This window comes from Entelurus aequoreus, linkage group LG07 (genome assembly GCF_033978785.1).
Source record: "Entelurus aequoreus isolate RoL-2023_Sb linkage group LG07, RoL_Eaeq_v1.1, whole genome shotgun sequence".
NCBI lineage: Eukaryota > Metazoa > Chordata > Actinopteri > Syngnathiformes > Syngnathidae > Entelurus > Entelurus aequoreus.
The window spans coordinates 35,877,323-35,949,411 of record NC_084737.1 but is presented as its reverse complement, the minus strand read 5'-3'; the positions used below and the strand labels follow the sequence as shown (position 1 = coordinate 35,949,411).

Below are 72,089 nucleotides of genomic sequence, written 5' to 3'. Positions count from 1 at the left end.
AGTATGCAGCTCACGGGTCGCTATAAAAAATTGTCTGAGTTAACGCTTATAATAACAACATTACTAATACTTGGTTAATATTCAAGTCACAAAATGTATTGTTGGCGCTTTTTGGATGTTTTTTATTGGGTTTTTTGGGCGGGATAGAGGACCTTCCATTGACTCCGCAGTAAGTTGACTTTTATTTACGTTTATGTACGAGTTAGAATGCATTAAAAAAAACATCCGTCGTCATCTCCTTCATAATGATTGTGAACGATAGGCAAAATTCCCCCTTTAGACTTCATATAAAGTCTGCCAGACCTAAATCCAATGTTTTCTTTTTTAATATGGATAAAATTGATTAATTGCCCTTTGAAACAATGTTTGATCGATGTACAGTTTCCGGCAGGTCACCTGCCGAGCACAGATCGATGTAGTTGATTCTTAGGAATATAAATCGATAGATCGATGTAGTGGATGAATCGTTACACTATGTATTATTATTAGTATTACTGACTTCTGCCACTTCTGTCATTCAAAATGTGAATTTCCTATACAGTATACAAACTTTTATTTACACTACAGTCAAGGCTGCCCCTAAACACGAGCTGTGCGTAGTAGAGCCCCACGACCCGTAGGAGGCTCTGTTTAAAATGTCAATTAATGAATGACCTTTTATGGCAAACATATTCCAACCCATTCCTGCTCTGTCACTGATTAGAATATAACATATAACATAATATAATATAAGCATTTTCACCGTCCCACTTAGCGGGCAGCGCTAGTGCTGGGCTTGTAGGCCGCCGTACTGGGTTTAAATCCTGGTCGGATATGTGCCAGGAAGTTTTTTGATTACATTTTTTTGTGAAATTAAGTTTTAAAGATGTTAAATGTGTTAATTTGCACAAATAATATATATTATTGTTTTTTTTTCAAATGGTACATTGTGGTACAGCACATATTTTCAATTTCCCATTACAACAACATGTTTGATAAAAAAAAAAAAAAAAAAAAAGTTTTGCATTCATAAAACAAGGGAAAAACCTTTTTGTAAATTCTGCTTAGGTGCCCCAATTTAGCCAGGAGCAACCCTGACTACAATTATCATAATGTTTAAATAAAACATATTGTGATTAATGCATGGAGTGGAAAAATAATGCATTGAAAATACTATCTGCACCCTTGATGCCCATAAACATCGATACACAGGCAACGTTATGTAGACATAGATACATAGACATGGACACATAGACGCTGCATCAAACTGGTTGGCTTGTTGCCAATTATTAGTGTGTCAGCGAAGCTAAAACAGCCCCTGTAAACTATTGCTGGTGAATGTAAATTATTTCACAAGTTTGTGTTATGAGTGCACTGTTACTTTAAAAAATAGAAGTTGTCCAGTAATTTGAATGTCATTTAATTTTGTGTGTTCATACTAAATGCTAAAAGTCAGAACATTACAGTATTTTTAATGCTATTTTATTTAATTTCAGTGTTCTAAATTTGTTGGTATTCTATGACAAACCAACTGTGCAAAAATTGTGCAAAAGTCCAATATGTTAAATAGGTACGGGAATCGTACGATTATTCAAGATTTGATTTCGATTCCTGGGGTAACGATTCGATTCAGAATCGGTTCTCGGTTCAACACGATTCTCGATTTAAAACGATTTTTGATACCGATACTTGGTATAAAAATGATAATGAAACCTTTTCAAAACCAATTACAGCTTACAAAAGCTCCTTTTGGCTGCTGACACGTAATTGTGTACGCACGAGGAGTAAGCTGATAGCCTTAAAAAAAGGTATTTAAAAAAAATTGATTCTTAAAGAAAATTACTATGTTTTTAAATACATTTTTGAAAATTATGAATCGATTAAGAAATGCACTTCAGATTTGAATTATTATTTTTTGTGCAAACCTAATGTTTAATGCAATTGCTTTACGTTGTACAATTTGGTGTTATCATAAGATTTTATGTGAAACTAAGGCCTTTATCAGTGCTGGGTTAGTTACTGAAAACCAGTAACTAGTTACAGTTACTAGTTACTTTATTTCAAAAGTAACTCAGTTACTAATTCAGTTACTTACACCAAAAAGTAATGCGTTACTGTGAAAAGTAACTAGTTACTTCTTTTTTTCTTTTTTTTTAAAGCTCCCATTAATGCCCTTTTAGCTTTCATTTCAGTACTGTTATTGCACTGGAGAATAATACAATCTGTTGATCAACTTGACATGCATTTTTATCTTTCTTTTAACATAGTTAATGAAAAACAGTGCAACATAAAAAGGCATTTCTCTTTTCTTTAAACTTAGACCAATGACCATTAATAAAAAACAATTTAAAGTGCAACATAAGAAGGCACATCATCTTCCTTGAATCATAGATAGTGAAATAAAGCCTGACATCTGGAGTGATGCTGCTGTCTTCCACACTTGGAGCCATGGATTGAATCCTTGTTTTCAGTGGCAGGATCATTGACACAGATGGTGAAGTTTCAGTGCTCAGTAGAGATGTAACAGTTTTGAGGGGTTTAAGCACCAGGAGGACCTCCTCTGCCACTCTCACATCATCATCAGACAGGGTGATGATGTCTTTGACATTTGTCTTCAGGGTCTTGTGGGTCAATGCAGAGTATATAGCTGCCTGCTGCTCCAACATATCATAAGTGGAGTGCCACCTTGTTGGGACATCATGTATGAGCTTATGAGTAGGCAGCTTTAGCATTTCTTGCTTTGTCTTAAGCACATGCGCAGCTGTTGTGCTTGGGTGGAAGTAGTTAACCTCCTTCCTGATCCTCCCAAGGAGGCGCTCCATCCTATTGACTGAGATTCCCTTCTGTGATGCCAAATTCACTACATGTGCAAAGCACCTACCTGTGGTCCCAGTCCTGCCTCATTCACTGCATTTATTTGATTTCTGGCATTATCACGTGTGACTGGGATATCTTTATCTTCCATTCCTCCACTGCTTGTGTCAGTACCTGTGCAAGGTGACTCTCGTAGAGGAGGCGTGTCTTCTCATCTCCCAGTCTGCTGTGATGAAGTGAGCGTTTATCGTCACATAGTTCCCCTGGACGTCCACCAGTCTGTCATGAGCGCAACAGATGATGCTCGGGATAGTTCATCCACAACTTTTTTCTTCTCCTACTCATAAAGATCTGGCACAAACTTATCGCTGAAGTGGGTGCGCAATGGGATGTCGTAACGTGGCTCAAGCACGTTCAGCATGTGTTTAAAACCCTCGTTTTGCACAACCAAGTCTGCACCTATAAACACACCGATTAAATGGCGCGGGGCGTTGAAGCTGTTCCGTTACTCCGCTCGCCATGACCACGCTGTGTGTGGACCGAACGTGCGAACAACTTTTTTTTTTGTTTCATATATCAAACCGCGGATCACGTGTGTGCCGAACCGAAGATATTGATCCGAACGGATCACGGATCAGTGTTGATCCGTTGCATCACTAGTAAACACAAACACGCCCCCCCCCTCCCCTCCCCTCCTCACACCCACACCCAGACACACACAGAGCGCCTCTTTTCTTCTCTCCCTTGTGACAGAGAAAGATTCAGAAGGACGACACTGCAACTCTCCAATAAAACACACTCAGATCTTCTGTTTCTAGCCGATACTACATAAAAATAACGTAAAATAACGCAGTAACGCATCATGTAGTAACGCGTTAGATTACTAGTTACCGCAGAAACTAACGACGTTACAGTAACGTGTTACTTTGTAACGCGTTAGTCCCAACACTGGCCTTTATTTCGTTATGTATCAAAATGTATCGAAACACATTTTGGTACCGTTACCTATACCACAAAGTTGGTATCAGGACAATACTGATACACACACACACACACACACACACACACACACACACACACACACACACACACACACACACACACACACACACACACACACACACACACACACACACACACACACACACACACACACACACACACACACACACACACACACACACACTTCTACCAGTAGTTTTTAAGAGGCAGTAAATAATAATAATATTGTTATTATTATATTCAAGTTGAAGCAAACCATAAGCTATGGCGAGTTTGAAGCTGTTTTAAAGTGCTTCCAACGACACAGAGTGATATAAGTTGACAGACTGACACCTCAAGTTGACGTCTGAACGGCGCAAAGTACGAAATTGTTGAAATAAACAAGTTAAAAGTGACACAAGTCGCTAAAGAAGCAACTGCCCTCGGTGTCATCTGAATCAAATGATTCTCTGGACACAGGACACAAGGAGAAGCAAGATTTGATGTTGGACACAGGACAAGGTGGGAATCAAGACGTGATGCTAAAAAAAAAAGTCAATGACATAGAAAGAGCAAGAATAGAACACATGGCAGACCTGGAAAGAGCATTAAGAGAACTTAAAGAAGATCAGAGAAAATAAACAACAGAATACAAAAAACATCTGAGAAGTCTGCTGGAAAATATAGAAAGTCTGCAAAGTCAGAATAACAACATAAAAAAGGACTTCCAGGAAATGCGCCAAGAAATGAGGACTCTTCAAGAAGAAGTTATTGCAGTGAAACAAGACAACAACATGCTGAGAAATATCATAGATGAAATGGATCAGGATAAACGAATGAATGATATCGTTGTGACAGGGCACCGAATTAAACCAAGATCCTATGCGAAAGCTGTCAATAATGGAGGTGAACTAGATGACATGGATATTGTGTCAGCAGAACAGCAAGTGGTCAACTTTCTGCAATCAAAGGAAATTAAGGTCAACATTAATACCATCGAAACATGAATCCCACTGAATGAAAGAAACACCACCCCTCCAGTCATCCTCATGAAACTTGTAAACAGAAAATCTAAAATGGCACTGCTGAAACAGGGAAAGAAGCTGAAGGGAACAAATGTGTACATGAATGAACATCTCACAAAACGTAATGCTGAAATTGCCAAGAACGCACACGACTTGAGAAAGCAGGGAGAAACTGTAAAATCTACATCAAAATGAATGGAGGTCCAGAAGCAAGAATCCTTGTTGTCAAAGACATCAAGGACCTGGAAAAATATTAAAGTTTACACTGCTTCCACAATGACGATGATAATGGAGTCCGACGGAAAACAAACACCTACATTCAGCATCAACACTACTATGTTCCAAGAGACCCCTAAACAAAAAGTCTTAGATTCAGGAGTGCATCCACCGTACTTACAGAGATTATTGAAACAACATCAAAGATTGTTGAACATGAAAATATGGAATTGAAAAACTTCTGCAACAAAGGTCACAAAAACCAGGATTTGGAAAATGATATAGATCCAGATACAAATGTTTTCTCCCAAATCAGAAATAATTGTTTTTATTATACAGATGAACAATATAATAGCAACATTAAGTGTGATAACAAATTGTCAATTAATAATTTCAATAGCAGAAGCTTGTATGCAAATTACAACAACATGAAGCACTTTTTAGAACAATTTTAGATTTAGACCTGAAAGGATATGAACTAAACTACATCAACAGAACCAACACAAATGGAGGAGTAGCTGTGTACATGATGAAGAACCTGAATTACAAATTGGTAAAAAACATATAATTTGCTGTAGATAATATTTTAGAATGTATAACCATTGAAATATGTCATGAAAAAAGCAAAAACATATTCATCAGTTGTATATATAGATCACTTAAGTCAAGTATAGAAACATTTGAAGAATTGATCAAGGCAACTTACATGGACAATGGTCAAAAAAATAATTGTCTTATGTGGTGACTTTAATATTGCAATGAAGAAAGACACAATAACAAAGGTCAATCACACCGCACGCACACATGCATGCACGCACACACAATACACACACACAAAACATTAGGGCCCCAGTGCACCGATATCATAAGATTAAACAAACAATCTATTAGATAGCTAAAACATTAAGAATTAATCAAAGATAAATGTATATACACTAGTGTTGTCCCGATACCAATATTTTGGTACCTGTACCGGTACCGGTACCAAAATTATTTCTATACTTTTCTGTACTTTTCTAAATAAAGGGGACCACAAAAAATTGCATTACTAGCTTTATTTTAACAATACATCTTACGGTACATTAAACATATGTTTCTTATTGCAAGTTATAAAATAGTGAACATACTAGACAACTTGTCTTTTAGTAGTAAGTAAACAAACAAAGGCTCCTAATTTAGCTGCTGACGTATGCAGTGACATCCATCCATCCATCCATCCATGCATTTTCTACCGTTTGTCCCTGTCAGGGTGGCGAGGGGTGCTGGAGCCTATCTTAGCTGCATTCAGGCGGTAGGCGGGGTACACCCTGGACAAGTCGCCACCTCATCACATATTGTGTCATTTTCCATTCTATTATTTTATCAACATTATTTAGGACAAGAAGTAGAAAATTAATTTATAATTTACTTGTTCATTTACTGTTAATATATGCTTACTTTCTCTTTTAACTTGTTCTATCTACACTTCTGTTAAAATGTAATAATCACTTCTTCTGTTGTTTGAAACTTTACATTAGTTTTGGATGATGGCGGGTGGCGGACCGGTACTTTTCAAAGGCGGTATAGTACAGAATATGATTCATTAGTATCGCGGTACTATACTAATACCGTTATACCGTACAACCCTAATATACACTGAGTCGATTACGTTTGTAGATCGCTAAAAATGCCAGGAGTTAATCAATAATTAATAATATACCAATGTGCAGCTTCTTAAACAAAGCATCAGAAATGCTTGTTTCTTTTTGAGCATATTCGATAGTTTTGGTGCTTCCTCGTTTTTCTGCTTTTTTACCCGTCCTTTTTTTTGCATTACAAAATTATTTTAGCCCTATGCCGGTCTTTGCTATTATGGACAAACGTTTAACAGTTATTTTAATTTTTGTAACAGCCGAATGAGCAGCATAGTTAAAGTATAAATAGATATTTATGAATACATTCTTCATTCATGTTGTTCGTAAGCACATGCGAAAAAATATCTCAAGCTGAATTTAAATGTCGATGGCTAAATTACAGCTACAGAAAATGTGTTTGCTTGATGATTAGTCGACTAACCGTCAAGATAGTTGATGACTAGTCGACTATCAAAATAGTCATGAGTTGCAGCCCTAGTGCTCATTGAAAAAGTTCATTGGTGGCTTATAAGACTTTTGCACTGCATTGTACCTTTGCAATATGTGCGATTACAGTCATTCATTAGCATCATAATTTGTTTTACAAGAGTGGGGTGGGAGGGGTAGATCTATTTTTATGTGATTGCTTCTTCTGGTTGTAACTACATGTCACACCCTGATAAACAAAATACCCCAGCAGTGATCATGTTAGCAAAGCATACTCCTGTCGAAATATGTCATGAAATAGTTAATCATGGGCTCTTGACAAACGAGCTATTTTTATCTGGATTACCTGTCAGACGAGTGTTTTCATGTGCCACATAAAGCGCTCCAATCAGAGGTTTATGGAGATCGGCGGGACAGAAAAAAAGAACACAGACTTGTAGCCTTATTTAGAAAAAGAGAGAGAGAAAAAAAGCTTTGCTGGGACATCAGACGTTGTGTGACACCTCCGTCAGACTGAGCACTTGTTTATACATAATTCCTTTGTAATTTTAGTCGCTCATTGTGTGGTTGATCATATTCTCTTCCATGTGTGCTGAGAAGCTGACCTGTTGTGTAGAGATGTGCATATATACTCTATTCATAGTCTACACACACAACACATGCTATGGGCACACATTCATTACTAAGTAGCCTGTGGCGACTGTCATGTGCAGACAATGGCGGAAGACAAAAAAACAGTGCACGCAGCCGCACACAGGGAATCTTGCACACTTGCAGCCATTCTATGCAGATAGCGTGTTGCTGTTTTAATCATATTCACATAATCTTTCGAGAGTCGTATTTGGGATCCGAGATAAGCCTGCTTATGTTGCTCATATATTGCTGCAAATGAGCACGTCTGAGAAATGTAACACCTTGCACAGTTGCTTGCATTTTAATTTCTATAGCATCTGTGACCAGTCCGTCGTGTCTCTAACCCCCCTGGGGGGGCCTGGGACGGGGGTGGAGGGGGGCCCCGCAACCTCTACGCAGCAGACCCCCAAAGCCCAGGGGGGCCAGGGGACACATTTGATTGATGATGGTGTGAATTAAACAGAAAGAGATGGAGAGAATCCTTTTATCAGGCTAGAAACACGAGTGGATTAAAATGTAGTTGTACAAGCCCTCTGTATAATGCAGCAGCCTGACAGCATATCACCAGGCACCAGAAACCAAGATGAGAGCTGCTTGTTATTATTGTACACCCCCCCAACATACACACACACCTCACCCCATAAACTTTGCAGATGCAAAAAAACCCCAAGGCTGAAACAACAGACTTCTAGTCTGTAATGTTTACAGCTGAAACCTTTATTGTGAAAGTCTGTTCCTTACTGCTGTAACAGGATGTATGGCACTTCACTAACCGGAAGTGGAGGATATGCCGGTGTTCGACCAAGAGGTAAACCAAATAAAAAGCTCCTGGGCTAAACTGAGAATTAAGAAGTTTCTACGTCCAGTTATTATCAAGATTAGTCTATAATACTTCTCGTGTGTAGCTAATCACAACATGGTGTCAGAGTGAAAGTAATAAGACAACGGACCCGCGAGACAAAAAGTTAACTCGTCGAAAAAAAAAAAGGCTGGGAAGAAGTCAACAATGGAAGCGTTTGGCGTATCTACCCCGAAGATGGACTGGGATTCATCTAACCTACCAGATGCGTGGCGGAGATTCAAGCAACATGCAGAACTCATGTTCACAGGACCGCTCAAACAGAGAGCAGAAGAGGAAAAATGCAGCTTTCTTCTGCTGTGGATCGGCGACAAAGGACAGGACATCAGCAACACGTGGACACTGACCGAAGATGAAGCTAAGTTGCTAAAAACATTCTATGACAGATTCTCAGAATACCTCACCCCGAAAGCAAACCCTATATTTGCAAGATATAAATTCCAGGAGAAGACGCAAGGAAACTGTGAGTCATTTGAGCACTTTGTGACAGATCTCAAGCTACTAGTTAAAGACTGTAACTACACAGACAGCGACGAGATGGTCAGAGACCGTATTATTTTCGCTACCAACTCACCCAGAGTGCGCGAAAAACTACTCAGCCAGGGGCCGGAGCTCACGCTCGAAAAAACGATCGATATAGCCCGCTCCCATGAGCTATCACAAGTGCAGCTAAAGGCTATGGCTAACGGTAGCCACAAAGTACACGTAATCCACCGCAAACCTGGAAGGCCAAGTTTCATAAAGGGAGCTAGCAGGCACAATGACAGCCCAAAAGTGCATGAAATTGCCTGCAGCAAGTGTGGAGGACACCACAATAAATCAACAGAGTGCCCAGCAAAAGGTAAACAATGTTTAAAGTGTCGAAAATTCAACCACTATGCAAAAGTGTGCAAAACTAAATCCCACACCCCAGGTAGAACAGTGCACAGTGAAATTCACACAGTTGGTGAAGACAATGAATATGACAGCTCAGAGCTATTTGTGGACACTGTTACTACAGAAAAAAAAGATGAGGAAAGTGCATATGCAGCCATTGGATTGGGGCCACAGAACAAGAAATTGACTTTTAAGCTGGACACTGGGGCACAAGCAAGTGTGATACCAGCCAAAGACTTTAATGCGCTAATGCCCAGCACACAATTAATGACTGCTGACCGTAAGTTAACAGGCTACGGCGGACATGCACTGGAAGTGAACGGCTACTGCAAAATAGCAAGTACATACAAAGCTAAGTCAACCACAGAAAAGTTCTACATAGTGAACTGTAAAGGCCCACCCATCCTAGGCTACAAAGCCTGCAAGGCCCTGGGACTCATCAAAGTAGTGTACGCAGTCGACAGTGACGAAGGGAACAGCACCCAGTCAGACCACATCCTAAGTGAGTACTCAGATGTTTTTAAAGGCATCGGCACATTCCCAGGCGAATGTAATTTCAGAATAGACCCCAAAGTAGCACCAGTTGTCTGCCCACCATGGAGGGTACCATTTGCTCTTAAAGACCGTTTAAAAATAGAGCTAGACAACATGGAAAGGGACAGAATAATATGCAAGGTGACAGAGCCCACCCAGTGGGTTAATGCCCTAGTAGTGTGCGAAAAGCCCAAGACACGCAAACTCAGAGTGTGCCTAGACCCAAGACCCCTAAACAAGGCAATAATGAGGCCATATTACCCCCTACCCACACTGGAGGACGTGACATCCAAGTTAGCAGGGGCAAAGTATTTCAGCATCCTAGATGCAAGATCAGGGTATTGGGCAATCAAGTTAAGTGAGGAATCCTCACTGCTCACTACATTTAACACCACTTTTGGAAGATACCGTTTCCTCAGGCTGCCCTTCGGCATCGTGTCCACCCAGGACGAGTTCCAGAGGAGAGTGGATGAGACATACGAAGGCCTGAGAGGAGTAGCTGGCATCGTTGACGACATCGTCGTGTTTGGAAAAACAAAGCAGGAACACGACAGCAATCTCCGAGCCATGCTCGACCGCACCAGAAAGAGAGGCATACGCCTGAATCCAGATAAATGCCACATTTGTGTTTCTGAGGTGAGCTACTTTGGCCGTAAGCTCACAGCCAACGGTTTGAAACCAGACCCACTTAAGGTGAGAGCCATCAGAGACATGCCACCGCCAACAAGTGAGGCAGAGCTCGAAACCGTGCTAGGCATGGTCAACTACCTAGCGAGATTTGCACCCAACCGAGCTGAGGTGTGTGCACCACTCAGACTACTGCTAAGACAGGACACAGAGTTCATATGGGGCACTATTCATGATAATGCATTTCAGAAGATGAAAGAGATCATCACAGCGGAGCCAGGGCCAGTGTTGGCTTACTTTGATCCTGAAAAAGAAGTGACACTGCAAGTGGATGCGTCAAAAAACGGCCTGGGTGCAACCATCATGCAGGAAGGAAGACCTGTAGCATATGCATCCAAGCTGCTCACCAGCACAGAGCAAAATTATGCCCAAATCGAGAAGGAGCTGTATGCAGTTCTGTATGGGTGTAAGAGGTTCCATGAGTACCTCTATGGGCGTAACATAACTGTGGAATCAGACCACAAACCGCTAGAGACCATTCTTCGAAAACCCCTAGCCCTTGCTCCACCGCGTTTACAACGCATGATGCTTGCATTACAAAAATACAGCATAACTCTCACCCACAGACCAGGCAAAGAGATCCCTGTAGCCGACACACTGTCGAGAAAATCCATGGATGAAGAGGACGAGTCTCTATCCGAGGCTATGGAGACACAAGTGCATACTGTCATTAGCACAGCCCCGGTGAGTACTGACAGGCTGGACAACATCAAAATGGAGACAGCTCAGGACGAGCAGCTCTCCAAGCTAAAGCAAGTCATCCGGTCAGGCTGGCCAGAGACACGAAAACGATGTCACCCACTCGTCAGCGATTACTGGAACCACCGTGACGAGATCACAGAAGCCGATGGGATCCTCCTAAAGGGTGAGAAAATAATCATTTCATTGCATCCACACAGGACATTTAGGAGTTGAGAAGAGCAAACACAGGGCAAGAGACATAATGTTTTGGCCTGGCATGGGTCAACAGATTGAGGAAACAGTCCAAAGATGTGACATATGTCAAACACATCGTAGTGCCAACACCAAAGAACCCATGCTCTCACATGACATTCCAGAGACTCCATGGGAGACTGTAGCAACAGATCTATTCACATGGAACTCTGAGAACTACATCATCATCTGTGACTACCTCAGCAGATACTTTGAAATTGAGCGCCTGCATAACATCACCACAGCCGCTGTCATTCACAAGATGAAAGCGGTGTTTTCGAGGCAAGGAATCGCCCGCCGAGTCGTCAGTGATAATGGGCCATGTTACAACTCAAGTGAATTCAAGCAGTTCGCAGAGTCATGGGGTTTCCAGCACATCACCTCAAGCCCACATTACCCGCAGAGCAACGGCTTAGCAGAAAAAACTGTTCAAACTGTAAAGTGAATCCTCACCAAGGCCAAAGAGGACAAGAAAGACCCCTATCTCTGCTTTCTGGAATATAGAAACACACCAGTTGACGGACTAAAATCCCCAGCCCAGATCCTGATGAGCCGCAGGCTGCGCTCCATCCTGCCCACGACAACTCAACAACTTCGACCTCAGGTGACCCCCGAGGCTACTGTACGTGCAAGGAGAGAGAACTGCCAGCAGCACCAGAAACAACAGTACAAGAGATCTACCAGACTGCTGTCAACGCTGCGCGCCGGAGCACCCATCCGTTTCCAGCAGGGTGATGGCACGTGGAAACCAGCGACAGTCATCTGACCAGCTGAGACACCGCGGAGCTACCACATCGAGACCAGTGATGGACAGTCATTCAGACGCAACCGACGACACCTGATAGACAACCACACACCCATCACACAGCAGCCAGAGGCCAGCGATGATGACTCCAACACTACACCAGAGGACCCAGGTGCGCAACATAATCACACCAGTTCTGTGTGTGAACCTGCTCACACCGAGCCTTGCCAACGCACAAGGTATGGACGTAACATAAGGCCGAGGCAAGTCCTCGACTTATAATTGATTGTAAAGGGTGTAGGCGGATCGCTGCCCTAAAACTAAAAAAAAAAAAAAAAAAAAAAAAAAAAGAAAAAGATTGGAAAGAAAAAAAAAAGAAAAAAAAGAACCTGTTTTGTAACATTGCACTACATTAATAGGTTACATTGCGAGATGTTCACTGCTGTTAATTTTGTTCCAGAAGTAACACACTTAAATACTGCAGCACTTTCGAATATACTGATGTTATATGGTGTACCGACGTTATTTGCACTGCTAAAGATTTACAGTATATTATGACTCAAATGTTGCGGCTCAGAATTGTGTTTAAGTGCCTTAGTTTTTCTGCATGCCATTGACAATCTCCATATACACATCTTATTTTGTTGAAGGGAGATGTAATGTTTACAGCTGAAACCTTTATTGTGAAAGTCTGTTCCTTACTGCTGTAACAGGATGTATGGCACTTCACTAACCGGAAGTGGAGGATATGCCGGTGTTCGACCAAGAGGTAAACTAAATAAAAGAGCTCCCGGGCTAAACTGAGAATTAAGAAGTTTCTACGTCCAGTTATTATTAAGATTAGTCCATAATACTTCTCGTGTGTAGCTAATCACAACATAGTCCTTTCCTTCACTTTTAGCTACTCGCAATTTAGGGAGTTTGACACAAAAAAACCCTAAGAACAATCCACTTTCTGCAAATGAAGAAGCCCTTAATTGTCCTTAATAAACAGCATTGTGACCTGCGGCATGTCTCAGATTAACAGCGGACGCTGCACTTGACTCCGGGGCTGCTCCGCGGATGTTTTGGTCCACTGCATAATGTATTGCTCTCTTTGTAGCCTTCCCGGTGCACTCCTGGTGCAGGTGAGAGTTCAGCTGTCGGGTTTAACATTCAAACCTGACGCCCATAGCGGCACATAGGACACAAGCAATTAGAGGGAAACATGCAATTACTGCGATCTTGGCTCGCTCATGCAGGCAGACAGGGACAATTTGTCAATGATAGCCCAGTGGTATCTCTTGAGTCTGTATAGGGACCTGAAGGTAACATTGTCCCTGCTTCCTCCACCACAACTGCCTGTGGTGCTGCTTGGCCTGAGGCTCATGGGAGAGCTGGAAAGACAGCCAGTAGGAAGATGTATGACTGGGAAAAGGTATACCGGGTTCAATTATAAAGACAAGTCCTTTGTCTGTTTCATATTTGGTTATGAGGCCCCTTTTCTCCAGTCGACTAAGGTAAGCTATCTTTAATAACTACGGGAAGCAAGAAAATAAAAATACATAAACAAAATCTGACCAATGGCAATTTAGTGTTTAGTTAGGACATATTCGTAATAAAGCACAGTGTCTATTTTGCTTCAATGAATTTTGTTGCATTTTCTTTGACTTACTGCATCACTTTTCAGTTGGCAAAAAACAACACACACCAGCAAGATTCCAATTAAAAGCAGCAAGACTCCACGATCAATATGTATATTGCACTTGTTTGACAGTTAAGAATGTTAAAATGTTACTTTTCAAAATTGCAAGTGCTATTACTATTAAGTTTTATGATCGCGACAATTCGACACTTACATTTTGAAAACAAAGTGTCGGTCAACCAGCTTCTTTCCAGACATAAATTATTTTCCAATGCATGTACAAGATCCATCTACAACTACGAGGGGGTAACGATCCGTTTTGACAACGATTCAATTCGATTCAGAATTTGTGGTTGCCAATACAATTCAGGGACGATATTATTTATTTAGAACGGTACGATTCAAAACGATTTAATAAGTTGAAATCGATTCAGTAACTTTTTAGCAACAAACAAAAAACAAAACAACTAATGTGACAGTGAAATACATACTGGATACTGGACATTGCAGGTAAAGTTTCTTATTTTCCTGGTATTTATTGTAAGGGAATTAGGTATGAATGAATTATGGATTCAAACAAGCAAGTAAAAAACAATTAATGGCCAATGCATTCAGAATTTCACTTTTTATCTGAGTTCCTGGAAAGTGTATCCTGTATCAAAAACTGTCCGTCCTCAAATTTCCTTCAGATACATTTTCTACAATATGGAAACTCTGATCATTGCTCCCGATAAAAATATCCCCCTGATCAAGAACTCCCTTGGTGCTCTGGGTGCAGCTGTTCGCCTCAGAAATCTTGGACTTGTTCTTGGAAGTGATCCATCAGTCAATGCCTTTGGAGGGTCACTGTCGTCAACTGACCAAAAACTGCTTTTATCACCTCGTTTTGACTACTGCAATTCTCTTTTCACTCTTTGCAACAACGCTAAAGAGACTTCAGACTGTACAGAAAGCGACTGCCAGACTTTTGACCGGTGCACCCAGAACAGCCCATATTACCCTATTTTATGCAGTCTTCATTGGCATCCAGTCAAATTCTGCATAGAGTTTAAGATTTTAGTTCTAACTTTTCATGGGTTGCATGGTGGGGCCCCTCAGTAAATTGCTGATTTGTTGTGCCCCTACACTTCAGGGCGCAGCCTTCGGTCTTCAGGGTCTTTTAGATATTCCAAAAACCCATTTTAAAACCTTTGGAGACTTGGCATTCCAGATTGTGTAGCCCCGAGACTCTGGAATAACTTGCACCAGTTCCTCTGTGTTGACACTTTTTTCACATTTGAAGACTTCTCGTTTTAGTAAAGCTTTTAGTTAATGAACCTTTGAACTATCTTTGCATCAACTACTTTGTATCCATTTTATGATGTTGCCCCTGTTGTTTTAATTTAATTGTTGTTTTAATTCACCTATGTGTTATCTGTGAAAAACTCTTTAGAAATAAAATGTACTCACTTACTTATTTACATCTTATTTGAATAAAGTGCAACATTTTAGGTTGAATTAACAAGAAGAAACCTTTTCTGCTTTCATTTTCGCAACATTCAAGCTATTTTCAATTAAAGTACAGTAACCAACATTTTAACAGTAGATTTACCTGTTACTTTTGCTGTAATAATACTATAATAATAATAAAATATTAAAATTGAAAATAAAATACCACCGGCATCGCTTTAGGTTGAATTAGCAGTAAATTTACCTGAGAAATTAAGTGCAACCAAATCTGTCCAGGTTAAAGGCCTACTGAAATGATTTTTTTTTATTTAAACGGGGATAGCAGATCCATTCTATGTGTCATACTTGATCATTTCGCGATATTGCCATATTTTTGCTGAAAGGATTTAGTATAGAACAACGACGATAAAGTTCGCAACTTTTGGTCGCTGATAAAAAAAAGCCTTGCCTATACCGGAAGTAGCCTGACGTCACAGGAGGAAGGATTCCTCACAATTCCCCGTTGTTTACAATGGAGCGAGAGAGATTCGGACCGAGAAAGCGACGATTACCCCATTAATTTGAGCGAGGATGAAAGATTTGTGGATGAGGAGAGGCAGTGCAGGGTGTATCTTTTTTTGCTCAGACCGTAACTTAGGTACAAGGTCTCATTGGATTCCACACACTCTCCTTTTTCTATTGTGGATCACGGATTTGTATTTTAAACCACCTCGGATACTATATCCTCTTAAAAATGAGAGTCGAGAACGCGAAATGGACATTCACAGTGACTTTTATCTCCACGACAATACATCGTTGACGCACTTTAGATACGGAGCTAACGTGATAGCATCAGGCTCAAATGCAGATAGAAACAAAATTTTAAAAAACCCTGACTGTAAGGATAGACAGAAGATCAACAATACTATTAAACCATGAACATGTAAATACACGGTTAATAATTTCCAGCTTGGCGAAGCTTAACAATTGAAGCTAACTACGGAGTGGCGGCGGCGGCGGCGGCGGCGGCGGCGGCGCTGGCGGCGGCGTAGCTTTCGACGACACCCCGGCCGCCATCAGAGTCGGCAAGAAACATATATTTCCCCAAAGTTACGTACGTGACATGCACATAGCGACACGCACACACGGGCAAGCGATCAAATGTTTGGAAGCCAAAGCTGTACTCACGGTAGTGCGTCTTGTATCCAGCTCAAACACAACACAACCTCCTGATTGTGTTGCTGTAGTCCGCTGCTAATGCACCGATCGCACCTACAACTTTCTTATTTGCAGTCTCCATTGTCCATTAAACAAATTGCAAAAGATTCACCAACACAGATGTCCAGAATACTGTGGAATTGTTCAATGAAAACAGAGCAGTTTGTATGGTGACACATTGGGTACGAATACTTCCGTTGCCGTCGTGACGTCACGCGCATACGTCATCATACATAGATGTTTCCAACCGGAAGTTTAGCGGGAAATTTAAAATTGCACTTACATGCAATGTTAAGATTTCATCATTGATATATAAACTATCAGACTGCGTGGTCGGTAGTAGTGGGTTTCAGTAGGCCTTTAAATGAGCAGTGGTTTGACATGCTACTACTCTCATTTTCATGAATAAGGAACATAATGAAGACTTAACGTAAGTGACAATTTCGATGACACACTGACCAAATGGCCGAGTGTCTAATGAACAAAGTTGGAAAAGTAAGTAAAGTGTGACCACTTTTTCAGTCATAAATACATTATTTTTACTTTTTCAATAATACTAATAATAATGTACTAAACAGTGTATTATGTTCATTACACTGTTTTCAACCTTTCGTCTCAACCTGGTGTGTCGGCGAACTTGCTGCGCTGTCACTTCTGTTTTGTCTGTTGCATACTTTGTGGTTTAAAGTTAGGTTGTGGCTTTATATTACTGTGTTATGTCGTTTTTATTTGATGTGACTTTTACAATCGTGCAGTCGCTCAATGTTTTTGTGTTGTAATTAACGTTTGAGTTTGGTATGACCCTTCTCGACCACCGTAGCTACCGTAGCAGTCAGACTTAACATTTAATGTCCTTATCTATACAAGTGCTAAACTCCATTAAGGGTTGCCGGTCTTGAGTCCAATGTTTTGTTATTCTAGTATCGATAAAATCAATATATTGCCTTTTAAATCACTGTTGGATCAATCCCTATCATCTGGAAGTCCAACCTACGGAGCACAGATCAATATGTTTGAAATTTAGGAATATAAATCGATATATCTAGGCTGATTGGCAACACTGAATTGGTCCTAGTGAATGATGCAAGGACAGTTAATAAGCTAGCTTCCTCACTTCCCTCAAAGGTCAGCGCTGTCTAGATGGTTCTCTGAAAAGGATTGAAAATAAGGAGAAAAGTTCAACACGCTGATGATTTTCTTTATTTCAAATGTGTGTGACAGTCAAAAGTGTCTGCTTATTAGGGGCTAATTCATTGTGTCTTTGAGTCACAGGTTTACCTTTATCATTCATGGTTTTGCTTTACCTCATGTTGTGATTTTATAGCTACCTCATGAAGATGACGATAAACAAGAGAGCTGTTTGGTGTCTGAGTTTGCACAATGGGACACTCAGCTTGACCTGCTGCACGCCTTTGTCCCCATTTTAAATGGACATGATAGATGGAAGTGGAGCAATGGAGGCAAAGACCATGACAAACTGAGCACTGACCTGGTTTTCACTGTAGTCATCATAAAACCAGAGCCGGCATCATTACTATGAAATGACATCGGACCTTTGGTGTAATTCACTGTCTCAGTGTGTATAATAAATGACAATATAGAAAAAGTCATTACATTTGCCTCGTAATTTGTCGCCACCCCAGCCAGGGATTCAGGTGACTCCTTTAATGGAGTTCCAGTGATAAGAACAGGTCTGTTTATTAGCCACATGCGGCCAAGCGAGACAAGAACAGCTGAGAGCAGGCAGGTGTTGAGCATGACGAGGTTTGAGGCACCCCTGGCAGGCCTCGGCAATCATTTCACGCACGTTATGACACAGTGGCCAGGGTAGAAAGGAGGTCAGTGGGTGCACGGCAATATAACTGCTGAGTGATTGGTTTCCTCAGAGTTGCACCACACACTAACACCTTCTGGCAATTTGGATTGTTTGTGGACATCAATGAGTCATCATGGTTTTGCTTTTTGTCATGCCAAAGGAGCAAAACAGAAGGATTCGATATGTGGGGGCCACGTCATTTGAAATATGCAGGTCACGCAGATTTAAAGTGTGAGCGTGTTTGAAATGATTGCAGAAAACAAAAATAGAAAAGGAGAAGTTAGTTCTTGCGGCATGCTTGCTTGCAGACATTTACAGAGCCTCCAGCAGAAAATGAACTTCAAATTAAAATGTCTGTTTGATGCATTATTCTAATAGGGACGGATGGAGAAAGAGAAGTCTATGGCGCTCTCATCATTCAGCCTGAGGGGACAGACTTGGGGAGTTGTCATTACCAACTTAACCCATCACGATAAGCCTGTTGGGAAGTGGAATCACAGAAATGATCTGTTGTTTTGACAGATGTCTGTGCTGGTTAATTCATCAGGCAATTACGGAATAAATTGAGTTAAGGGAAACACGATTAATGTGTTTAAAAAAATCATTTTCTGAGCAAGACATCTGCACAGGAGGTGCATGGAATGTTGGTCTGACTATTAACAGGAATAAACCGGAAGCCCAGTCAGTATTGGTACAGCAGACCTAAGCTGCTGACTCGTAACATCTATAGTTCATTTGCTGTCCTTTCAATGTTCCATTTTCCACTTGGTTGAGTTTGTTTACATGCACATACAAATCTGAGTGAAACCACGTGAGAACACACACTCAGCTTATTGGCTGCCCGGGTCAGCAAATAATGTAAATACAATACAGTTAAAGTTACAAGATCCTGTATTGGGTTAGTGCATTTTTGCTGCTTCAGTTTGCAGTATAGGTGTGGGGAAAAACATGACATGCATCGACACATCAGCATCAGCCCAATTACAGATCACAAAGCATTGCTTCAAACATCACTCCAATTGGTCAAAAAATATTTCATTTTCCATGTCGCTGACCACTCTGTATTTTTTAGATTTTCCACAGCTTGTCCATCATATTTTTGACAACATATTTTTAAAGTTTTTATACAATGTTCTGGTCAAGTCCTCAATACGACATTTTAAATAATACATAGAGAAGGTTAAAACATTGTCATGCAGCAATATGAAGACCCTTAAAATGTACACCATCTAATGTACAGAATATCAGAAGCATTTATTCAAATATTAATATCACATTTTACATTACCAAACATCTTTGGCAATGAAAGCAAGATTGTAACAATCCACATTTTGTCTTATTAACGCATGAAACTAGTATCTAAACATGGTGTAGCTCCTCCTCTGAATGCAAGTGCTCTTAAAACAGGAATACAAATGATGTCTTCCTACATAATACAAAATCTGGCAAGACATCAACTAAAACACTGCAGGTTTTTTTTAAAAAATTGTCTTCAAAAGTGTGTTTGTCCTTTTTGTGTTGACCTGTTTAAAAGAGTATATTATTTAAAAAAACATTTACTTAAAGCAAATTGACTGTCCACTCCTAGTGTTAAAATTTGAAAATTATCTGTTTATGTTACACTTATTAATGATAAAAAATTATATCTATCTGCAATTAATCACGATTAATTTTGAGTTAACTATGAACAAAATGTGATTCATTGTGATTAAATATTTTAATTATTTGACATCTCTGATACATATATACATACATACATACATACATACATATTAGGGTTGTACAGTACATTGGTACTAATAAAATACCTCTGTACAAATAAATAAAAAACGGTGCTATTCTGCTTCTGAAAAATATTGGTACTTTCTTTTCCGGACATGACGACGTGCATGACGACGTCACGCAGTGACTTTGCTGGTGAAACGCGGAAGAGGCACATGTTAGGCAACACATATGCAAGGTGTACTTACAAGCAGACAAAATGTGGAGATGTAAGAGGGAGAATGGACAAATTTTGGCTTGAAAACAAATGACAAAGGTGAAGCTTTTCATACTTAAGCGCCGCTCTGGAAGAGGTGTTTTAAACATGGCTAGCTCACGGCTAACGTCCATCCGCAGTCGGCAGTGTTTTAGCTACTTCTAAATCACTAATCATTGCCTAGTTAGCGACAAACTATGTTTCTCACAAGTATCATCCCTGCAGGACGAGGAATAGCTCAACATGCTTTACTGCACACCGTAGGAGGATACAATAGCTAACAGCAAGCTAGCGCTCCTGAATGTAAACAAATGCCATGGGTGGATCTACACAGACATTGGTTGAACGATACCAAATACAAGAGTCGTATATAGTCGATACTAAAATGATTACATCGATATTTTTTATTATCTCAAAATCTTTTGTAATTTTTTATTGTTTATAAACTCAGGAAATACGTCCCTGGACACAGGAGAACTTTAGGTATGACCAATGTATGATCCTGTAACTACTTGATATTGGATTGATAGCCGGATTGGTAGTATCGCCCAAAGAAGACGAATAAGTGATTTTTACGTTTTAACAGAAGTGTAGGTAGAACATGTTAAACCAGAAAGTAAGCAGTTATTAACAGTAAATGAACATGTACAATAATAATACATTTTCTACAGCTTGTCCCTCAAAATTTTTACAAAATAATACAATGGGAAATGACACAATATGTTACTGCATACGTCAGCAGCTAAATTACAAGCCTTTGTTTGCTTACATACTACTACAAGAGAAGTTGTCTAGTATGTTCACAATCTAAGTTAATGCCAAAATTGTTCTTTGATTGCAAAAGTAAACATATGTTTAATGTATGATAAGATTTTTTTGTTAAAAAGCCAATAATGGCATTTAGTTTGTGGTCACTTTTATTTGAAATATTATTGAAAAGTAGTGAAATATTTTTGGTACCTGAACCAGTACCACAATATTGATATCAGGACAACATACATACATACATACATACATACTTACATACATACATACATACATACATACATACATACATAGATACATACACACATACATACATACATTCATTCTTTTGGCTAGGGTCGTTGCTGAAAGATAAACAGTCGTCAGAGTCAAAGTTCAAGAGCGCTCTGGAGCAAGTTTTTATCCAGGATGTCTCTGTACATTGATGCATTCATATTTCCTTCTATCCTGACTTGTCTCCCAGTTCCTGTCGCTGTAAAACATCTCCACAGCATGATGGTATTTGTCTGGTAATGAGCGGTGCCTGGTTTCACTCAAGTGTTGGACTTTATATTCAGACAGGTGTGTGCCTTTCCAAATCATGTCCAATCAACTGAATTTACCGCAGGCGGACTCTATTTAGGCTGTAGGAACATCTCAAGAATGATCAGTTGAAACAGGATGCACCTGATCTCACCTTTGAGGCTGTGAATACTTATGTACATTTGATTTCCTTTTTATTTTTAATTTTTAATACACTTGCAAAAATCTCTAAAAAAAATGTTTACATTGTCATTATGTGTGTAGAATTTTAGGGACAAAAATGAAGTATTCCACTCCAAAAAGGACATTATTTCTCAGTGTAGCTACAGTACTACATGCTACTCTGCCTATGTGTTCTACCATTGTGTGCACGTTAATAGTTACCTTTTTCTTTTTGTACAGTTTTATGCTGGTGCGTTTGTAACCATGAGTTGTTGCAAAACTGAACACCCTAAAAGTTTACTCTGCCATAATCTTAAGTGATGTTGCATTTAAGTGTACTGCTAAAGCATGCCTAAGATAGCTTTATCCCTTTTTTCCATGCATGCAAGGTGCAAGACTAGAGTTTGTTTTTAAAGTGGTATATTTTCACCAGCTTGTCATGCTCCATTAACCATCCTAAATAAAACAATTCCTTGCCCTTACGCGGGGTTTAATCGCAGCCCAGAGAAGAACTGGCCATCTGATATAAAACTCCTTCAGGATATGATAAACAATTTGTAAATGACTTGGCAGCGCAGACATTTAAACTATCTGTGCGCTTCTGAGTCGACACATTGCAGCAGTTACGGATGGGCGAGACGGCAGACGGGCACGCAGCCTTTATGTAGACTATATAAAGTGTGACCCGGGAGCCAAGGCTTTCTGTAAGTGTGCCAATGTGGACATGCTTCCAGCGATAGTCATGTTTCTGCCAGCTGCATCATCTGTGCCTGCACAAAAGCATGCCCTTTTAAAAGCGCCCAGCAAACACAAAAGCACTGATGCATGCAGCACATGCATCAGTGTACAAATGCTCACGCTCGCATTATTACGTTTTAAACACCCCCAAAAATCCTTGCTGAAATGGGGGGGAATCAAGCTACACAACTAATTCACTTTGAAGTCACAAATGGGTGGAACCGACACAAAGGGTAGTGTGTCTGCTTTAAGAAGTGAAAATGTAAAAAGTTAGGAAGTGGAAGCAACAGAGCTCATCTGTCCTCCAGCAAGAGATTCACTGTGAGTCATAGCAAGTGCACACATCACTGTAGAGACGCTCAATTATGATTCAAATCTCCATAACGGGGCAATAAAGCCATTTGCCACGTGACCATCTGCAGTGAATCTCCAATGATCCTGCCTGAATATAGTTAGCCCTTACACATTGTGCAAGTGCAAAGAGTGTTGATTTATTAGTGTCGGGCTCCATGAAGTGCAATCACCACAGGATTTAGCACCGTGCCTTTTGATTCATTTCATCTTTTCTGAAAGTCGGCAAGTGCTGCTTTAGCTCGGGAACAAAGAGAGGCCCCGCAGCCATCATTGTTTTTACTTTTTTTAAAGCGCCGTGTGAAGGCAGAGCACAGCACCAGTTTAGTCCCGCCACCATAATTATCGCCTGCTTCCTCCCTGGGATGTTCATGGACAAGGGGCCTCATAACAGGTGACAGAATGCCTGCCAGCCTCCCCCGGCTCCCCGCCCCCACCCCAGAATGGTGACTATTATAAACCAAAAACGTATGCTCTCAATATATATGCAAATGACGTGTGGTCCCAAGGTGAAGTTCGTGGAACGGCAACACCGCTTGCCTCTGTTTTGCTCATTTGCAAAAATGTTGAGAGTAACAAAGACCACAGGAAATTGAAAAATTGTTACTAAGTATAAGAAAAAGCAATCATTTTCCACAGGCCGCCTAATCCTGTGGAAATTGATGTCAGCCCTCTGCCTGACATGTACGAGAAGAAAAACACACGCCTGTCTGTGTGTGGAATGTGTGTGGCTGCAGATTTCTGCTTTCTTATTCATTAAAGCGCTTGTCTTGTTATTTTTCCTTGTCCCCTCAACTACAAAAAGGTGTAACAAAAAAAAGTATTAGTGACAGGTATGTTTTTCCATATCTGGCTCTGTCAGTTGTCTTTCTGCCTGGCTGCACACATGCAAATCTTCCCATTTGTTGCCTCACTTTTAACAGCCAGATACCATCTCTCTTATGCATTTGCTCCTCCTTTGCGGGGAAGTACAAATTAGAAAGGACAGTCTATTAAGCGCTGCTCTGACCTTGGTGACGGAACATAATGTGAAAAGACCTGCACTGACTTTCAGTCCGGGGACAAGAGAGGGCGAAGATGCACTGGTGATTAATTAATGCAATTAATTTAGACTAAGATTATCGGAAGAATTATTTCGCAATAAATCAGAGCAAGGTGTGACGATGGGGGTAATTGTTAGGGTTTAATTACAGCATTGGGAAATGTATGTGCTGTGCTGAGAACACTGCACACTTTTATAAAGTGCCTTACAATGTGGGCAAAAATAAATAAATAGCCCTTTTATCGAGTAAAAACAAAACAAAACAAAAAAACATCTGCTTTCAACAGCACTGTGAAATGTTCATTGCACATTCACATCAAATTATTGGATATAATTGTATTATTTTAATTTGATTTACAGTAATTTACTGTGAAGTAGCTTTACAGCATTTTGCAGCTACTATACAGCTGTGATGTTATGGTTAATTACAATCATGTTAGAACTAAATGCTATAACTTCACAATTGTAATTTTACAGTTAATTACAATACAATTAAAACTAAATGCTGTAACTTCACAGGTGTAAATGTATTACTTTCTCAGTTTGACAGCATACCACCACCTACTGTACAAGAGTGTGTAACGTAGTCTACTGAGGCTATGTCTACACTAAGCTGGATAACCCCTTAAACGAATAATTATTTAGCCTAAGCCCCGTTTCAGCCACACTAAACTATTGTTTAAGGTCCCCCTCCTCGGACAATTTTTTACATGGGTAATTGCGCCGTGTATTTCTTGAATCTCCGGCTCTTAGCTTTGTATGGACTCATTGATTGTTTATAAACTGAGTTCGGAGAGAAAGTGACGCCAGAAAGACCGCGCCCCACACAGGAAGTGACGTCAGAAAGAACGCGCCACAGCCAGCTTCATAATAAATCGGTTTCGTAACTTGGCGCTAACCACTGGAAATATGTATGTATATATCAGTGGCGTGCGGTGAGGTTAATGTCTGGTGAGGCACGACTGCATCATCACAGTCAGATTTACAAACATATGAACCTGCAGTGCAGGTGTACCTAATGCTGTGTCCCTGCGGTCGTTCACGGCTCCTCCAGTGCGAGCATTGTTGTTTTTGCACTTTTTGGCTTCTTGTTAAGTGACTTTTTTTGGGTGGATTCGGTCTTGCACGTGGAGGGTTTGGGTGTGGGCTTTGGTTGGTGTGGCGCTCCCGTCGGGCGGTGCATTCTGCAGCGGAGTTGCTTAGCACCAGGAGGCGGGGTTATGAGACGAGCCTCACACAGTGTGTCTTCGCAGCAGTTTTATGAATGCTCAGCACTAAAAATACGTTACACACATACAGTTGTTGACAAAATACACTGTACATTATGTACCTCAGCTAACTAAACTATGGAAATGTATAATATAATTCATATAGCAATACGGTCTCACTGCACAGCAGCTCAGCAGTTAACGGAGTCATTGCGCACAATCCATGTTGAGGCACAACTGAGTGACGTGCCTCAACTGGCTGCTGATCACCGCACCGTCTCTTCTCAGTATTTGAACGGCAAATGTGAAAATAAAAATACAAATAATCTAAAACTGGTGAAGTTAAATGAAAAATAACTTTAGTATAATCACTGGATACATATAACAATTTAATTTTTTTTTTTTCTTTTTACTTTTTTTTTCTTTCCATGATGGCAGGTGAGGCCGTGCCTCCCCTGCCTCAAGTGACTGCACGCCACTGGTATATATGTAGTTACGTCTTTGCATACGAGAGGGCATGAGAGGGCGGGATATACTGTGTAAAATACATTGGAAAGTTGGCGCCCTCTAGCAAACAGCCACTTTAATTGCTGTAAAATATAAGGGTATTGTTAATTTTACAGTCATTTGTTGTAAAGTTACAGTACGTTTTGATTGAATTATTTTAGCCAGTCTGCCCAACAACAAAATGATAGAGAAAAATAAGGGACTTATTGACTACAAATTTGGACCACAACTGAATAAGAATGGCAGACTCATGCAAAGCTCTTTGGGTAAACGTCTACCATATATGAAGATATCCGCTGATCTGACTAAGGCAAAATATGTCACTAAAGTCTCAAATTCCAAATGCCTCCTTTGGAGCAAGTTTGGAAGAAGGCAAAATTGTTTTATAAATATCTCTACCATGCCTCCATGGCTTGATACCAACTACATAAAAAGTAAAAAAAAGTAAGAAAAGCACAAATTCTGATTTGGATTATTTTTGCCAGCATACATAAGAAATGATCTTCCGATTGGAAGCTGTCACATTTATTCCTGGTGAGAGCATGCAGGCAGACTTTTTTTTATGGTTTATTGCTGCTACTCTCTCTGGGATTATTTATTGAACTGCCAACATGGCCCCCTGCCCTCCACGGCCACCCAAAGCCTCAGTTACCCCTCGTTATGATAGAGGAATGCATGACACATGACCAGCGTACTGAGCTGGAATTTAAGTGTTATTAAAAAGCATCACTCATGTATATAGGATACTATTCACAGAAGGACGGATGTTGTGCGACTATTCCACAGGCTAAATGAAGAACATGCAACAGTGAAGGAGGAATGATGATCATCTGCAGATAAAAGGCAGAGAAGGAGGGGGAGAGCTTCATTCACTGCCATGCAGCTGTCTTATTTGCAAGGTGTTGAGAGACCAGTTTTTTTTGTCCTTCTTCCTCCAAGAGGATGAAAAGATTCTTCTGAAGCCAAAAGGGTCTGCTATCATTTTTGGGCAGCTTGAGAAGTAGAGATGTTATTAGCATAAATTATCTCGGCAACTAAAAGAAAAAAAAGCAGGAATGAACAAGCTCCTTTCTGCTTTTTACACTTAATTGCCCTATTTACTGAACAGTTGCCCATGGACAACAAATGCACACACGCTCCGAGATGCACACTGCAGGACAACAGGCAGACACACAAGCCAAATAGGGCATGAGCGATACACTGAACTATCTGTCAAACAGTATTAGATACAGTATGACTGGGGAGGCACTTTGAGTTCATTCAGACTGCATGTTGGACATGAAATCCACAGGAACATTTTAAATATTGCTTTCAGTGAGCCAAGTAGATTTTTTTTTTCTTTCCACAAGTGTGAAATGCAAGCACGGCAGCAGCCTTGGAGTCTTCAAATTACATTTTTTTCCCAATAGCTTACACACTACATTTTAAATTTTCACACAGTTAACAAAAGTCTACACACAGTAAACAAAACCACCGTGCAGATTTACCTAATATTAGGCATAGAATCTGCTTCACAGTTTTTGCAAGATATTACACACAATGCTTTACACACACCTTCCCATCTTGCACACAGATAACGATTGTTATACACACATTTTCACACTTTACACACACTAGTGTTGTGATACACACATATTTATCTCCAGATTTTTTTTCAAACCTTTTTACAGTTTTTTCCATTTGCTTACACACAATTTTACTAACTGTGTGTCTTTTTTCAAAAGGATTTACAAACTTTTCCGAACACAACATTACATTTTCTTAATTCCTAGATTATTTGCAAAATGACACACTTCGGTCAAAACATATTCATCAAAATAAAGCAAGCATTTGTAAAAATGCAGTTTTATTGTCATTTCACTCACACGGACTTTACTGTAAATGATAAGACACTATTGGAGTGAGTTACCCAGAACAGTGATAAATACAAAACACATTTGTGAAAAACCCTATTTTACTATAAGAAATCACATGTTTGGGGCATTTTGCCCAACCTTTTGAGTATATGTGATGAATGATTCCTGTATCTTGACAATATATATTGGCAAATCCATAGCAATCATCATTGTTTACTTCGAAGTGGGCCTATACGTAAGGACCTAAAGGTAAAGTAAAAATATCCTATAATCTTTTCAAGAACTGCTCAACAATGATGCTGCAAACTGAAACTATTTATTTTTACCACAGTCAGGTAAAGTAACATATCACAGTAGTCAACAATGACATGCAGTACAAATTTTAATCTGAGACAAATAAAAAGGTTTGAAAAAAAATCTGGAGATAAAGATGTGTGTATCACAATCCTAGTGTGTGTGTAAAGTGTGAACATGTGTGTATAACAATCGTTATATGTGTGCAAGATGTGAAGATATATGTGTATCACAATCCTTATATGTGTGCAAGATGGGAAGGTATGTGTAAAGCATTGTGTGTAATATTTAGCAAAAAATGTGAAGCAGAGTCTATGCCTAATATTAGGCAAATCTGCACAGTGGTTTTGCTTACTGTGTGTATACTTTGTTAACTGTGTGAACATTTAAAATTTAGTGTGTAAGCAATTGGAAAAAACTGTATTTGTCTCAGATTTCAATTTGTACGGCATATCATTGTTGACTACTGTGATATGTTACTGTACCTGATTATGGTAATAATACATATTTTCAGTTTGCAGCATCATTATTGAGCAGTTCTTGAAAAGATTACAGGATATTTTTACTTTCTCTTTATAGGTCCTTACGTATAGGCCCACTTCAAAGTAAACAATGACGATTGCTATGGATTTGCAAATATATTTTGTCAAGTTACAGTAATCATTCATCAAATATGCTAAAAAAAATCGAGCAAAATGCCGCAAACATGTGATTTCTTATAGTAAAATAGTTTATCACTGTTCTAATAGTGTCTTATCATTTGAAGTCTGTGTGAGTGAGATGACAATAAAACAACATTTTTACAAATGCTTGCTTTATTTTGATGAATGGGGATATGTTTTGACCAAGTGTATCATTTTGCAAATAATCTAGGAATTAAGAAAATTGAATGTGGTGTTTGGAAATGTGTGTATATCCTTTTGAAAAAAGACACACTGTGTGTAAGCAAATGGAAAAAACGGTATTTTTTAATGTACTTGTTGCATCATGAACGAACAAACATTTGGAGATTTTAAAGGGATCTTCTCCTTTCTTGAAAATTGGGAGTGTTAAGAAAAAGCCTCATTGAAGTGACCCAGTAAGCAAGAGTGAGGTGAATTATAGATGCCTAATGGACTCTTAGCGTCTCTTCACCTCACTCAGCCGGCTCAGAGTGACTTTATATAATCATACAGCCAAGTGTGACACTTAAGATTTAATGCACCGCAAGTCCAATGAAAGTTCCACATTCTGTTTAGCTATTCTCTCGCTGTCAGGTGTCGGAATTAGCTGGGATTGACGTGATTAAAGAGGCATCGCGGTGTAAAAAGATAATAAACATTCCTGCGGAGAGGTAATTCTCTGTGGTGTGTCCTGTGGAACAGAGCAAAGGAACAAATCAAGTAGATTGACTTCATTAATTCGGCCGGCCAGGTCGTCTCCCAACCCTGGAGTGCCATAAAGGATGTTAATGAGGCTGATTGTATCACAGCTTCACCCCCATCCGACCAGAGCAGCCCAATGAGAAGACCATTCCTCCAGCCTAAAGGGGGGTCAGTCGCTATGGTAACATCCCCAGGCAGTGAACACATGTCTGAGAGAGTCTACGGGCCATAAGCAAACCAGAGCAGGAGGAGTTGTGGAAACAATCAATATGTCCGTTTACCTGCTGCTGGATTTGTGGAGAGATTACATGTGTTTTGATTCCATTCTTCTCAAATCTGACTTTTAATGCAGAGCTCATTCTTTACCATGAATTGATTAACGTGGAACCCGACTTAAACAAGTTGAAAAACTTATTCGGGTGTTACCATTTAGTGGTCAATTGTACGGAATATGTACTGTACTGTGTAAACTGTACTGTTTCATATAATGTATTCTCTTCCTTTGCAATTTACTAATAAAAGTTTCAATCAATCAATCAAAGGGGACCTATAATGACTGCAGTCTACGTTAAAAAGGTTCGTAACTTTTTGACCTCGGGGCCCAACTTTTTCACTACAGAGGTTCCAACTCAAATATTAACACTGAATTAGTCATTTTATTCTTGATTTTAGTTGTACAATAATTATATCTAACCAACGTACAGTTTAACAGGTTAACAACCCTGTCAAATGATATGAAAGCATGTGTTTATCACAAAGATTATTATCAACGCTTCGGTCCGGCTGATTACAAAAATAAGTATTAACCAAATATACTGCATAAGAAGGAACTCATAAATAACTGATAACAACAATACATACAGCTATTCAGTGTTAAAAATAACAATTAATAATAAATATGTTTCTTAAATAAGATGTCAATAAAACTAAAGTACGGATGAAAATACAGCTTCACCACTTAAGTCATATTTTTTTTAAGCTTTATGACTTTTGCTCTAGATCAGTGATTCTTAAACTGTAGTACAGGTACACATCTAGTGGTACTTAATTAAATATTCAAACACAGTATTGGTGTTCAAACTGTGTGTAATGTCACAGTGGACAAACATATTAAATACTGGATACTTGTTAAATAAATCCTCTGCCTGTTTTTAATGAATATTTAGGCCTACTACGGTACTTTATTCTAATGTCGATGGTACTTGGAGAGCCAAGTGTTTTTGAGGTGGTATAGTTGGTGAAAAAAGTTTGAAAGCCACTGTTTTCAACTTTTTCTGTTTATTATTGTCGTTACTGCCACAAGTGGTGGAAAAGTGTTTTACGACTAACTAGTACCTGCTGCTGCCCATATCGACCACAGACGAGAAACAGATATTTTTGGCTGCCCTCTAGGGGGCGTTCGCTGCCCAACAATCGGCCCCAGCCCTATGGTTAAGAAACACCGGTATAGATCATATGTATTGGATATGCTTTAGTGTAAATGTTGTCACTTCTATAACTCGTTTTTTTGAGTCAGTCTGCGTATACTACAATTATATGAAAATAATATGTTTAGGTCTGAATCGATTGAAGAGTATGCAGGTGTACCTGATGTTGTGACTGGTGATTCCATGTATTGTTTGTAAAGTTTATTTTCAACCGTGAAGAAAAAAAATCTAATAAAGAATGCTGTGGCGTTCATCTTTGAGATACATTTTTAACAGTGTACATTTTCAAAAGAGAAATGATAATACTTAGGGAGAGGGTGGAGCGTGGATCGTTTCAATCGCAATCTGCGAACACTCCTACAAATGAACGTCTTGCAGTCACACTCAAAAGATGGTTTATAAATGTGACTCTGGAGCAAAAACATATCTAATACATATTATCTAGACCAGAGGTTCTCAAACTGTGGGACGCAAATCAGCTTTGTGGTTAGAGTGTCCGCCCTGAGACTGAGAGGTTGTGAATTCAAAACCGAGTCATACCAAATACTACAAAAAATGGGACCCATTGCCTCTCTGCTTGGCACTCAGCATCAAGGGTTGGAATTGGGTGTTAAATCACCAAATGATACCCGGGCGCGGCCCACGCTGCTGCTCACTGCTCCCCTCACCTCCCAGGGGGTGAACATGGGGATGGGTCAAATGCAGAGGACAATTTCACCACACCCAGTGTGTGTGACAATCATTGGAACTTCAATCAATGTTTATCAATGTTTATTATTATTGATTGATTGATTGGATTTCACCACACCCAGTGTGTGTGTGACAATCATTGGAACTTAAACTTTAACTTTATATCACTAGTAGTACACAGGCTCTATATAGTGTTACACCAAATAATCACTTGATTAAAGTAATTGTGTTTTATTTTTCAGTATTCAAACACAGTGTTACTGTTCAAACTGTGTGTAATATAATGTTAGATATTATACATACTTGTTAAATAAAACCTCTGCCTTGTTTTTAATGACTACTTAGGCCTACTATGTTACTGAATTTTAATGTCGGTCATTATGGTGATATTTGGAGAGCCAAGTGTTTTCTTAGGTGGTACTTTGTAAAAAAAAAGTTTTAAAACCACTGATGTAGACCATGAGGAAGTGTGTTGAATCTAGATTAAAATCATCGTAGGTCCTTTTTAAAGCACCCTTCTCCTAATCACATCTGGATTGATAAAAAGCGAACCAAACACTTTTCTACGATCCCACTTGTAGATACAAAAACTACACCTTGAAGTTGGGCTCTATTTGTACATATCTAAAAAAGTGCACATGTCTAATAAAGACAAACACATTTTGATTAAATTACTATTTCCATTATCAGACTGTGGACTGATTAAATGCTAACCAGCAAAACAAAATATTTGATTGTACTGCCTTATATAAGATTTGTATTTGTGATCTGAAACCATATAAAGACATGCATGCATGTGTGGTTGTTAAACGTTTTAAAAACATTGTGATTTTGCATCAAAAATGAAATATGAATGCAAAAAATGAATTCAGTACACAGGAACACAGGAGCTAAACATAACTAAATAGCAATGTTGCCTTTTTAAAGAAATCCAACTGGCAAAGTTCCACTTTAACTTCTAGGTAAAGGTGCTAGTGTTAGGTGTGGGTCAGAGAAATAGTAAGAAATAGTGGTCAGCAGCCATAAAGGAAGTCAAACATCAACAGGCTACAATGAGGGCAGCTGAATACTGTGTGTAACATTCATCCTCTTACAGAAAATCCTTCTGCACAAGTCATTATTTCCTACAATCCCTCTTGCCGTGACCTGTCTCGTCCTTGTCTTGGCATTCCACCTGGATGTGCTGACAGTACCGTGAACATGTAATGAACAATCATAATCGTGTGATAAATCTACGCTGCACCCATTTGTCACCTTCTTCTCTTGGGTGCTCACAGGTCGCTTTTCGTGGCCAGGATGATTTAGAGCACGAGAGGGGACACCCTAAGTGGCCAGATAAATTTGCGGCACCTTTAATGACATCGCAATGCAACACATCAACATGGAAAAGTGAAGTAATGAGACCTTACGTCTCAAGCTTGAAGGATCTCTCAGTTGATGTGAGGGACCTAACAAGTGGTTTTATGCTTTATCGCTTCCTGTTTCAGATGATCGCTTCCTGTTTCACACGTCACTTCCTGTTTGGAGTCTGACTGACTGTTTTTGACGTGGGGCTGCCGAGTTTGACGATCACCTTGTGCAAAACCAGCACATCTTTTTTGTACTTTTTTGTGCTTTTTTGGCTTCACTGTGTCACTGTGCCGTGACACTTGCGGTTTGTGTCGATCGGTGCTGCGGGCTGGCGCACCGAAGCCGGCTAGCATTAGCAGCCGGAGATACGGAGGTGGGATTTTTTTTTCTTCTGTTGCTGTATGCGTCGGCATATGGACCATCGCAATGCCTGCACCAAGGAAAGGCCCGACATCGAAGGAGTTCAAGGAGATGAGGCTCACACTCCACTCCCTGTACGGCGATGTGACTGCGGTAAGAGAGCACCAGGAGCGGCTCTGGGCCTATTGGAGGAGGTAAAACAACTACGCCTCCAGAACGTGGAAAAAGACCGGTGCATTGTGAACCTGGAGCGGCGAGTGGATGAGCTGGAGCAATACTCCCACATGAATGATGTGGTCATCACCGGCATCAAGATCAAGCCGCGCTCCTACGTGGGTGCGGTGGCCGTGGACAGCGGGGAGCCCAGCGTGCAGGAGACACAGTCGGTGGAGCAGCAGGTGGCTTCCTATCTCCAGAGCAGGGGAATAGAGATGGACCCGGAGCACATCGAGGCTTGTCACCCACTGCCCACGAGGAACCAGAGACCACCAGCTGTCATCATGAGATTCGCAAACAGGAAAAAGAAAACCGCATTATTAAAACAAGGACGCAAACTGAAAGGTACAGATGTTTTCATAAATGAACACTTGACCAAGAAAAATGCTGACATCGCAAGGATCGCACGACAACTTAAAAGACAAAGCAAGATTCAACAAACCTGGGTAACAAACTGTAAGATCTTCATTAAACTATATGGGACGCCGGAGGAAGCAAAAGTCTTGGTGATAAGGAAAATAGAAGATCTTGATAAGTATTGACATTGATGCAGTACTTGGTATCAATGTAGCTTTGTGACCTTTACATCATCTCAATGCTACCCATACCAAAAACACAGACCACACCAAGTATTGATATGGACATGTTACAGAAGATCCTACAACATCAACAAAAAGAACTGGACTTGTGTGAGTATCAAGAGCACGCCACAACAGAGACTGATATGGAGATAGACCCTGATAATAATGTTTTCTCTGTGATTGTTAAAAACTGTAATTATTTTACCTGTGAACAATATGAAAACAGTGTAAAATCAGAAGATAGTCTATCAATAATACATTTCAATAGTCGAAGCATGTACACTAACTTTGACGCTATCAAGGATTACTTGAAAGAATTTCCTCATCCATTTACCATTATTGCAATTACTGAAACCTGGTTCAACAATGATAAAGGTATTGATTTTAGTCTGAATGACTATGAATTAAGATACATAAACAGAATAAATAAAATAGGAGGAGGGGTTGCATTGTACATTCATATATCTGTTACATTTAAAGTTTTAACAAACATGACCATAGCAGTCGATGGATTATTTGAATGTTTAACAGTGGAAATCCTAAATGACAAAAAGACAAATATCTTCATGAGTTGTGTATTTCGAGCACCTGGTTCAAGCATAGAAACTTTCAATGAGTGGATGGGTAAACTATTTTCCTCTGTAAACCATAAAACCATATTTATCTGTGGTGATTTTGACATTGATTTGTTAAACTCAACCAAGCAAAAACATGTTAATGACTTCATTGACACAATGTACAGCTTGTCTCTATATCCAACCATAACCAAACCAAGCAGAATAACAACACATAGTGCCACAATCATCGACAACATTTTTACTAACATTATGGGAAATCAAGTCACCAGTGGCCAATTTATATGTGATATCACTGACCATTTACCTGTTTTTACTTTATATGACTGTCATCTCAAGAAAACCAAAGACACTATGGCAAAAATCTCTAAACGAATAACAACTGAGGAAACAATATGTGCCCTAAACAATAGTTTAGCAGTTCAGGATTGGACTTCAGTTTCCAGAGAACCAAATGTGGACAGTGATTTTTGTAATTTTTTAGACATCTTTACTTCCCTGCATAATAAACATCACCCTGTGAAAGAATATTTTATAAAAGGAAAACATAAAAATAGCCCTTGGATCACAAAAGGGATAATTAATGCCTGTAAAAAGAAAAACAATCTCTACAAACTGTTCATCAAAATAAAAACAAAAGAAGTCGAACAATGATACAAGAAGTACAAAAATAAATTAACTGATATTATAAGAACAAGCAAACGGTTACATTATCAAAAAAAACTATATGAAAACAAAAACAATATGAAAGGAATTTGGGATGTTTTGAATAGTTTAATCAAACAAGGTTTTGATTGATTGATTGAGACTTTTATTAGTAGGTTGCACAGTGAAGTACATATTCCGTACAATTGACCACTAAATGGTAACACCCGAATAAGTTTTTCAACTTGTTTAAGTCGGGGTCCACTTAAATTGATTCATGATACAGATATATACTATCATATATACTATCATCATAATACAGTCATCACACAAGATAATCACAATGACCTACATTTTTGGTTTCGTAGGCAGGACAGAGAGTAAAGGAACAATGTGGGTCATTAGTTGTCCATCTTATACCATTCTAATTGTTGTAAGGATAGTTCACATGAGCGGCCATACCTTGAGTCCCACCATATATAAGAGTCCACAGGCTCCTATTATGAGTCGTCTAATTGGTGATCATACACTTTGGCGGTTTGGGTGGCAGGGCACACGGACGCACCTCATTCAGCCAGTGCTAGGACAGCTGGAGCAGTCCCCGTCCTCCATTCGTTCCTGGGAGGCGTCCCCAGTAGTTGTCAGCTGATGTCGTGCTGTCAGGCAACGTCAGGAAGTTCCTTCTGTGCGGTATTGAATGTCAGGGCACAGTTCGTAAGCAGGTCATTACAAGGTGTGTGCAGGTTGACCACAAAGGAATGCTTCAAAGATTGTGTTGAACATTGTCCGTTGACACTTATGTCCAGCAGGGGTCTGTTTGTATCCTGCTGTTCGTCCTGCTGTCACACCTGTATTTTTTGTGAGCATGTTCTGGCTGCAACTTTGGAGCTTGTCTTGTTCAGAGAAGTTGGCAGTCCCCCGGCTGCACATCCTTTCCACCCTCGCTTGACCTAGCACAACCGTGGCTACCACCCAAGTCCGTCTGTATGGTTTTACGTTTTGTTGAGGTTTTGTTTTTTTTTCCTCCAGAATTTGGAACTCAAAACATGTACACCCATCGTTTTCATATCCTCTCGGTTAGTTAAATTTTGCATATCACGTTTTAAAATTACAGTCTTAACTATCCCATTAAATGCTAATCAATAACCTTAATTCAAAGATTATACGTACTACTTCATGTGTATTTAAGTACCCTTTTAATTCACTTAAAGATTATCTATAAGTTAATTTAAACTATCATTTGTCTATCAGTAGCCGCGAGCAAGCTGTCATGCTTGCACTCTGACCTCCCGCTGTGCGTGATATTCTCCAAAACAAAAGAATGTTTTTATTCACGTTTCTCCTTATCTTTCAGCTAAATCTTTTAATCTTTTAACTTTTAACGTCCGCACTGTGTTTATTTTTATTGTCTGCATTTTAATTTTGCTTTTATTTCCTTTCATTTCACTTTGTTGCATGAAAAACGCCACACAAACAAAGCTGCATATCCTTTCCTTGCCTGTCTCCGACTGGTTATCCAACCTAGTCACAACAAACACACAAGGCCATGCTCTAAGCGCCAGGCCTAATCACACTTCTCCTCTTTTTAACACTTTACATATCGGCTCTTATTCTAATTATTAATGTAGGCTGTTATTTGTAATTATTATTCAACATTATTCACAGCAAACAGTTGTAAAGTTATAGTTATTCGCATTATACTCTCAAAATCTGTAGCTAACTGACTAACTAACTTCATCTCAGTGGCCTAGTGGTTAGAGTGTCCGCCCTGAGATCGGCAGGTCGCAAGTTCAAAACCCCGGCCGAGTCATACCAAAGACTATAAAATTTTTTGAAAACAAATCACCAAAAATGATTCCAGGGCGCGGCACCGCTGCTGCCCACTGCTCCCCCCACCTCCCAGGGGCGATCACGGGATGGGCCAAATGCAGAGGACAAATTCCACCACACCCAGTGTGTGTGTGACAATCACCGGCACCCCAACTTTAACTCTAACTTTATTCTGTCATGCCATTATCCTCTTCTAGCTCAACATCCAGAAGTATGGTGTACTGCAATGTCTAAATAAAAATATAAATTACTCCAAACTAAAATGTCAGACTGCACTTTAAAGTTACCTGACTTAAACTTACTTTTATTAAATTGATTTCCAAACTAACCACCACCACAGCAGACATCTTCCTCAATCCTATCCCAATACTCCCATAAATTAGAAAGTGTTTCATAACAGTGGTTAAGTAATTATTTTAAGTAATAGATCTCAATATGTAGAAATTAATAAGACTAAATCTTTACCAGAAAGAGTAACTTGACAGAGTATATGAACTAACTTCTTGAGAATAATAATTGATCATAAATATGTTGGAAGCCACATATTGAACATATTAAAGAAACATATCCAAATCCATTGCTATTCGGTATAAAGTAAAACACATGCTGAATAAGAAATGTCTGCACATGTTATATTATTCATTTATTTTTCCATATGTAGTATTGTTTTGAAGTTTGGGGAAATGTTTATAAGAAGAAATATAGACCCAATACTTAAACTTAAAAGGCTCATTTCAATATTACACAAAGCATTATTGTTATGATCATACCAATCTATTTTTTATAAGTCATAATGTGTTAAATGTTCAGATAATTTAATTTTAAAACAATGGCAATTATGTTTCCGAGTAAAGAACAACAGCCTTCCAGTTTGTATTCTTAGCTTGTTTACATTATGAGGAGAAAACTATCATTTACGGGGGATATTGATTTTTGAAATAGGTCAAGTAAAATAAAATAAAAACACAAATGTATTTCAGTTTTAGGAGTTAAATGATGTACCATCCTCAGTGATGAGCTGAACACATGTAGTTTTTTGTTATGGTTTTGGAGACCCTTGAAAGGTAAAGTTTTTTGAACATTATAAAATATAGTAACAATTACTTTCATCTTTTAACGTTGATGTTCCAGGTAATTTAATGTTCAGTAAATGTATATCATAGGCCAATATAAGCTTTGGCTTCCGCCTATTCTTTTTTTCGGTCATTCTTTTTCTTTTTTGTTCTGTGTGTAAATGTGTATGATTGTTAATATGTCTAATTTACTGTTAAAGTGCTCACACAAATTGGTTGATGGCTGATTATATGACCAAAATAAACTTATTTCATCTATTCATTCATTATCTATCACACTCATAGTTTTATTCCATTTTGCATGTAATTATTCCTATTGATTTCTTCCCCTTTCACTCAAACAACTAAACAAACAAACAATTAAACAAACTTGCAGCTAACCACAATCAACAGCATACCATTTACGAATACCTTCATTTGTCACTTTCTCATCTTTTCTTCACTTTCGTTTTCCTTTACAAACAACATCCTGTATCCATCTCTTCCTTACACTTCACACAATGTTTCTATTTTCTGTTCTCCTAGAAACCATTCACATAACGTAAGGTTATAAACATCCTTTTCCCATATTTTCTCAAACCATCCTCTTCACCCTCAATCTGTTTTTTCACCTGCTCTCTCTTCCTCTCTCTCTCACTTTCTCTCCTTCTCTCACAATACAAACACAATAATCCAAAATAATCAGTCTTATAAAATAATTTTAGCTTTAGATATGATTTAGGGCAGTGGTTTTCAACCTTTTTTCCCAGTAAAATAAAAAAAAAATACAGCATCATGTCATCATTTTCTGATTTATTAAATTGTATAACAGTGCACCATATTGCTCATTTGTTGTGGTCTTACTTGACTTATTTGTACAAAAAAATATAAGAATAACTAAAACGTTTTAAAAATTAAACAAATGATTAAATTATAATAAAGATTTCTATACATATAATCAATCATCAACCTTCTTTGGATATTGCAATAGAGATCCATCTGGGCTCGTGAACTTAATTCTAAATATTTATTTTGTTGAAGAATTATTCTTCTATAATTATATTTATAAAGGATTTTGAATTGTCGCTATTTTAAAATATTTAAAATCTCAGGTACCCCTTGGCATACCTTCAAGTACCCCCCTTTTTTGTCCGGGCGGAAACACCATACCCTCCTTTGAGAACTACTGGTTTAGCCTATAAAAAATCCTTTGTCTCATACATCATTAGACTGTACAACTCCTCTTTGGGGGGGCTAGGATGACAGGGAATGCAAAACAATAACAGTGCAATACTTTTTTATATCATGGTCGTTAATGCCTAGTTTCTCTTATTTTACTGTTCTATTTTTATTCTCCTTGTAATATTTTTCTATTTTGTTTCCATTTATACCCTTATTAGTTACTGTTTACTTTTGACTTCTTCTTCCTGAGGGAACTCTCCTGAAGGAATCAATAACATTTTATCTGTCTATCTATCTATCTATTACTAACCCAAGCACAATTCATGACGTCATGCTCATCTTGCAGACAGTTATTTCCATTTAGTTTTATTCTCTACATGTAATTCTACATGCACCAATGTTACATAGAAATTTGCTTTCTTTGTTATTTATTTACATTATTATTTCTGGTTTACTTGCTGTCTGTTTACTTAAGTTCTCATATTTTGGTCTGTCTTCCTTCTGATTAGAATTTGTTTAACGCTTCTCTACGTTTTGTTTTGACAATGGCGACTCTTATCTGTACTTCTTCAGACTCTATTTTTCACAGTTTGCACAGATGCCCTTAGATGTATTAGAATATAAATTTAACTTTTATTTTATTGTGTGTTTATTCCTAAAAAAATTAAAATGTCAATGTATAATCAATTTATCTGTATCAAATTTAAATTCAATATTATTAATTTATTTGTTGTATAACTATTAATTCAAAGTTACAGTGTGTCCTACTCTATGATGTGCGTGTGTGTGTGTGTTTGTCTCAACTTCCACACAGGAACTGGATGGATCAGATAAGCAGCAAGGCTGTTCAATACAATATATTACACACATAATTAATGACTAATGAATTTAACAATGCTTCAATGTCCCAGTCCCATTGATATTCAAATGTGTATTTATTCATATACAGTATATTTTATTTTTCCTATTATCAAAACCAACCTGTCAGCCTTCTCTTCAGATTTGAGTACAGCTGTCCACTATATATATTTATATATATTTATTTATTTATTTATTTTTGTATTCTTTAAACCTAGCTCAATGCTAAACTAATCCAATGCTATGCTAACTCAATGCTAACCTAGCTTAATGCTAACCTAGCTCAATGCTATCCTAGCTCAATGCTATCCTAACATTGTCACACCTCTTCGGCCCACGCCTCACGCAGCTGTCACTCAAACAGCCTCGTCACACGCACACATCCCTTATCTTAAAATGTCTTCCAGCTGAGACTCCTTTTTTTTTTTCTTTTTCTTTATATGCGTCACACAGTCACTCACACAGAGAATTTACCAGCACAGTTAAAAGTAAATGCAATAGACAACTATTTTTCTCATCCAGAAGCACAGCTGTATCATATCAGAACCTTAATAATAAGAACAACATTTATCATTCACTCTTAGATGGACAAATAGTCAAGTTTAAGGAGGGTATTCTGGACTTCCCTGCTTAGGCTGCTGCCCCCGCGATCCAACCTCCGAGAGCGGAATAAGATAATTAAATGGATAGATCATTCACTCATATGTTTTCTGTACATAAACTTTGTCTACTTTCTCACACGCACACACATTTTAGACAATTTCCCAACTTTTACAGATAGCGGGGCTGTGAGAAAAAGCGTGAAGGGAGGTTGCGAGAGGGGGGGAGGAAAACGAAGGGGGGGATTAAACCAGATAAGAAACCAGGTGCTACACTAAAGTTATTAAATTACGCATATATCTAAATGTACCAACATAAACTGACTCACTCAATACACACACATTTCAGCATTCATCATTATACACACACATTGTTAAATTACCATACCACCCCATTGTCCGGACAAATATAAACAACTAATGCACGCGTGCATTTGTGGAATCGGCCGTCTCATATCACAAAAACCAGGTTCCATCATTGCTCATAAAACGGCGATTAACCCGTTTCATTGGAGCAGCACCTGCGTTATCCCTGACCATCACGGAAAAAACCTGGCCTAACGCCCAGTAGGACCACGGGGAATCACCCCGCGATCCTACAGACTCGTGTCTGGTCAGTCCATACAGTTTCACCAAGTTTCACCAAAGCTCTACCATATGCAGCCCGATCAATACCTGTCTATTTGCAGCAAATTTCCAAATTCGTCGTGACAGCTATCCGCTCAGTTGATCTCCTTTACCGGAGTCAATGAGCGGTCACCTATAAGAGGCTTTTCCCACCGCTGCAGTTTCCACATAAACAGATATGTCGCACCTTCATAGACGTCATCAATTTGTATGGGCCAAATGTCACACCAGTTAGCAAATCTTGCCTATAATTTAGCTGTATCCAACTCTGACTAATCTGATGCACTTGCAGCAAGAAGCATCCTCTGCCAGCAACGACAGAGGATGAAGAGGTTAAAAGACATTTTTCGTCTCATATCGTCTATGCTTCAAAAACACTCCAAACCACCAAAATTCTATCAACCATCCCCTTATGTTAAAAACAAGAAATCACAAGTTTTCAACAAACACACAGACAAATGATCACATATAAAACAACTCAATCCAACCATAATTTACCCCAGTCCAGGTTGTTTTTGGAGAACCTGACTAAACCTATCTTTTATCAAAAATAGATTCAGCAATTAGTCTTATCGATCCGGCTCTCTCCAGGCAAAAAATGTTTACACTTTAAGCAAAACGCTTACCTTGTGATGCGCGCGTGCAACACACTGTCTGCCTGACAGAGAGAGCGGGAGCGGCTGTCGACCTGTAGCTTCTAAACCATCCTGTTTGTGACGCCAATTTGTGTAGTGGATTGTCCGAAGCTTAAACAGGCAACAAAAGTAGTTTAGTACAACAAATTTATTTACCCATTATCAGAAGTGCAGGTTGAATTAAGTTAGCCGTGCAGACAGACCACATGTTACTCCGGAGTAAACAAGACACACACAAGCCAAAATCACTGTTGAGTTCCGGTCTTCTGCCATTTTTTATATGTCTCTTGTGCGTCATTGTTTTTTATCTAGTGCGTCAATGTCTTTTTGTTTTGCCTATCTGTTCCATAACAACTCGAATCCTTTAGACAGTCAACACATTCTGTAGACAGGTTGGCACGACTTAATATTCACTTTTGTCCCACTGGCACCGAATAGAAGAGAAACTAAATGAGCGTACATTCTTGACAGACATGCAATATAGGTCAAAGGTCAGAAATTCTACTACAGTACTGTGGGAACAGGAGATGACAAGGACAAATAAGGACTAGGCACGAGGGAGACAAATTGAGCAAAAGAGAGTGACACAGGTGAGGAGCCAGAGACGTGAAGCTTACTGAATCAGAGCTACGTTCCGGCGTGGAGTAGTCAGCGGAGTGAGCCTTTATGCTGCTGCCTCTCGTCAAGACCAGGTGTGTTGATTGAGGATTGCCTCCAGCTGTGGAGGCGTGTGGGGGCGTGTCCTGCGGTGCTTGCAGCAGAGCCTCTAAGTGCTGCTGCTGAGGAGGGAGAAGCAGACTGGGCGTGCGCCGTAACAGTGCCCCCCCTCTTATGCGAGGCTTCCGACGAGCGCCGGAGAGCTCCAGGGTTGGCCTGATAGAAGTCCTCCAGAAGGGAGGGATCAGCAAGGTAGGAGGCCGGCACCCAAGATCTATCCTCTGGACCATAACCCTCCCAATCTACCAAAAATACCAGTCCCCTACCTTGCCGACGGACCCCGAGGATCTCCTTGACGGTCCACACTGGGTCACCGTTATCCAGAATTCTAGGAGGGGGGGTAGGGTCAGGGGAAGAGAGTGGAGAACTGGAGACAGCCTTAATCTGGGATACATGGATCACCGGATGTCGCTTCACAGAGGGAGGAAGAGACAGTCTAACAGATGCTGGATTGATGATGGCCTCCACCGTATACGGTCCAACAAAACGGGGTGCCAGTTTACGGAATGGTACCTGTAGGTGGAGGTCCTTGGCCCGTAACAGGACTTGTTGTCCAGGAGTGTAGGATGGAGCCGGAATGCGCCGCCGGTTGGCACTATGGCACATTCTCTCGGAGGCCCTCAACAGGGCAGCACGGGCGGTCTTCCAAATCCGACGGCATCTCATGATGTGCCTGCGAGAAGAAGGGACGGCCGCTTCGGCCTCCTGTTGGGGAAACATCGGGGGTTGATAACCGAGGGAGCACTCGAATGGTGACAAACCGGTGGCCGAGCTCTTCATAGAATTGTAGGCAAACTCGACCCAGGGTAAGAACTTGCTCCAAGAGGCAGGTTGGCGGGCGGCCACACAGCGTAGCATGTTCTCCACACATTGGTTTGTCCTCTCCGCTTGCCCGTTACTCTGTGGGTGGTATCCTGATGTAAGACTGACCGTAGCCCCAATCCCCTTACAAAATGCCTGCCACACCCGGGAAGTGAACTGGGGGCCACGGTCAGACACTATGTCCATGGGTATGCCATGCTGCTTGACCACATGAGTGGTAAGGAGGTCGGCCGTCTCGGAAGAAGAAGGAAGTTTAGGCAGACATCTCAGGTGTCAAGGGGGCTCGGGACAGAGGGGTGGCCTGAGATCTCCGCGTGCCGTCTGGTTCCATCATGGCCGGAACGTACTGTTACATACGACAAGGGGAAGAAGACGGCACGACAACAGGAGGTCTAGCTCAACGGGTTTTATTTGAGCTTGATGATTACGTAGGGTGTGTATGCTACTATGTGTGTGTATGCAGGGCTATGTGTGGAAGTTAACCAAATATAAGTTACCAGCGGTTGTTGTAAGTGCGTGTTGGTTGTGGCAGCAAACAAGTCCAGAATGGGCGAAGCAAAAGAGGTTTGGGATCCAAGCGAGGGGTCGAAGGTCGAGGAAGGCAGTCAGAGTCCAGGGGGAAGATCGGCAGGTGAGGCGCACAGCTCACTGCGGAGACACGGAGGTACTGTGGGAACAGGAGATGACAAGGACAAATAAGGACTAGGCACGAGGGAGACAAAGTGAGCAAAAGAGAGAGACACAGGTGAGGAGCCAGAGACGTGAAGCTTACTGAATCAGAGCTACGTTCCGGCGTGCAGTAGTCAGCGGAGTGAGCCTTTATGCTGCTGCCTCTCGTCAAGACCAGGTGTGTTGATTGAGGATTGCCTCCAGCTGTGGAGGCGTGTGGGGGCGTGTCCTGCGGTGCTTGCAGCAGAGCCTCTAAGTGCTGCTGCTGAGGAGGGAGAAGCAGACTGGGCGTGCGCCGTAACAGAATCTGGGTTTAACGTGGTTAGTGGAGCTCCCCCTGGTGTTGTGGTTATGGCGGTCATTTACGTTGAGGAAGTAGTTTGACATGTACTTCGGTATCAGGGAGGTGTAGCGGATTTTATAGACTAGGCTCAGTGCAAGTTGTTTAACTCTGTCCTCCACCTTGAGCCAGCCCACTTTAGAGAAGTGGGTAGGAGTGAGGTGGGATCTGGGGTGGAGGTCTAGCAGTAACCTGACTAGCTTGTTCTGAGATGTTTGGAGTTTAGATTTGAGGGTTTTGGAGGTGCTAGGGTACCAGGAGGTGCATGCGTAATCGAAAAAGGGTTGAACGAGAGTTCCCGCCAGAATCCTCAAGGTGCTTTTGTTGACCAGAGAGGAGATTCTGTAGAGAAATCTCGCTCGTTGGTTAAATTTTTGATTACCTTGGTTGCCATTTTATCACAGGAAAGGTTAGCCTCTAGAATGGAACCTAGGTAGGTGACCTCATCTTTCCTGGTGATAACAATGTCACCCACTTTTATGGTGAAGTCATTGACTTTCTTGAGGTTGATGTGGGACCCAAACAGGATGGATTCTGTTTTACCCAAGTGTATAGCTTGTTGTCAGCGAGCCAGGTGCCAGTTCTACAGAGCTCAGCACTGAGGATTTTCTCCACCTGTGACTTGTCCTTGCCGGATACCAGCAGGGCAGAGTCATCCGCAAACAAAAACAATTCACAGTCGCAGGCCGATGACATGTCGTTTATGTATATTAGGAACAGTAAAGGTCCCAATATACTGCCTTGGGGGACTCCACAGCTCACCGAGAAGGGGGTCACGGTGCCGTTCACCTCTAGGATATTCAAAGTTGACATATCCTGATTACTTTATTGATGAAAACGGTAAAAATTATAATATGAGTAATGTAGTGAATAAGTTCAATAGTTTTTTTGTAAATACTGGTCCTAAGTTGGCTGTTGATATCCCAGACAATGGAGTTACAAAATCAACTATTGAAAATAATTCTCCGTCATTTTTCCTCTCAGCTACAAATGAGCAGGAAGTGATAAACATTGTGCGGAAGTGTAAAAGTAAGTGCTCCACTGACTGCCATGATATCAACATGATATTGGTTCAAAAGGTTATACTGAATATTGTAAAACCCTTAACTTATACATGTAACCTATCATTCCAGACAGGCCGCTTTCCAAGTCAAATGAAAATCGCTAAGGTAACTCCGCTCTTCAAAAGTGACAGCAAACACGCTTTCACCAATTACGGACCAATCTCTCTTTTGCCTCAGTTCTCAAAAATCTTAGAGAAACTATTTAACTCTCGACTTGAATCTTTTCTTGAGAAGCATCATATAACCAATGACGGTCAGTATGGCTTTAGGTCCAAACGAACAACTTCAATGGCAATAACTGAAGCTATTGAAGACATTACTAATGCACTGGAGCATAAAAGATATGCAGTTAGTATTTTTATTGATCTAAAGAAAGCCTTTGATACCATTAATATTCTAATCTACTAGATAAAATGGAAAGATATGGAATTAGGGGACTGGCTGGTGACTGGTTAAAAAGTTATTTAAAAGGAAGGGTACAGTTTGTAAAAATGGGTACATTTTTATCTGATACTCTTGGCATCGCTTGTGGTGTCCCCCAAGGGTCCGTGTTGGGGCCAAAACTGTTTAATGTGTATATTAATGATATGTTTAATACATCCAAAGTGCTGAAATGTATACTATTTGCAGACGACATCATAAATACAGTAAACACAGAACTAAACATAGTAAAAAAATGGATGGACACAAATAAATTATCTTTGAATATAAATAAAACTAAGGATAGTGATGTTTGGAAATCGCAACATAATGTCTGAACAGAAAATAAGTATTGATGGTACCCAAATTGAAATCGTAAATGAAAATACATATTTGGGAGTAATAATTGATAGTAAACTATCATGGAAACCTCACGTCAGACACATTAAAACAAACATCTCCAAAAGCCTCTCAATTATAAACAAAGCAAAACTATACCTCAATGAAAATGCATTCCGTACCCTATACTGCACCTTGGTACTCCCATACCTTACATACTGTGTTGAAGTATGGGGGAATACTTTACACAACACAATTCATCCTCTGATCATATTACAGAAAAGAGCAGTGCGGACCATTCACAACGTTGGTTATTTAGAACATACTCATAATCTGTTTATGCAATCAAAGTTGCTCAAATTGGATGACTTTGTCAAATATAATACATTTATAATCTTATATAAAGCATTTAACAAATTATTGCCGCCTAATCTACAACGTTTTTTTATAAGACGAGTGCAGGCTCATAACTTGAGAGACTTTGGATATTTCTCATTGCCGAGAGCTCAAACCACTCGTAAACGTTTTTGTGTGTCTGTATGCGGAGTAAAACTATGGAACAAACTGGATTTACAACACAAGTAATGCCAAACTATTAATCGATTTAAACTATTATGCAAACACGGTTCTGGTTCAAATATAGAGATGAGGGTCTTTAATTTGACCTGCTGTTGTACTCTGTCTCAAAGTGTTAACATGTGCTCAATGTTTCCTTACCATTAATGCTATGTTGTCTATTACCATTATTGCTATGTTGTCTATTACCATTGTTGGCATTTTGTCTATTACCAATGTTGGTATATTCATTATTCCTACATTGTTGATACAAATTATTGTTAGAGTGTAATAATTATTGTAACCTGTGGTAATGCCACTATGATATAACATCTGTATTATAATCCTTGAACAAAGTAACAGTGAAACTCATGTGAATAATCACTGAATGGAGAACTGGTGTTGGGATTAAATACATTATCTTCTTCCCACTCCCTTTCAGGCAAAACTGGACAATCATGCATTACATACTATACTTGACCTTTTGCACTATATTAATTTATATTATTATGTGTTGTCAACTTTGTACTTTTTTATGCCATTGCCTGAATTAAATAAAAAATGAAAAGAAAAAAAAAAAAAGTGTCTGCTGAAGACACGTTTTGCACATTTCCAATATGTGACTGATTCAGATACAAAACTGCATTATTTGGGTCATCAGAATAATGAAATGCCACATTGAGGGTATGGATTAGAGCAGAGTTGTCCAAAGTGAAATACAGAGGCAATTTGCGGTCTGTGGCTATCTTTTATTAGCCTGTGGTACGTTGTAGAAATTAGGGCCAACCCTTCCCATAGGCAAAACATGCGCAGTGCGTAGGGACCCACAATCCTTGGGGCCCATTTTGTGTGAAGAAGCGCATGCAAAATGTCAAATAATGAATGACAGGGTACTTCATATGAAATTTTGGCGCAAAGGTATTCCTTTCCTATTCCTCCTCCGACATTGACAAACATATAATGGTACATTTATCCAAATCACGGTCTGCTGTGTTAGTGCTGGGCGAGTAATTTGACGTACAGAGATAAAATGTCGGTCGACCTTGTGCCAGGAGCATGCGCATATTTATGTTAAATTAGTTTTTATTGAACCATTTATTTCTTATTTTAGTACAAAACGTGCATCAAATTGAATTCAAGTTGAATTAAAAAATATAAAAGTATATGCAAAGTATAAAAATCGTTTGCCATACATAAAAAAGGGTAACATTTTTGTAATGGGAGAAATACGATTCTGCGTCAGCATACAATTTAGCCTGAGGTGGCCCCTGTAGAAATACAATTAAACAAAAGCAAAAATAAAAACAAAAACTGCAATATTAGGAAATACAGCAGAAAGGCACAATTTAAATAGAGGAAAATAAAATGTTAGTAACACAAATAACTAAGCTTCATCTATACATACTCTTGATCAAACAATCAATCAAGCTTTATTGTAGACTCCAACATCCAAGTAGGCATACAATCACATACGATACATAAAACAAACAATTATAAGTGCATCTTTGTATATATATTAAGATTAAAGATTAAAGTACCAATGATTGTCACACACACACTAGATGTGGTGAAATTTGTCCTCTGCATTTGTCCCATCCCCTTGGGGAGCAGTGGGCAGCAGCGGTGCCGCGCCCGGGAATCATTTAGGTGATTTAACCCCCAACTCCAACCCTTTGTTGCTGAGTATGTATATATATATATATATATATATATATATATATATATATATATATATATATATATATATATATATATATATATATATATATATATATATATATATATATATATATATATATATATATATAAATATATATTTATATTTATATATATATATATATATATATATATATATATATATATATATATACATATATATATATATATTTATATATTTATATATATATATATATATATATATATATATATATATATATATATATATATATATATATATATATATATATATATATATGTGTGTGTGTGTGTGTGTGTGTGTGTGTGTGTGTGTGTGTGTGTGTGTGTGTGTGTGTGTGTGTGTGTGTGTGTGTGTGTGTGTGTATTGTATCGTGATCGTATTTATAATTTTTTTACAAAATAAAAAATATATATCCAGTCTTTGATTTTTCAGTATGTGGCCCCCAGTGGAAAATTGTGGACACCCCAGGTTCAGAGTGATGAATTGTCATCATCTAATCAAATGACAACAATTTATTTTTTAGGGGTTTTAGCTTTTCAAATGACGTAATGTGACTACTAATGACTACTTGCATAATCATCACTATCCGATCTACTTTGCCAAAAAAATTGAGAATTACACTTTACGTAGGAAAAACATCGCTACTCAAACAATGCGGTCATCGTCTTTATACTAGTTTGTGGTAATTTCTCATTAAATACAGGCATAATATTTTAATTTAAAATGCATAAAACCACTAACAGTTAAAGCAATAATAATTGACTATTTGGTGAGCTACTCAAAATCAGCTACTGGTATCCTACGATCTACTTGTCGATCTAGTCAAATCCAGTGCAAGAACTGCATATTTAGAATAACACAAATATGACATTATATGTTGTAGGGATGTAGAACTGCCCTCTATATCATACTAAGAACCGTTTAAGATTCTGTCTCTCATGAAGCTGCATCAAGCAATTGTATAAACATAATGATCAATAAACACTTACAATTTTATTACCTTTGTGAATGAATACATTTTGAAGCATCTTTTGTATTGAACTATTCACATGTACCAAACGGACTGACTGGTAAATGTATGCATTTTTGGCTTTTTCCATGTCAGATGTCGCCACAGATGCACATAGAAATGTATAGATAGTGTTGCCCTATCTTTTTTTAATAATATCATTTATCGGCCATAATTTGTGGGACAAAATATTGTACAGCAAATTGTGTTAACGGCCCAGGCCTACAAGATGCCATTCTTGCACAATTCTGGCCGGGAATCGAAACCCAAGCCCTCTGCCATTAAAGGTATGCGTGTATCATCACAGCACCTGGTACGCATATTTGACAATAAATGTATTTAAAGTCTTTAAACAAGTTGCCTGTAAAACAAGGCAATATAAAAACAAACCAATTAATATCATTGTATAATAAATCACTTAAATAAATAAAATAAGCTCTATAAATAAGTAACAGAATGCAGCAGTTCTTCATTTGGATGAGCTGTTGCTGAAACACTTGAAGAATCAAACATGTTGTTTCCTGTTGATGGTGAATCAAACAGGTGCACAATTTATTCCAGATTATTACTTTTTTTTTTTAAACACACATTTACTCTGAATGAATGTTTCACTTTCAAAGACAAAATAATTGTCTAGCTTCATGTGTTTCACTTTTAAAGACAAAATAATTGTCGAGCTCTGAGGGAAAAACTAATTTAATACATCATTCCCACAACCAGCTAACAAGTCCACACAAACACAAAGCAATACTGGCCAATTCTGTCAGCATGGATCTAATTCTAGATTTCACTCTAATCAAAAAATATGTAATTAATTAATCAGATAATTCCCTGCCACGCATGGCAGGACACACATCTGTGCAGCCGTGACGGGGAGAACGCAGAGCTGACTGGCTCCACTGCTCCCTGAAGCTGCCTCATCAACAGCCCTGGAATCCAGAGCGTCTTTTTTAAAAAGTAAAAAAAAGGAGGGAAAGAAAAGGTCCATCAGTCCCAGAGATAACCTCCACCCCTCGGCGAGTACAGTTTCGGAGGGCCGCTACGCGTGAGGCTGTTTGAGGTAACGCAGACGACATGAGGGAGGCAGTGCCTGTACAAGGCAAACATAAACTGTGCCACTTCATCTGCAAACAATGGGGGACAGGACACCGAATGTGCTCTCATCCACGTCTCCATTGTCTGCCCACCTCTTTCACTCCTCCTCCGAGCATGGAGCATAAGCGGGGTGAAAGAGGCAGGGGAGGGGAGAGGAAGGGGGGAGCAGCAGAGGGGGCAGCGGGGGTCTGGCTGTGTTCTTTCTCCTCTGTCTGTGTGCGAATGCACAGACGGTTCACTAGTAATTTGATGTGTGTCCCCGGGGACATTTGATGGATTAAAGCTAAGCAGCTCCATTTCGCAGCACCACCTGATCTTCCACTGCCTGTGCCCCATATAAAGGCTGGCGTGATTGCTGATCTCAGCTAGTCTGACAGTGTCTCTCTCTCCCTCCCCTGCGCCTGTCTCCATCTCTTCTTCTCCTCACTGGTCCTTTAAGCCGGCTGCATCACAGGAGCTATCCAGTGCTGAACAGGATCACTTTTATTTATTTATTTTTGCATTTTTCCGGGGGAAGCTGGGGGAGCCAGAGTGCATTACACAGCATTGCCGTCAGCGCCGTTCACCACTGGGTTGCGTTTTTTTTTTAACATCTTATGTTTTTGGCCACAGTCTCCATCACAAGGATTACCGTAAAGCCAGCTCTATCAGCGTGCTCTCTCAGAAGGTTTTTGTTTTTTGCTCATGCGTTTTCCGCCGCTCTGTGTTATTATCCATTGAAACATGCCCCGCTCATTTTTGGTGAAGAAGATCAAGCTTGATGATTTCTCTTCATCCAATGCGGCCACCAACAATCATCATCACCACCTCGACGACTCGCTCACTTTTGCGGGCTCCATCACAGACTCGGTAACCAGCCTTGGTGTTCGTCTGAGTGAGAATGGTGAGTTAACATACCTCCACTTTGCAGACATAGCCAAAAATGTGTGGAGTGCTGATTTCAGCATGCCTGGCATATCCACACTTAGCACAGATGGCATCCTTCTTTGTTTTTGTGTGTGTGTGTGGCGAGATAGTCAGCCAATAACATGTTCGTAGCGTGTAAATTAATGGGAGATGTCACATGCCGCTAACTGGTTTTTGCATCAATATCCCGAATAATCCTCCCAGTGGTACCCCACCCCCACTCCGCTCCAGACTTTTGTTTTTTGACTCCAAGTGAAGGACAGACACAATTCAGGTCACGGCCAGGGATTAGAGTATGTAAATAGGGAACAAAACGTGTGTCCAATCACTTGTGTCTATGTATGACTGTGACAGCCCAGCGCAGGCTGAACACTCGCTATAGCTGATTTTATTTTGGCTAAGACATTGACTGACACGAGAGAGGAGTGTTGGACGATACATTTGTCCTTAGCTGTTATTGTCCTTGAGTTTTCATCATGGTCCAATCCTCCCGTGCCCCCCTCATCCCCTCTAAATGGAGCATGCACAGTCTCCCCACCCCCATCGCTACGCTACATCTTTCTCTTCCTTCCGGGCATTTTAAAACTAGCAGGGGTTAGAGTTTCAGCCATGCAGGCCCATCGCCGCCGCAAGAGACATCAACACGCTGTACGGTGCAGCCAGGAGGGAGGTGGGGAGCGATAAAAGGAGGAAAAGGGCTTGGGGCAGCAGCGGGGTCCATCACGGGAGGTTGGACAGTAAACACGAAGAAAGGCTCACAACCGGACTGTGGTGGACGCTCTGCTCGGACAGCCTGAGCTCCACTCCACAGTGCCGAGAGCGACCTTCACTTTCACAGTCTGCTTTAAGATCATCGCTTCCATTTTGTGGCACCATTCAGAGGGCCATATGTGCGTCTTTGTTATCATTTGTTAGGATATCTTCACAGCAAAGGAGGCGTCACAGCCTACAGATTAGTGCTGCTATAATGCCCACCTGTTATTCAGCTGAGCCACTATAATTTCTGGGAATTGATGATAGATCGGGGTTAGAGGGTTAAATTAAGTAGAAATATTTGCATTGTTAAATAACAAATACTTTACTAGATAAACAAGGACAAACATAACTTTTTAATTCAGGGATGTGATTGCAAATATTATTTAGCTTGTGATGTTGAATGCTTTCCTGCGCTATTGTTAATCCCCTGTAAATATAATCTTAAAAGTTAAATGTGTTTTGGAAGCCAAGCCTACAAAGGGTAAACTGATGAATTACCAGGTGACGTCAAGCATCAGCACTTCTGCTGTGCCAGGAGATTTTCTTCCCCCATTGTGGAGACATTTGACTTGAGTGTCTGTCGACAACAAAGAGGGCTAGCTGAGAGGGTCCATTAATTACATGCTTGCTTTGCATCTGAGGAATGAGTCTATGAGGCTGTAAAGGCTGATACAGCCGGCGTGTGTCCTAAATGATGAGCTCCATGCCTGACCTTGAGTAATTCAAACGCAGTAAACAACTCTGATAAAGGAGACTAATACTGCACATCAAATGAGGACCACAGTGTACGACTATTTACACTGTAATCTGGCATACTTGACTGATAATAATTACATTGAAGGACTGCAGTGTTTTTCAATACAAATATGTGTTGCCTGCCAGCCAAAGACCATCACGGTGGGTCAACCCATGAAGTGTGGCAAGAGGCCTGGTGTTTCCCTGTCCCTGGGTGTCATGTCTTTGGCAAAATGAGTGCGTGGACAGATAATCTTTGGCCATGGATAGACTGTTGTTCAAGAGCACTTGAGCTGATTTCCTAATGGTTTCTTGAAGGCACTTGAGCATGATCGCTGCATTAAACAGGCGACCCTCTTCACAGACCAATATACATCTCGAATTGTCAGTCCTCAAGCAAACTGGGCTCCATAAAATAGCATTGTGGTCCGCTTATACTTGACGTGTTGCATTTGCCGTTGCTGCCCTCTTGCAACTGCACTATTTCACACAGGATAGTCTATTGATCAGTTCAAAAGTTTGAATTTCATTAAAAAGACATCAATAGCCAATTTCCACTGCTTGATGCACACTGTGCTTAGCAATGGCATTTTCTGTAGCTGTGCACAATGTCTCTTTGGAGAAAAAAATATTCTCTGTGCATTCAAATTATTTATACCTAAATAATCAAAAGGTATATTTCCCCTGTAGGTAAACTGCACTTTGAATGCATTCAGCCCTCCAGAGTCGCAGCATGAGAATGTATTGAGTTCTTTTTGGACACATTTTGGTTGCCAACAAGCCTTTTTAGCTCCTCTGGCACTAGGCTGTTTTTAGGAAGGAAATGAGAGCCTTGAACGATGCCAGCAAACATTTCTCTCTGAAATCAGATTCTGTACTGATGGAGCACTTTGAAACATCTCATGCTGCTTTTCTGCATCACACTTGAACTTGTTTAACCTCCAGAAGAAATCTCCCACACCTTAAAGAAGGTCATAAAGTCTGGCTAAAGGTGCAGACAGAAATAAAAGAGGAAGTACTCCCAAAGCAGATCTTCAACCTATGCTCAGCATTTGCACCTGCCAGAGCCAAATCATACAAGGTCGAGCCAAAGAACGTCGACATAACATGAAGCGAGGTAAAGTCATGTTAAAAGGGATTTTAACATACATCTTGAACTACTGGGGAGTTTTTAATAAGCTATCCTGTGTGTGTAGCTGCGACCTTCCTCAACGCAGCTGAGCTCATCAGGTTTTCCTGCATGACTGCACTGTTGTGTGTAAAACCTGTGGGATGTGGTAGAGATGCAATTACCTCTGTGTGGCTCTTTCACTATTCCATCCAACACGATAATCATGTAATCAGCGACATGTCACTGTGTCCTCATCCATCACAACTGCTGGCCAACTGTGTTTGCGTGCGTCTCTTTACTCAGGCTACATCCAGGATTACATCACGCCATCTGTATACCAGGGGGAGAAGAAGATGGAGCACAAGCCGGTGTCAGACCCGCTGTACACCCATGTGAGCAGCGGCGGGGAGTACTGTGACCCCGACCTGAAACACCCCGACAGCCCCCAGTCAGGCATGACCGCCAGCGGCTTCTACAGCGGCGAATCGGAGGCCCTGTCTGAGGGTTACACCATGGATGCCTTCTTCATCTCTGACGGGCGTTCGAGACGGAAGGGAGACAGCGAGGGTCGCGAAGCGCGCGAGGGGGGTTCGAGAAGCAGCAGCGCCAACGCTGCCGTGCAGGAGAGGGCGATAGGCACAGCTCGCCACACCTGTAACGAGTGTGGGAAGACGTACGCCACCTCCTCCAACCTAAGCAGACACAAGCAGACGCACCGCAGCCTCGACAGCAAGATGGCCCGCAAGTGTCCGACGTGTAATAAAGTGTATGTGTCCATGCCGGCGTTGGCCATGCACATCCTCACCCACGACCTCAAGCACAAGTGCGACGTGTGCAGCAAGGCCTTCAGCCGGCCGTGGCTCCTGCAGGGTCACATGCGCTCACACACGGGGGAGAAGCCCTTTGCTTGCGCCCATTGTGGCAAAGCCTTCGCCGACCGCTCAAACCTCCGCGCCCACATGCAAACACACTCTGCCTTCAAGCACTACAGATGCAAGCGCTGCAATAAGACTTTTGCTCTCAAGTCCTACCTGAACAAGCACTATGAGTCGGCTTGCTTCAAGGGCTCTGCAGACGAAGACGACTCTGGATCAGACAACTAACGGCGTGGAAGTCGTAGGATTTTAGTTTCACAACTGGTAACTCCGATCACTCTGCCCTCCATGCCTTTTTTCTTCCCTTTTTTTAGAAAGCAATATTTTCACTGAGATTACGAAGAAGCTCTAACGATAACGGCAAAGACAATTTCAGAAGATGCTGGATTTTTTTTCCCTGCACAGTAGCTAATCGTCCACAGATAAATACAATCAATGACCTTTCCTAAATAGAAACTGTAGATGATAGTTGTACACATAAGCAACTTGCTCATACACTGACTGAACACACGTATACACACATTCACAATTATATACGAGGCCTGGCATGTGAATTTTTATCAATGACTATACTAATATCGATAGTAATAATATTTAGATTCCTGATATTTTATAGCAAATAGTAATGAGAAAATGAACAAAAAAACAAAACATAAAAAGGACAGTGTTCTTTTGTTTTTTAGAGACAAAATGACCTCTTGTATTTTTATGCTGCTTTTTATTTGCTAAGAATTGCATTATTTTGCAACTGCCAACATGAACTTTTTATGAAAATGTGAACAATGACAGTATTTGCAAAAAAGAGGAGGGGAGATCGTTTTAATATGGTTAAGAGACAACCTCCTTTTTCCACACCAATGTTATTTTTCTATTTGATTTTTCTAAAATTATTTTTTTGTGCTTAATATCCCTTGTTAAAAAAGCATCTTTGTAACTGTGGGTATTCCAAACCTTTTAAAAAGCTCTCCCTGTTTCAACTCTGTAAGAGCTAAGATGTGCAACAGGCCTGTGTAACAGGTCTCACACGCTGTGAATGAAGTCTTCTGACGCAAACAACCAGAGAAACAGAGTAAGAGGTCAATCATGTTAGGTGTAGTTTATTTGTCTATTGCAAAGAAAACACGCTGTTCTTCCTCCACCTCGGTGGCGTACGACTGCTTCCTGAAACGTGTGCACCGTTTCTCTGAGAATGAGCTCTCCTCACATGTTTGGGGTTTTCCTCGTCCGCCAGTGTGAAGACAGGTTGATGCTAAACTGACTCGCACACCCTCAGTTACAAAGTGACTCTTTTATATGTCGCTCAAAGCTCCATCCATTCTTTAGCTGCATCTAATTATCATGTAAATACTTTATTTATCTATTTATTTATTTTTTCTATTTATTGAAGACTTAATTGCTATGTATTTATTTATTTATTGTTTATAATTTAAAAATAATCCGAAGAACTTGTAAGATGCTGCTGCTCTTCAAAGAAAATGTTTATATGCATGAAAACTGTAGAGAGTCCATGGGACTTAGTTTTTTAAAGAGGAACAATGTACAGTATACAGTGCCACTGCTAACGGAGGTCCAATTTATGAATGCAGAGCTACTTTTGGTTGATCCTGGCAATAACTTTAATGACATGTTTAACAATCACAGCTGTCCTGTTTTCACTCAGTTTACAGCAATAAAAAGAAACAATGAACATGAAACATAAAAATCTTGTCTCTAAAAATCTGATTCCTCCTCAAGACCAGAGATTTTTCACCTTACAAGCAAAACAAACTTAGGCAATAAACTTCCAGAGACAGTAAACCTTGATACAGACGTAACTCTCCGTGTTTGATCAAATTAGAGGCGAGTAATGTAGGTGTGATCATGTTACCCCCAAGGTTTCAAAGGTGCAAAAGCAATAACGATGCAAAGTGATCTTTTCTACAGAAGTGCTACTAGAAAAAAAAGCCGACTGAAAGAGGCTGCTATTTTATATCCTTATTCGTGTGCTATGTATCTTTTGCAGAGCTGCCATATAAGAACAGTGAAGCACCACTGCAGTGGACATTTGTTATTTGACTGATAAATAAAACAAATTAAAGGACCACACGGCACTGGTTATCTATCTAAAGAGACTGTCCTCGAATCGAATACTAACTAGGTTGCTGTACATAGGACGTATCTAAACATTAGCTGTCTGGGCAGAGAAAGTTTTCAAGTTGGAGTGGAGTGGCACGCTCTAATGCACATCCGACTCCCCCTTCATTTGCCCCCCTCCCCCAATTCCCCATCAGCCATCTTCAGCCCAACTGCTTCTAAACAGACGCACAGAGGATGAGATGTGCTGAAGTGGGATTGGCGGAGGGCGGCCGAGTGTGGGAGGATAACAGGTGTTTGCAGACAGACTGCAGATAGGGAGCGTAATTGAGTTGGTGAGCAACCTCCAAGCGGAAGGTCAAGCACCAGCAGGCAAATGCACTGTCAGCTATTTGCATATTCCAAATAGATGAAATGATCGCAGTGACGGCGAGCTCATCCTAAAAACACCACATAGATACACACACACGCACGCACGCACACAAAACTAAAGAAAATGACTTACCGCTCTGTTTATCCGTCCGCTTCATCCTGTTGACGGCTGTCTAAGCACCACAGCTGAATCACTGCGTGAGAGCATACAAACCACCTGTCTCGCATCGCCACTTGCACAACACGCCATTTGGCACGTCGCTGAATTATTGAACTTCGAACGAACGCACAAATCATTACTTCCAACTGACTCTTTTATAGGTTTTGTATTTCGCAGAGGGAATGGGATAAAGTATTTTTCAAAACCTGGCTATATATTAAGAAAGATAAAAGTATCGAGATGAGGGAAATCTTGTATCTTAAAAGCAGCGGCAGGTTGGATGAGAGACACTAATTAGCGAGGAGGGCGCTCAACTTGACGAGTAACTTCCATGTTGTGACCAAGCGGCATTGTTCCTCTTTAACAATTTTGTAAATACATGTGTAAATATATCACAGCAATAATATGCATGTAGACATTTAATTGCCCTTTTTCTATCCATGCTGTCCTTTTTCTCCTGGAAAAAGGGAGATAAAAACAGGTACCGATTACAGTCTGGGTGGCCACAAGAATCAGGGAGTGTTTTGAATTCCACACTATATGTAAGTTACAAACAAACACAAGTGTATTTGCAAAGAATTGATCATGCTCTGCATCTGTTTTTTCCCTTTCTTGTTTTCTTTTATTTATGTGCGCAGCTCGGCTGTGCAAAGAAAAGTGCCAAAAAGTATGATTTCCATGACAAAAGCCTTCAACATATGGTTGGCTGCTTGAAACCTTCCATATGGCCCTCAAAGGAAAAACAACTGATTAAGATTTTCCACTTTCTCCCTCTTTCTCCCTCTTCTCTCTCTCTCTCTCTCTCTCTCTCTCTCTCTCTCTCTCTCTCTCTCTCTCTCTCTCTCTCTCTCTCTCTCTCTCTCTCTCTCTCTCTCTCTCTCTCTCTCTCTCTCTCTCTTCCTGTCTGATATGAAGAAACTTAAGCCATGATTGCTGGGGGATGTTCTTGTTTTCTCTTCTTCTGCTACAATTTATGATGACAACAATAGCAATGATAACGTTAATAAAAACAATAGCACAAGCAACCTGCACGTGTATTCATTCTGTATTATATTTAGAGTTTTTTTTTTTTTTTTTTTTTATTCAAACAGCCACAGCTAAGCTGTTCTTGTTTACTTGTTTATCTTTCATATAAGTCACATTTCATTCAACATATAACGTATATAACAGCAACAAACAATTATTTAGATTTAGCTTGTTTTTTCAAGCAATCATTTAAAGGGAAAATATTATGTTTTTTTCTGCATTTAAAACACTCACTTGTGGTCTACATAACATGTAATGGTGGTGTTTGGTCCAAATTGTGCATAGACTTTGTTTTATAGACCATCTTCAAGCCGATTTCTGATCGTCTCTTCAGAATGCGCCCGTTTTGTGGGCGGTCCCATTTACGTGCAGAAGCCCGCCTCCAGGCCAAGCTCACTTTGACTGTGTTTTCTCCCCCGTCAGCCATGTTGTAGTTATTGGCGTTTCCATATCAAGAACTGACAGATATAAGTTAATTTGTATTAGAAATGGCAACAGGGGAGGGTTTAGCCTGCATGTGGATGTACGAGCCAGTCTGCCCCACAACTTTGGACTACAATTGAATAAAAATGGCAGACTGCCGCAAAGCTTTTAAGATAAACCTCGACTATACTGTGTATGGAGATATACGCTGATGTAAGTAAGACAAAATACGTAACAAACGTCAAACAGCTAATTTGGAGCGAGTTTGGAAGAAGGCAAGATTGTTCTATAAATATCTCCACCATTCCTCCTAAGCCTAATTTCACACTTTTGGGATGTATACGGTAACCTGACTCTCGCCAGATCGTTGTAGTTCGCTGAGCTCCACACAAGGATCTGGGACTTCTCAATAGGAGATGTATTTCAGAAGGCGGGGCCTCGTAAAAAAAATCATTGTATGTGATTGGATAAACCACTTGTCCGTTATCTTGAATGACGTGCTACTTCAACCCCTCACATCGAAATCAACCTGTGACGCTGATGAGAGCGAAGCTGGGAAATCCAAAACAGAACAGTCGACATATTGGATAACGACAGAGCGAAAAGTTAGAGAACTTTTACTGAAACAACGCAGCAATGTCTGTAGACGATCGATGTGGACACTATGATTGTGCTATGTCAGTCAGCACTGTTTCAAATAAAATAAAGACACGTTAGTGACAACTGTAGGGTTTTTAACTTACCATTTATACGTGACGTGAACCTCGTCGACAACGATTCCCACTAGGTTTTTCTGGTACACCTCTGATGTAAGTATGGTTCGCCATTTGTCGTTTAGCCACGACTCAGGACTACCGAATACGAGATGGGAACGTCCTTGGAGGATTTCGTTCTCGTTTCTTCCTCCCAGCTGCATGCCTGTTACCCCCAATAATCCAGCCTCACGGATCTGATCCTCTACCAGAGCAATCAGCGAGGAGACAATTATAACAACTGGGTTCTGCACTCGTCCCATTCCCTTCACCACCAGTGGAGCTATTTGGTAAATCAAGCTCTTGCCAAACCCGGTCGGAAGATGAGCCAAAACATGCTCGCCACCAATAAATGCCTTCAAAACCGTTCTCTGTTCATCTTTTAAATAATTAATATTCGATAGATTCAACAAAACAGTTGCGATAGCAGAATCAATGTCAGCACACAACTCCTCGCTGTGTGCCGCCATTGTTGTTTGAATCAAACAGTCGCTTCGGCGCTACGTCACATCTATGAAATCCCGCCCGGCGATTCTGATTGGTTCATTATATTTGCTATCTTGAAGGAGTTTGCATTGCCCTCGGTCCCAGATCCTTGTGTGGAGCTCAGCGAACTACAAGGATCTGGCGAGAGTCAGGTTATCTATTAGGGGTGTGGGAAAAAATTGATTCGAATTCGAATTGCGATTCTCACGTTGTGCGTTTCAGAATCGATTCTCATTTTTAAAAAATCGATTTTTTTCATTTTATTTTAATTTTATTTTTTTCATTTTATTTATTTATTTATTTTTTTAATTAATCAATCCAACAAAACAATACACAGCAATACCATAACAATGCAATCCAATTCCAAAACCAACCCCAACCCAGCAACACTCAGAACTGCAATAAACAGGGACGGTATAGCTCGGTTGGTAGAGTGGCCGTGCCAGCAACTTGAGGGTTGCAGGTTCGATCCCCGCTTCCGCCATCCTAGTCACTGCCGTTGTGTCCTTGGGCAAGACACTTTACCCACCTGCTCCCAGTGCCACCCACACTGGTTTAAATGTAACTTAGATATTGGGTTTCACAATGCAAAGCGCTTTGAGTCACTTGAGAAAAAGCGCTATATAAATGTAATTCACTTCACAGAGCAATTGAGAGGAGACACAAACACGACACAGAACAAACCAAAAGTAGTGAAACAAAAACGAATATTATCAACAACGGTATCAATATTAGTTACAATTTCAACATAGCAGTGATTAAAAATCCCTTATTGACATTATTTATAAAAAAATAAAAAAAAGAACAATAGTGGCTTACACTTGCATCGCATCTCATAAGCTTGACAACACACTGTGTCCAATATTTTCACAAAGATAAAATAAGTCATATTTTTGGTTCATTTAATAGTTAAAACACATTTACATTATTGCAATCAGTTGATAAAACATTGTCCTTTACAATTATAAAAGCTTTTTACAAAAATCTACTACTCTGCTTGCATGTCAGCAGACTGGGGTAAATCCTGCTGAAATCCTATGTATTGAATAAATAGAGAATCGTTTTGAATTGGGAAAAAATGGTTTTTGAATCGAGAATCGCGTTGAATCGGAAAAAATCGATTTTGAATCGAATCGTGACCCCAAGAATCGATATTGAATCGAATCGTGGGACACCCAAAGATTCGCAGCCCTATTATCTATACGGGGCCCAAATACACAAAAACACGTACCGGCAGGTAATTAGGGACCGATGTCCCTTTGGGACAGAGGACCCTATTGAATTTCTAGCGTTTTATTATTATTATTATATCGCCGCCTCTTTGAGCTGTAATTTGACCCCTTAACATGCTTCAAAACTCACCAAATTGGACACACACATCAGGACTGGTGAAAATTGCGATCTAATCAAAAAACCAAACCCCAAAACTCAAAATTGCGCTCTAGCACCCCCTAGGAAGAAAACACTTCGACCTATATTTCATACACTGACAACCCCCAGCAAAAATCAACAGGAAATTTGCAATTCCCCCTTCAAAACAAAAGTTTTGTAAAAACAGTCACCTTTTTTCAAACATTATCTCCTCTGAGCGCGTTTGTCGTGTCAGCTTCAAATAAGCACAGGAGAGAGATTGAACCCTTCTGATTAACAGTTGATGAAAGAGTTTTAATTACTGATCCAGTTTGGATTTTATGAGCCCTCAAAGAACCACTGCCCTGCTGCTGCTGCTGCGCTGCTACCGTCTCAAGATGGCCGCACCCTGCTCAGACAACCCCCAGCTAAAATCAACAGGAAGTTTGCCATTCCCCATTCAATACAAAAGCTTCTTTCCATTCGCAATACATTAGTCTCAAGATGGCCGCACCCTGCTCAGACAAAACTGCCTCTAACTCCCAGTAGGAATGTCAAAGACACATGAAACAAAAACCTCTATGTAGGTCTCACTTAAACCTATATTTCATACACTGACAACCCCCAGCTAAAATCAACAGGAAGTTTGCAATTCCCCCTTCAATACAAAAGATGGCTAAAAAACTTTTTTCAAACATCTCCTCTGAGGTCGGGGGGGCAGCAGCCCAATCAGGGAAGCCCAGACTTCCCTCTCCTCAGCCACTTCCACCAGCACTTCCCGGGGGATCCCGAGGCGCTCACAGGCCTGCTGAGAGACATAGTCTCTTCAGCGTGTCCTGGGTCTTCCTCGTGGTCTCCTACCGGTGGTACATGTCCTGAACACTTCAACAGCAAGGCGTCCTTATAAAATGCCCAAGCCACTTTACAACTGTTATTACTATGAGACTGATGTATAATACATGTGTATACAACTTTTTCCCTGTGTAATAATCAATCCATCCATCTTCTACCGCTTATGGGTCGCGGGGGCAGCAGCCCAATCAGGGAAGCCCAGACTTCCCTCTCCTCAACCACTTCCATAAATACTCGGTCCCGTCCATCGCTGCTTGCAGCTTTAATTACATTTGTTTTTTTCATAAGAAGGCCCCTTTAAAAATCTAACTTGTTTGACCCAAAGGTAAAAATGTGACAAATTCCCCAAATAATCAAATCAGGTAATGAGTAATGCAATACTATTGAGAGAGTGTTGTAGCTGGTGTGAAAGTGGACTCTTCATCAAGAAGACTTAGTAACTGCGTGGGTAATTATGACAGTAATGCGCCTTCAGCTGGCGCCTCCTCTGTCATTGTTTGAGAGGTTTTAAGAGCTTTATTGTCAATTTACTTAACATTTAATCACGAGCAGGCACACACATATCCTATTGTTGTTCAGAGTGGCTGTCTTGGACGCGGGAAAGAGAGTGAGGACCTGATGACGCTTTGAATAAGAGCTCCTCAGACGTCTGCGTTATACAAAAAAGCCATGGCATCTGTTTTAAGCTCTTCCTGGTCATTAAATGTTTAATGGGACATTGATTTTATATTGGAAGTACTCTTTCTGAGCGACTCCGAAGCTGGCGAAAAATATGGAACAAAATAAAAATGAATCATGAGCTTAGGCAGTGATTATTATTCTGGGGCTTTTCTTGATTGGTTTCCAGGGAATATACCACGAAAGGAATCGCTTGTGTCCTTCAGCGTCCGCTAGCAGCTCAAAAGCATTGTAACTGAGCAGTGACAAGACACTGAGCTACACACTGCATGTGTAAAAGTATTGAAGCTGTTAAACCAAATGCATTCAAAAAGGGTGAATACAGTCACCATAGCCTCTTCTAAAAGACCCTGTGTTGAATGCAGAGACTTAAGCAGTGCTCGAACTTCACCCTGCCAACATGTTGTCAATTACAAGGTTTCACAAAGCAGGTAAATAAGTGCCTTCAAAAACATCGCAACAGGCTGTAAAATGATGACCGGGGGAATTCAATTACATCACCTGTGGTTGTGCACCGTGCGCAACAGGAGCAATGAGCATCGTAAGGGGGCTGGGGAGGCCATAGCCGTGCATGCACATCAACAGAGACACGCCGCCTCCCGCTGCCACGCTCTCCCGGAGCATATTGAGTAAATTATTGAAACCAACCTGCAAAATTGAGCGCGCTATGCTCACACTTCAAAGATATTGACCTGAGGACGCCATCATCATTTGAGAGAAAATATGAATGCTTCTAAGGAGGGAGGGGGTTGCAGCAAGGTCACGGGCCTCACGGCTCAGATTCATCCACAGTGTGAGTGTGAGTGTGCTACGCCTTAATACTTGATGCTGTATTTTCCAACTGATACTTAAAGGGGAACCGCACTTTTTTGGAATTTTGCTTAACATTCCCAATCCAGATGTAAGAGAAGAACACAAATGTGTTTGTATTTTTTATGCATTCTAATTTGTAGGGAACAGTTTAAAAATCTCACGGTAGGATATTATCACGGTATTAAGGCCACAGTATAGTAATATTTTGGTATATGTCCACAAAAAAAAGAAGACTAAGAAACACCATAGTGTGTGAAATGAAGTGCCAGGAAAGTTTAGGATAAACACATTTACTGTAATTGAACCACAAACACAATGCTGAAATGTTCTAATCCTATTGTAAATATGTATTTAAGGTAAATGGTAAATGGGTTACACTTGTATAGCGCGTTTCTACCTTCAAGGTAGTCAAAGAGCTTTGACACTATTTCCACATTCACCCATTCACACACAGATTCACACACTGATGGCGGGAGCTGCCATGCAAGGCGCTAACCATGACCCATCAGGAGCAAGGGTGAAGTGTTTTGCTCAAGGACACAACAGACATGACTAGGTTGGTAGAAACTGGGTATCAAACCAGGAACCCTCAGGTTGCTGGCACGGCCACTCTCCCAACTGCCCCACGCCGTGCAAAGAATTGTGCAGGGGCATCCACTGTTTCAAGCAAATATTTAAAACATTTTAGTTGATTGTCTCTAAAGTGACAATGTAAACATCCAGTGTAAAGCAATAATGTCCACTTTAGTGTCTTTCAACTTTTACTACCTGAGAAGCAGTGTCCTCCACAGTAGACATGTTTATATCAGTTTGGAAAATACAGTTTCGCCGAAAAGTTAACCAACAATTTAACTTTTAAGAATGTAATTACCTCACAAACTGATGTTTGGCCTCGCTGGCTTCAAATGCCTTTTCTGGGTGATGTTTTATAAGAAGGCGACTTGTCCATAGTGTGCCTTGACTTCCGCCAGAGTGCAGCTGGATAGGCTCCAGCACCCCCGCAACATCGAGAGAGCCAAGCGGTGGATAAATGGATGGATGGATTGAGGATTTATCAAGTACCTTTTCAGTTTATTCCTTATTCCCACAGTGTACAGTTTTATTTTTTTGGTTACTTTCTCCTTTGGGTGCGACGTGCCCGGCCTTAGAAACGCTTCAGACGAAAATGCCACACTTTGTTTTGCAGAACGCAGACTTTCTTACTTCCGCCAAAGATGTTATGTTTTTGCCATGGTTTGTTAGCAACATAACTCAAACAGTTATAGATAGAATTTGATGTTTTTTTTGAGAAAATGTCCAAAACACAATTTCTCTCATCTACTACGAACACACTTCCCTTCCTATTTACGGCCTTCCACAACCCCCACCTTATTTGCCCCGCGCTGCACATAAGATTCTGGTAGATGTAGTTTATTTTCAGACCCGGCTAATGCTAAAGCGTTTTTGTTTGTTTAGCCCTTAGGAATACTGGCTGGGTCTGCCAATGTTCTATATCATCATTTGTTCCAAAGTAGTTTATGTTGGCTCTCATGAAATCTTCCATGATTAGTAGTTGTGGCTGTTGAAGGTAATAGCGAACGCTGTGATGTGTCTGTAAAATGAATGCGCTGCCATTGTTATGGTTACAGAGGAGAGATGACGGCAACTGACACCAGGGAGCGGTAATGTTCAAAGATTTATTATATATATAGACCATATATATAATAATAAACAATACTAATAAACTATAGAACGGTGCGTATGACAAAATCCAAAAGGGAATGGGTGACAGACTATGTGTAGTATTTAACTGGAGCGTTTTACCGTAAATGTTGGAGGTGCGTGTTTAGAGGAGTGGTGCTGTCCGACAAGGGCAAAGCAGGCAGGGTTTTCCAGGGGCGGAAGCGAGGTCGAGGGGCAGGAGCGAGTCGTCGTAGTCCGGGGACAAGCGAGGAGTCGAGGACCAGGAAGCGTGAGGGAGGCAGGGAAGATCCGGGAGCACAAGACGCACAGCTTGACTTGGGGATGCACACAGGGAACTGCGGGGTGAAGGAGGACACGACAATCAACACAGGGAAAGCACAGAGATCAGGACAGAGAGAGAGCGAGAGCATAAAGCTTGTGTCGGCTTACGGTACAGAAGACTATATTGCGGCGCGTGAAGGCAGGTTGAGCAGGCTTATGAAGGCAGCTCCCTCATTACAGGCAGGTGCGCCGATTGCCGGTGAATGATTGCAGCTGGCGGCTGCTGCAGGGCGGAGACGTGCGCAGCGCGTCCCTGGATGTGCGAGTCTGTGGGACTGTTGAACAACTTAAGCTGTAAATCAAGCAAGAATGGGAAAGAATTCCACCTGAAAAGCTTGCAAAATTGGTCTCCTCAGTTCCCAAACGTTTACTGAGTGTTGTTAAAAGGAAAGGCCATATAACACAGTAGTAATAATGCCCCTGTGCCAACTCTTTTGCAATGTGTTGCTGCCATTAAATTCTAAGTTAATGATTATTTGCAAAAAAAAAAAAAATGTTCTCAGTTCGAACATTAAATATCTTGTCTTTGCAGTCTATTCAATTGAATATAAGTTGAAAAGGATTTGCAAATCCTTGTATTCTGTTTTTATTTACGAATTACACAACATGCCAACTTCACTGGTTTTGGGTTTTGTATTTGTGCACTATTAACCAGTAATGCACCGAAAACTCGGCCGCAGAAAAAAGACTTTGATCGCTGAAACAACATTGTCGAAACAGGATATTGTTATGACGTAAGCAATATGTACGAGAATGTCTGGAGCGGAGGCAGAATGTCTGCGATGTGGACGTACTTTAATATAAGATATACTTGCGGATAGCGATCTACAAAATGTGCAGCTTGAAAAGAACAGTAGCGGCTTTTAAAGAGAGAAAATGCAGATCAGCGCAAAGCAAGTGTGATGTCAGGCTCCAAACACAAGTACAATCCAGAAAAAGATGCTTGACTTGTCGTTTTCAATAAAGAAAAAGTAATTAAAAGAATTTGAGAAATCTCTAAAAACTTGCAAAATTATCAACAAAGTTCATTGTAGAATAAGCAGCAACAATTGAAAAATAGAGCAAAAAGATAATTTAAGAACAAATATATGTTAACAGGAGCGTAGGAACAGGTTCAACATTGAGGGCGGGGTCACACCAAGCACACATAAACACACACATATAATTTTCCCCCAACAGTGCCTGTTGTATGTTTCTTGATTTGCCAAGTGTACATCTATAGGGTGACTTTATTGTGCAGTCACAGAGACAGCATGCTAATTGATGACTGTTTTTGTGTGCTTTCGATAGCTTTTTTCCAATTTCTAAATCCAGAAGTAATAAAGGTTTTACAGAAAATAGTGTGAGTTTGTCTTGGTTAATTGTTTTGCAATAAAAACTCAAACTCCCTTCTGTACTGAATCTGAATGAAGCTCAGGAAAGTCCTTGTACTACTTTTCTTGAAAACTTAAAAGTTTTGTTCGACCGAAATCTAGTGTCCATGAATGTTGGGTATGGCAAAAGTCACAATGTCACACGATGCAACTGAACTGCACTTAAAGGCCTACTGAAATGATTTTTTTTTATTTAAACGGGGATAGCAGATCCATTCTATGTGTCATACTTGATCATTTCACGATATTGCCATATTTTTGCTGAAAGGATTTAGTATAGAACAACGACGATAAAGTTCGCAACTTTTGGTCGCTGATAAAAAAAAGCCTTGCCTATACCGGAAGTAGCGTGACGTCACAGGAGGAAGGATTCCTCACAATTCCCCGTTGTTTACAATGGAGCGAGAGAGATTCGGACCGAGAAAGCGACGATTACCCCATTAATTTGAGCGAGGATGAAAGATTTGTGGATGAGGAACGTTAGAGTGAAGGACTAGAGAGGCAGTGCAGGGTGTATCTTTTTTCGCTCTGACCGTAACTTAGGTGCAAGGTTTAATTGGATTCCATACATTCTCCTTTTTCTATTGTGGATCACAGATTTGTATTTTAAACCACCTCGGATACTATATCCTCTGGAAAATGAGAGTCGAGAACGCGAAATGGACATTCACAGTGACTTTTATCTCCACGACAATACATCGGCGAAGCTCTTTAGCTCTGAGCTAACGTGATAGCATCTGGCTCAAATGCAGATAGAAACAAAATAAATAAATCCCTGACTGGAAGGATAGACAGAAGATCAACAATACTATTAAACCATGGACATGTAACTACACGGTTAATAATTCTCAGCCTGGCAAAGCTTAACAATGCTGTTGCTAACGACGCTGAAGCTAACTTAGCAACTTAGCAACCGGACCTCACAGAGCTATGATAAAAACATTAGCGCTCCTCCTACGCCAGCCAGCCCTCATCTGCTCATCAACACCCGTGCTCACCTGCGTTCCAGCGATCGACGGCGCGACGAAGGACTTCACCCGATCACAGATGCGGTTGGCGGCTAGCATCGGCTAGCGCGTCTGCTATCCAAGTAAGTACTCCTTGTTGTGTTGCTACAGCCAGCCGCTAATACACCGATCCCACCTACAGCTTTCTTCTTTGCAATCTCCATTGTTCATTAAACAAATTGCAAAAGATTCACCAACACAGATGTCCAGAATACTGTGGAATTGTTCGATGAAAACAGAGCAGTTTGTATGGTGACACATTGGGTACGAATACTTCCGTTGCCGTCGTGACGTCACGCGCATACATCATCATACATAGACGTTTTCAACCGGAAGTTTAGCGGGATATTTAAAATTGCACTTTATAAGTTAACCCGGCTGTATTGGCATGTGTTGCAATGTTAAGATTTCATCATTGATATATAAACTATCAGACTACGTGGTCGGTAGTAGTGGGTTTCAGTAGGCCTTTAATACAAGCAAGCAAGGCAATTGTCTCCTTTTTATTGGAAATGTCCACTGTTGTATGTTATTTTTTCTTACCTGTCAGTTTGCTCCTGTCTCTCCTTCACTTTGACTCCCTGCCTCAGGCCTGTGATGTTTCTGCATGACATTAACTTATTTACAACAGATGTAGTAATGCACTGCATTAGCATTTGACTTAAAACATAGACACGATTAAATAATTATCATAATAAATTACATGTCTAATATATTGTCATGAGGGGTCGAATATAATTAGCTGTGGTCTTTGTGTTGTAGAGTAACCGTTACTCAGTGTAAGTCCTGTTGCGATTTCAGTCCTTTTATTAAGTGGTGGCATTTTGCTATCTGGAAGGGGATGACACAACGTTTTTAGCTTGTGTTGATGTTACTTGACAAGACTGACAAAGTTGGCAATTAAATTATGGACAAGTGACCATGCCAGAATTAAGACGACTAAATTCAAAATACATAGTTTCTAAATATGAATATAAACAGACGGCAAGACGTTACAGACAAGCAATATTCATGGCAACGCAGTCAAAAGATCACCTGTTAGTGTCGTCAGAGGTGGCAAAGGAAGTCACATGACGCTGTGTTGCGCTTTCAAAGTAAAAGCATACTTGCACAGTATCTTTTTTTAATGAGACAAATGCGTATTTTTCCAATATTAGGGAAATACATGTCCCCCCTGGTTCCTACGCCCCTGTATGTTGCTACTAATTAATAATAACACATATTTATTTTTAAATGTATGTATATATATATTTTATTGCTTTTTTAAAGAAAACATTTGCATCATTGCATATTATGCGAACTATATGATGACGTCATATTGACCCCACCTCCACCACACCTCTAGCCACGCCCCTACCGCCACAGGCATGTTGGCAATCTAGGGAAACCCTTAAATGCATAAAAAAGAAAAACATTTGTGTGCTAGTCTCACGTGAGACTAGCACACAAATGTTTTTCTTCACAATCCTTATGTACATAAGGATTGTGAATGATACGCACATTTTTTTTAAGTGCAGGGGGCCTCATCTATTAAGCTTGTACAAAAACTTTCCATACGACCTTTTTCACGGCAAAGTTGAGATGGATCAAGAGTGCACATTTTCTATTGTAAATATTGATTTCGGACATGTTAAAAATAAATAAATAAAATAAACCCAAAACAAAAGAAAATAACAACAATGATTGATAAAGAAAAAAAAAGACATACTATAGTAATTTCTCGAACATGTTTGTAGTCACATGTTTACAGTGTCACATTCCAACATGTTTGAAAAGGAGTCGGAAGAAGCAGAGCTTATTCAATCCTACCCCTTTCCTCTCTGGAAATAATTTGTAACACAAATGTTTGCCTCCTTTTTTGTTCTTAAACACAACAACAATAAATGAATACATCAATATTAATACACTTCACAAAGATAGGTAGTTAATTGGTTCACATAATGCTTGACGTGGAAATGTGCAGTGCCTCACACCTACTTCATGCTTAAAGTACGCACCTACAGGCCGTGGATACTTTGCCAACACACAGAAGTGGCCGTTAGGTCTTTGCCAACATTTGATTTCAACAATGTAAAAAAGATAGAGGCAAGGACATTAAATGTACTTTTAAGCCAATACGTTTAATGCTTTATATGTTATACGTCACATTCCTCTGGTGAGCGCACCCCGGGCGTTCCCTTTCAGCTGCGTTCGCGCCTCCGTGCGGCTGCAAGCAATCTCCAATCAACACACCTGCCCGTGATGAGCGACCTGCCTTCATAAGCCAGCGCGTCTTGAGATCCAGTGTCAGAACATAGCTTCTCGTACTCGTACAGTAAGCCAACACGTCTCCAGCCTTATCACACATGCTATTCCTCTCTCCGTGTTTCCTCCCCATCGTGTTCATTGTCTCTCGTGTTGTGTCGTTCTCCAGCTTCCCGTCGTCGAGTTGCGTGTCTTGTCTCCCTGGATCCCCTCTGGACTTCCTCTTGCCTCTCTGGACTTCGACCTCACGCCTGCCCACCAACCACGACGCCTCGCTCCAGTCCTTGACCATCTGCCTGTCTTTCGACTTACGAGCCTGCTTTGCCCTTTTTGGTATTCCGCCTCAATCCCAAAACGCACCCTCAACACCCACTGGTAATCACTCTCATATAATTCACACACAGTCACACCTTATTAATTTGGATTACACACACACCTCACGCACATAACAGACTGTCAATAAATACGCTGACAGCTAGCGACGTCACTGCCTCACTGCTGTCTTCTTCTCCCGCTGCACTGTCACATTATATTCATGATTTGTGAGGACGTCTGAATTTATCCAGGCAATCATTTTGCCACCTATTGCTGCCACAATTTTGTCTGATTTGGTTGTCAGGACCAAGGTTAATTTCAATATGATTTGCATATTTAAAAGGGGGAGGGTAAAAAAAAGGTAAAAGTGCTGTTAAATGTTCATTTATCCAACTCCTTTGTCATTTGTATGCCTTTTGCATTATTTTATTTGTGTAAAACTTGTATTCTTATATATTCTTACATTCTCCATAAAATATGTTGTGTGTTAACGTTGTTGGGTGTCTGGAACAGATTAATTAGATTTAAATAATTTCTAGTGGGAAAACAGTATTTTGGTTTTTAAATGATTGATTTTCAATTGAACTTTGGGGAAACAGATTAAGAACAAACAACAAGGTACCACTGTAAACTAATGTCAGATAATAATTTCCAATGCTGAGGAGCATATCAGTACAGCAAGTTGTCTGATAAAATGGTTCACACCAACACAGCTGAACGGAGCAGAAGTGGTAATATGTTCATACAGTCGGGAAAGGATTCATATGGCCCCATCCCTGGGTGGAGCTCGCGTGAGAGGAAGGAGAGGGGATAATCATTTTGCAATGCAGTTTGCCGAAAATGATGGAAAGCACCACTCTAGGAACTGACGCTGTGGTCAAAGTTGGAATTGCCACAATACACGTTTTAAGATACTCAACATTCTACTGCCGTGTGGCGGCTAATGTGGATAGTGCCCACCTCGTCACGTTTCATGTATCAGGTGAACCGTGACGAATGGGGCCATATGAATCCCCTTCCTACTGTATCTATTTACTCACAGACGACACAACAAGAAGCATCTGATTTATGTAATTACAACAACTATCATTACTTCATTTATAAGCTTCTAAATAAACTGGCGATGGCCCCAGCAGTGACCCTTCTTGTACACACCAACTGTTGGCGTAACACTTGTCATCTTAACCAACAATGCATACAAATACAT

The 72,089-nt window shown here is 40.3% G+C and overlaps 1 protein-coding gene across 1 annotated transcript; it reads left to right on the top strand.

The window, feature by feature from the left end:
- The first annotated feature begins 50,954 nt into the window (after positions 1 to 50,954).
- Positions 50,955 to 57,494, top strand: scrt2 (scratch family zinc finger 2). Its single transcript, XM_062053383.1, has 2 exons — positions 50,955 to 51,454; positions 54,383 to 57,494. Exons 1-2 carry the CDS (start codon positions 51,295 to 51,297, stop codon positions 55,180 to 55,182), a joined length of 960 nt encoding a protein of 319 aa, XP_061909367.1. The 5' UTR covers positions 50,955 to 51,294; the 3' UTR covers positions 55,183 to 57,494.
- Positions 57,495 to 72,089: the final 14,595 nt, after the last annotated feature.

Coding starts and splice junctions, on each gene's coding strand:
- scrt2 (XM_062053383.1), top strand. CDS start 51,295: ATGCCCCGCTCATTTTTGGTGAAGAAGATCAAGCTTGATGATTTCTCT. Junction 51,455..54,382: donor TGTTCGTCTGAGTGAGAATG/GTGAGTTAACAT, acceptor CTCTTTACTCAG/GCTACATCCAGGATTACATC.